Source organism: Gorilla gorilla, chromosome 3 (genome assembly GCF_029281585.2).
Source record: "Gorilla gorilla gorilla isolate KB3781 chromosome 3, NHGRI_mGorGor1-v2.1_pri, whole genome shotgun sequence".
Classification (NCBI taxonomy): Eukaryota; Metazoa; Chordata; class Mammalia; order Primates; family Hominidae; genus Gorilla; species Gorilla gorilla.
The window spans coordinates 211,793,430-211,865,518 of record NC_073227.2 but is presented as its reverse complement, the minus strand read 5'-3'; the positions used below and the strand labels follow the sequence as shown (position 1 = coordinate 211,865,518).

General features: G+C 35.6%; 3 protein-coding genes across 3 annotated transcripts; all 3 read left to right on the top strand.

The window, feature by feature from the left end:
* The first annotated feature begins 18,475 nt into the window (after nt 1–18,475).
* LOC129532894 (olfactory receptor 4K15-like) lies at nt 18,476–19,399 on the top strand. The gene has a single exon (XM_055384148.1). The coding sequence runs from the start codon at nt 18,476–18,478 to the stop codon at nt 19,397–19,399; it is 924 nt and encodes a 307-aa protein (XP_055240123.1).
* An 18,613-nt stretch (nt 19,400–38,012) lies between these two features.
* On the top strand, nt 38,013–43,328 carry LOC129532821 (olfactory receptor 4F6-like). The gene is made up of 2 exons (XM_055384051.2): nt 38,013–38,157; nt 42,206–43,328. Exon 2 carries the CDS (start codon nt 42,239–42,241, stop codon nt 43,175–43,177), a length of 939 nt encoding a protein of 312 aa, XP_055240026.1. The 5' UTR covers nt 38,013–38,157; nt 42,206–42,238; the 3' UTR covers nt 43,178–43,328.
* Nucleotides 43,329–48,524: 5,196 nt separating this feature from the next.
* LOC129532823 (olfactory receptor 4F4) lies at nt 48,525–49,463 on the top strand. Its single transcript, XM_055384054.1, has one exon. It carries the CDS (start codon nt 48,603–48,605, stop codon nt 49,461–49,463), a length of 861 nt encoding a protein of 286 aa, XP_055240029.1. The 5' UTR covers nt 48,525–48,602.
* The last annotated feature ends 22,626 nt before the right edge of the window (nt 49,464–72,089 follow it).

Here is a 72,089-nt window from a genome sequence, read left to right as displayed (position 1 = left end):
TATCCTTTAAAGAGCAGAGCACCATGATTAGGAGCATGAAGTATGGTGTCCTACACCTCCAGGTACAAGTCTTGGCTCAGACACTTGATTCCTCTGACACTCAGTTCATTTATATAATGGGACTAACAGTCTCTGTAAATGGAATTTTATGAGGGTTAAAAGAGACAGTATGCTTAAAACAAAGTTCTTCATGAAGAAAGGACACACGTGTTATCTCTTAATATGATCATTGTTTAAATAACATTTTTACTTGCTAACAGGTATTCAGTTTTGTATCCATAATTTATGGTTATCGAGGTCCATCCACGCACTAAGATAATAATGTGTTATGAGCTAAACATGATGAATAATCTCAGTCTGTGCATTTGACCTCCATAGTTAAATGCACAAACAAAAACAAAACACACAGGTGAAACGAGATGAAATATATTAAATGATTGGCCTAAAAATTTCCATTTCAGCAGTGGAATAAGAAATTAAGCTAAAGAGAAGTTGCAGGTTAGTGAGAGAACATTAACGTGTGAATAATTGCTCTTAGCTGAGATTATTAGGATGGGACAACATCTAGCTAAGTAGTTGGGGGAAACATCTAAACATCCTTGAGGGGAAAAAAAAGGAAAAGTATATTAATGAAATAAGAAGGAAGTGACTCCGTTTGCCCCCACCCAATACATTCATAATTATCTTTCTCTTTCTGTGTAGTCACTCTCTGATCACTATAATTCTATTTCTTTACTTGTGTCTTTCCCAATTCAATGATTTCTGACTTAAATAAATGTAACCCATAAAACAAACTAGCAGGATCACCACATGTTCTCACTCATAGGTGCGAACTGAACAATGAGAACACTTGGACACAGGGTGGGGAACATCACACACCGGGGCCTGTCGTGGGGTTGGGGGGAGGGGGGAGGGATAGCCTTAGGAGATATACCTAATGTAAATGACGAGTTAATGGGTGCAGCACACCAACATGGCACATGTGTACATATGTAACAAACCTGCACGTTGTGCACATGTACCATAGAACTTAAAGTAAAATAAAATAAAATAAAATAAAAAAGAGAATACACTTTAGCACCACTGATTCTGACTTTTCATCATTTTCTATCCTCAGGTGGTTTGAAAATCAGCTCCTCTACTCAAGTCAATTGATGGAATAAATGACTCCTTGGTTTCTGAGTTTGTGCTGCTGGGACTCTCTAGTTCTTGGGAAACCAACATTTTTCTCAACTGATATTCTCCTTGCTCCATTTAGGAATCATCCTGAGAAATCTCTTCATTGTATTTTTAGTAATCGCCGATTCTCACTTACATTCTGTTATGTTCTTCCTGCTTTCCAATGTCTCCCTCATTGATGTGGGCCTTTCCACCACCATAATCCCCAAGATAATCTCAGACCTCTCAAATGAATACAAAGTAATTTCTTTCCAAGGTTGTATGACACAGGTATGCTGCATCCACATCATGGGAGGGGCAGAGATGGTGTTGCTCACAGCCATGGCATTTGAAGTGTGTTTTATTCGTAGTCACTGCCTGGGTTACTGGGCTTATCCATGCCATTTCCCAGTTTGCTTTTGTTATTAACTTGCCTTTTTGTGGTCCTAATATAGTAGACAGCTTTTATTGTGACTTTCCCAGGATCATAAAAGTTGCATGTATAGATAGAGCCAAGACTGAGTTACCTGTTGCTGCCAACAGTGGCTTCATGAGCATGGGCAACTTCTTCCTGCTAATACTTTCCTATATCTTCATCACCTTCTGGAAGCGTTCTTCAGGAGATTTATCCAAGGCACTTGTCATGTTGTCAGCTCACATCACTGTGGTTGTTTGTTTGTATGTTTGTTTTTTTAACTCCATGCATGTTTCTCTATGTGTGGCCTTTCCCCCACATCTTCAATTGGCAAATACCTGTTCATTGCTGACTTTGCTATAACCCTGCCTTGAATCCTATCATCTATACATTAAGGAATAAAGATATGAAGATAGCCATACAAAGGTTGAGCAAACAGGCATTACGACAGATTTTGCTGTACCTCTAAAAATGTACATTTGCCTGCCTGTTGGACATCTTCATTTAGGTATCTGCCATTTAAACTGGCCAACTAGACATGTCACTTACTTACTGAACATGTGTCTACTGCTCCTACAGAGTATTTAATCATTGCTCTTACCACTATGGGAATGCAGTGGAATGTGAATCTACCATGATATGTGTTACTTTAGCAGACGGTAGCAGTATCTATAAATGAATTTTTATGATTTAACTTTTGATTATTTGAACTTAAGAAAAGATAGATGACAACCATTCTGCTTCCTAAAAGGTTTACAAATAACTGCGAACTTGCTCTGGTGAATGTCAGGAATCATCATATGGAATGGTTATATACATAGGACTAGGAGCTCTACTTGCTTACTTAGGTTTGGTTCCCTCAGAAGAAGACCCAAAGACAAACTTTGAATGCAGGTAGTTTATTTGGAAGTTAATTTTTGGAAGCATCAGTGGAGAGGTGACACCAAGAAATGAGGCATGCTTATGCTGATAAACATAACTGGGATGCAAGTCTACCACTACCCTTTAGGAGATTATATAGACTCCTGATTTAGAACTGTCTCATTTGAAGGGCAAAGTGTTTGGAGTATTTTGTCATTCTTAAAGAATGCATTAATCCTCGGTATATCCAGTCTGTCTCATGTAAAATATTCTGTGTGTATTTTAGGAAGCCAGAGACAAGCTACCAGGGAGACTTTCTGGTGCTAACAGTAATGAACCATCACCGGTAAAAACAAAGGGCAGCCTCCTAATCTCACTATATTTCCTACAAAAGTGCAAATTAAATTTTTTCCTCTTAATTTAAATAATATTAACTGGTAAGTGAGCATAGATAATTCTGTTATCTGAAATATTTCTGTTTCTCTAATTTCAACAATGTTTACAAAAACCAGAAGTCCAAGGTGGTTATTCGACCATTGAGATGGTTCAGCAAGTGAGTGACCAGCCCATAGTTTCAGCTAGCACAGCTGGCCATCACCTGCCACCAACAAAAGTCATATGACTTCTGCTGCAGCAGGAATCTTAGTTTCAATACAAAACTATAGCTACAGGGGTATCTGGCAAGATGGTTGAATAGGAACTGCTCTGGCCTGCAGCTCCCAGAGAGACAAATGCAGAAGTCGAGTGATTTCGCATTTCCAACTGAGGTACCCAATTCATCTAATTGTGAGTGGTTAGGCAGTGGTGCAGCCCACAGAGGCAAGCAAAAGCAGTGTGGGGTGTCACTTCACCCAGGAAGTGCAAGGGGCTGGAGACTTCCCTCCCCTAGCCAAGGGAAGCCATGAGGGACTGTGGTATCCAGCCCAGATACTACACTTTTCTCATGGTTTTTGCAACCCGCAGACCAGGAGATTCCCTCTTGTGCCTATACCACCAGGGCACTGGGTTTCAAGCATAAAACTAGGCAGCTGCTTGGGCAGACACTGAGCTAGCTGCAAGAGTTTTTTGGATAAAGAGTGAACACTCATCAGTGTGCTGTATTCAGGAGACCCATCTCACATGCAAATACACACATAGGCTCAAAATAAAGGGAAGAAGGAATATTTACCAAGCAAATGGAAAGCAAAAAAAACAGTAGGGGTTGCAATCCTAGACTGATAAAACAGACTTTAAACCAACAAAGATCGAAAAATACAAAGAAGGGCGTTACATAATGGTAAAGGGATCAAGGCAACAAGAAGAGCTAACTATTCTAAATATATATGCACCCAATACAGGAACACCCAGATTCATAAAGCAAGTTCACAGAGACCTAGAAAGACACTTAGACTCACACACAATAATAGTGGGAGACTTTAACACCCCACTGTCAATATTAGACCGAACAACGAGACAGAAAATTAACAAGGATATTCAGGACTTGAACCTACCTCTGGAACAAGCAGACCTAATAGACATCTACAGAACTCTCCACCCCAAATCAACAGAATATCCATTCTCCTCAGCACCACATCACACTTATTCTAAAATTGACCAAATAATTGAAGGTAACACATTCATCAACAAATGCAAAAGAATGTAAATCATAACAAACTGTCTCTCAGACCACAGTGCAATCAAATTAGAACTCAGGATTAAGAAACTCACTCAAAACTGTACAGCTACATGGAAACTGAACAACCGGCTCCTGAATAACTACTGGGTAAATAACAAAATTAAGGCAGAAATAAATAAGTTCTTTGAAACCAATGAGAACAAAGAAACAACACACTGGAATCTCTGGGACACAGCTAAAGCAGTGTTTAGAAGGAAATTTATAGCACTAAATGCCCACAGGAGAAAGTAGGAAAGATCTGAAATCAACACCCTAACATCACAATTAAAAGAACTAGAGAAGCAAAAGCAAACAAATTCAAAAGCTAGCAGTAGACAAGAAATAACTAAGATCAGAGCAAAATTGAAGGAGACCGAGACACAAAAAATCCTTAAAAAAATCAAAGAATCCAGGAGGTGGTTTTTAGAAAAAATTAACAAAAGAGACCACTAGCTAGACTAATGAAGAAGAAGAGAGAGAAGAATCAAATGGACACAATAAAAAATGATAAAGGGGATATCATCACTGATCCTACAGAAACACAAACTACCATCAGAGAATACTATAAACACCTCTACCCAAATAAGCTAGAAAATATAGAAGAAATAGATAAATTCCTGGGTATATACACCCTCCCAAGACTAAACCAGGAAGAAGTTGAATCCCTGAAGACCAATAACAAGTTCTGAAATTGATGCAGTAATTAACAGCCTATGAACAAATAAAAGCCCAGGGCCAGATGGATTCACAGCTGAATTCTACCAGAGGTACAAAGAGGAGCTGGTACCATTCCTTCTGAAACTATTCCAAACAACAGAAAAAGAGGGAACCCTCCCTAACTCATTTTATGAGGCCAGCATCATCCTGATACCAAAATCTGGCAGAGACACAACAAAAAAAGAAAAAAAAGAAAATGTTAGGCCAATACACCCGATGAACATCAATGCAAAAATCCTCAATAAAATACTGGCAAATCAAACCCAGCAGCACATCACAAAGCTTATCCACCATGATCAAGTCAGCTTCATCCCTGGGATGCAAGGCTGGTTCAACATATGCAAATCAATGAAGGTAATCCATCACATAAACAGAACCAATGACAAAAACTACATAATTATCTCAATAGATGCACAAAAGGCCTTCAATAAAATTCAACACCCCTTCATGCTAAAAACACTAAATAAACTAGGCATTGATGGAACATATCTCAAAATAATAAGAGCTATTTATGACAAACTCATAGCCAATATCATACTGAATGGGCAAATGCTGGAAGAATTCCCTTTGAAAACTGGCATAAGACAAAGATGCCTTCTCTCACCACTCCTATTCAACATAGTACTGGAAGTTCTGGCCAGGGCAATCAGGCAAGAGAAAGAAATAAAGCTTATTCAAATAGAAAGAGAGGAAGTGAAATTGTCTCTGTTTGCAGATGACATGATTATATATTTAGAAAATCCCATCGTCACAGCCCAAAAACTCCTTAAGCTGATAAGCAACCAAAGTCTCAGGATACAAAATCAATGTGCAAAAATCTCAAGCATTCCTACACACCAATAATAGGCAAACAGAGAGCCAACTCATGAGTTAACTCCCATTCACAATTGCTAGAAAGAGAATAAAATGCCTAGGAATACAGCTTACAAGGGATGTGAAGGACCTCTTCAAGGAGAACTACTAACCACTACTCAAACAAATAAGAGAAGATGGCTGGGCATGGTGGCTCACACCTGTAACCCCAGCACTTTGGGAGGCCAAGACAGGCAGATCATGAGGTCAAGAGATCAAGACCATACTGACCAACATGGTGAAAACCCATCTCTACTAAAAATACAAAATTTAGCTGGGCATGGTGGCATGTGCCTGTTGTCCCAGCTACTCCGGAGGCTGAGGCAGGAGAATCACTTGAACCTGGGAGGCATAGACTGCATTGAACCGAGATCATGCCACTGCACTCCAGCCTGGGTGAAAGAGTGAGACTCTGTCTCAAAAAAATAAATTAAAAAAAAAAGGGAGGGCACAAACAAATGGAAAAATATTCCATACTCGTGAATAGGAAGAATCAGTGTCATGAAAATGGCCATACTGCCCAAAGTAATTTATAGATTCAATGCTATCCCCATTAAGCTACCATTGACTTTCTTCACAGACTTAGAAAAAACTATTTTAAATTTCATATGGAACCAAAGATGAGCCTGTATAGCAAAGACAATCCTAAGCAAAAAGAACAAAGCTGCAGTCATCAGGCTACCTGACTTCAAACTATACTACAAGGCTACAGTAAATAAAAACAGCATGGTACTGGTACCAAAACAGATATATAGACCAATGGAACAGAACAGAGGCTTTGGAAATAACACCACACATCTACAACCATCTGATTTTCAACAAACCAGACAAAAACAAGCAATGGGGAAAGGATTCCCTATTTAATAAATGGTGCTGGGAAAACTGGCTAGCCATAAGTAGAAAGCTGAAACTGTACCCCTTCCTTACACCTTATACAAAAATTAATTCAAGATGGATTAAAGCATTAAATGTAAAACCTAAAACTATAAAACCCTAGAAGAAAACCTACGTGATACCATTCAGGACATAGGCATGGGCAAAGATTTCATGACTAAAACACCAAAAGCAATGGCAACAAAAGCCAGAATTGACAAATGAGATCTAATTTAACTAAAGAGCTTCTGCACAGCAAAAGAAACACCCTGTTCATATCAGAGTGAACAGGCAACCTAATGAATGGGAGAAAATTTTTTCAATCTATGCATCAGACAAAGGGCTAATATCCAGAATCTACAAGGGACTTAAACAAATTTACAAGAAAAAAACAAACAACTCCATCAAAAAGTGGGCAAAAGATATGAACAGACACTTCTCAAAAGAAAACATTTATGCGGCCAAAAAACATATGAAAAAAAGCTCATCATCACTGATCATTAGACAAATGCAGATCAAAACCATAATGAGATACCATCTCACGTGAGGTAGAATGGCAATCATTAAAAAGTCAGGAAACAATAGATGCTGGAGAGGACATGGAGAAACAGGAACACTTTTACACTGTTGGTGGGAGTGTAAATTAGTTCAACCATTGTGGAAGACAGTGTGGTGATTCCTTAAGGGTCTAGAACCAGAAATATCATTTGATCCAGCAATCTCATTACAGGGTATATACCCAAAGGATTATAAATCATTCTACTATAAAGACACATGCACACATATGTTTATTTCAGCACTATTTACAATAGCAAAGACTTGGAACCAACCTAAATGTCCGTTAATGATAGACTGGATAAAGAAAATGTGGCACATATACACCATGGAACACTATGCAGCCATAAAAAAGAAAGAGGTCATGTCATTTGCAGGGACATGGATGCAGCTGGAAACCGTCATTCTCAGCAAACTAACACAGGAACAGAAAACCAAACACCGCATGTTCTCACTCATAAATGGGAGTTGAACAATGAGAACACATGGACACAGGGAGGGGAACATCACACACTGAGGCCTATCACAGGGTTGGAGGCAAGGGGAAGGAGAGCATTAGGACAAATACCTAATGCCTACTAGGCTTAAAACCTAGATGACAGGTTGATGAGTGCAGCAAACCACCATGGTACTTGTATACCTATGTAACAAACCTGCACGTTCTGCACATGAATCCCAGAACTTAACATATAATAATAAAAAAATCTGTAACTATAGATCAAAATTAAGTAGGATTTTCTTCACCACTACACAAATAAATCAAATGAACCAAAGGATACTTTAAAACTTGAGTACACGTCCATCACTAGAATAGTTATAACTAATTCACCTTGTATCTTTGCTTCTGATTTGAGAAAAGTCTATCAGATGATGCTCCTAATCTAGGATAACTCACATAAGAAGTCTCAAGAAACAAGGCTTGAGTAGTCTGTCCATAAGTCATGCTTACCAACAACACAGAGCTCTACAGTTGCCCACCTCAGAAGCTACTCTCCACAGTAAACATATTCTACACTATATCAACACTGTTCAGGGAGTGTATTGTTTGTTTCACTGGGTTCTGACTATATTTCAGGCCCTAGTTAGATACTGGAATCTGCTTTACTCATAAAAAAGAATCCAATGACAGATGATGATGAGTCAAAACTGAGATATATCTTACACTCTATAATAATTTCTTAATGTCTCCCTTACTTATCTTACTCCTTCACATTCAAACCAAATTTAAGAAGGGTTTAATATCAACTTTTTGTATATACCCACTGGGATATTCTAGAAGTTTTCTAAAATTTCCAGAAACATCAAAGGTTTCTTCTCAACAAATTCCTGGGACTTCTGGACTCTCCAGAGCAAAGGATCTTTCAGCACCAAATGGGGTGCCTTCTATACAATCCCAAAGCTCCCAAGGATTACGACTCAGGAAGGCCTATTCTCATATCATAATCCATCATTCTCTAAACAGGAATTTGGTTGCTAACAGCATTGTTTGCTAACCCTTTATGCTAGGAAAATCCTGAATGAACCACATAGAGGAAGCCTCCAAAATACTATAGAAATTATTTGTCATGAAAATGAAACTAAATGGTAATGCCTAGGTTTTCTTCTAGGGTTTTCATGGTTTGAGGTCTAACGTTCAAGTTTTTAATCCATCTTGCATTGATTTTTGTATAAGGTGTAAGGAAGGGATCCAGTTTCAGCTTTCTACATATGGCTAGCCAGTTTTCCCAGCACCATTTATTAAATAGGGAATCCTTTCCTCATTGCTTGTTTTTCTCAGGTTTGTCAAAGATCAGATAGTTGTAGATATCCGGCGTTATTTCTGAGGGCTCTGTTCTGTTCCATTGATCTATATCTCTGTTTTGGTACCAGTACCATGCTGTTTTGGTTACTGTAGCCTTGTAGTATAGTTTGAAGTCAGGTAGCGTGATGCCTCCAGCTTTGTTCTTTTGGCTTAGGATTGACTTGGTGATGCGGGCTCTTTTGTGGTTCCATATGAACTTTAAAGTAGTTTTTTCCAATTCTGTGAAGAAAGGCATTGGTAGCTTGATGGGGATGGCATTGAATCTATAAATTACCTTGGGCAGTATGGCCATTTTCACGATATTGATTTTTCTTACCCATGAGCATGGAATGTTCTTCCATTTCTTTGTATCCTCTTTTATTTCATTGAGCAGTGGTTTGTAGTTCTCCTTGAAGAGGTCATTCACGTCCCTTGTAAGTTGGATTCCTAGGTATTTTATTGTCTTTGAAGCAATTGGGAATGGGAATTCACTCAAGATTTGGCTCTCTGTTTGTCTGTTATTGGTGTATAAGAATGCTTGTGATTTTTGTACACTGATTTTGTATCCTGAGACTTTGCTGAAGTTGCTTATCAGCTGAAGGAGATTTTGGGCTGAGACAATGGGGTTTTCTAGATATACAATCATGTCGTCTAAAAACAGGGACAATTTGACTTCCTCTTTTCCTAATTGAATACCCTTTATTTCCTTCTCCTGCCTAATTGCACTGGACAGAACTTCCAACACCATGTTGAATAGGAGTGGTGAGAGAGGGCATCCCTGTCTTGTGCCAGTTTTCAAAGGGAATGCTTCCAGTTTTTGCCCATTCAGTATGATATTGGCTGTGGGTTTGTCATAGATAGCTCTTATTATTTTGAGATACATCCCATCAATACCTAATTTATTGAAAGTTTTTAGCATGAAGCGTTGTTGAACTTTGTCAATGGCCTTTTCTGCATCTATTGAGATAATCATGTGGTTTTTGTCTTTGGTTCTGTTTATATGCTGGATTACATTTATTGATTTGTGTATACTGAACCAGCCTTGCCATTCAGGACATAGGCATGGGCAAGGACTTCATGTCTAAAACACCAAAAGCAATGGCAACAAAAGCTAAAATTGACAAATGGGATCTAATTAAACTAAAGAGCTTCTGCACAGCAAAACAAACTACCATCAGAGTGAACAGGCAACCCACAAAATGGGAGAAAATTTTCGCATCCTACTCATCTGACAAAGGGCTGATATCCAGAATCTACAATGAACTCAAACAAATGTACAAGAAAAAGAACAAACAACCCCAGCAAAAAGTGGGCGAAGGACATGAACAGACACTTCTCAAAAGAAGACATTTATGCAGCCAAAATCATGCTGCTATAAAGACACATGCACACATATGTTTATTGCGGCATTATTCACAATAGCAAAGACTTGGAACCAACCCAAATGTCCAACAATGATAGACTGGATTAAGAAAATGTGGCACATATACACCATGGAATACTATGCAGCCATAAAAAATGATGAGTTCATGTCCTTTGTAGGGACATGGATGAAATTGGAAATCATCATTCTCAGTAAACTATCGCAAGAACAAAAAACCAAACACCACATGTTCTCACTCATAGGTGGGAATTGAACAATGAGATCACATGGACACAGGAAGGGGAATATCACACTCTGGGGACTGTGGTGGGGTGGAGGGAGGGGGGAGGGATAGCATTGGGAGATATACCTAATGCTAGATGATGAGTTAGTGGGTGCAGCGCACCAGCATGGCACATGTATACATATGTAACTAACCTGCACATTGTGCACATATACCCTAAAACTTAAAGTATAATAAAAAAAAAAGAAAGAAAATAGGACCTACTTGAAGGTTGAGGATAGAAAGAGGGTGAAGATTAGAAAACCATCTATTGGGTACTGTATTTTCTAACTTGGTGTTGAAATAATCTCTACACCAAACCCCCATGATATGCAATGTACCTATATAACAAACAAGCACATATACCTCTGAACCCTAAATAACAAGTAAAAATATCATTAAAAAAAAACACATGAACAAATGCTCACCATCACTGGCCATCAGAGAAATCCAAATCAAAACTACAATGAGATATCATCTCACACCAGTTAGAATGGCACTCATTAAAAAGTCAGGAAACAACAGGTGCTGGAGAGGATGTGGAGAAATAGGAACACTTTTACACTGTTGATGGGACGGTAAACTACTTCAACCATTGTGGAAGTCAGTGTGGCGATTCCTCAGGGATCTAGAACTGGAAATACCATTTGACCCAGCCATCCCATTACTGGGTATATACCCAAAGGACTATAAATCATGCTGCTATAAAGACACATGCACACGTATGTTTATTGCGGCACTATTCACAATAGCAAAGACTTGGAACCAACCCAAATGTCCAACAATGATAGACTGGATTAAGAAAATGTGGCACATATACACCATGGAATACTATGCAGCCATAAAAATGATGAGTTCATGTCCTCTGTAGGGACATGGATGAAATTGGAAATCATCATTCTCAGTAAACTATCGCAAGAACAAAAAACCAAACAGCGCATATTCTCACTCATAGGTGGGAATTGAACAATGAGAACACATGGACACAGGAAGGGGAACATCACACTCTGGGGACTGTTGTGGGGTGGGGGGAGGGGGGAGGGATAGCATTGGGAGATATACCTAATGCTAGAAGACGAGTTAGTGGGTGCAGCACACCAGCATGGCACATGTATACATATGTAACTAACCTGCACATTGTGCACATGTACCCTAAAACTTAAAGTAAAATGAAGAAGAAGAAGAAGAAGAAGAAGAAGAAGAAGAAGAAGAAGAAGAAGAAGAAGAAGAAGAGGAAGAAGAAAATGAAACTAAGCCTTTAGAACGTAACAGGGGCAGAACTGCACAACAGGAGTCAGAAGACCTTGGATGTGGATCCAGTCCTGCTGCTTCCCAGCTCCGTGACTTCCAGTAAACTACACTCACAGAGATACAACCTCTCAACAAGATGCATTTTATGAGTTTATTGTGAAAATTAGATCAGACAATGTGAGTGAAAGCTCCTGACATGTGAGGTATATTCAGATTTTCTGATTTTTCTTTTTGACCTCCACATATTTTTACTTTCTCTTTAGGAAATGTTCTGTCTCGAAGTATTTCATGGTAAAAATTAACACTTGGAACGTGAAGATATACCTTTCCCATACTGAACACCTCATTCTCATTAAATTAATTACCACAGTATTCTTTCTCTGGCTATTAATTCAATTGTATAGTATTACTAATACTAATACTAATACAATCGTATAGTATTACTAATACAATCGTATAGTATTACTAATACTACATTGATTTGTAAATCAATATAAAATAGTAGTGACACCTTTCAAGGAAAGTAGTGAGGGTGAGAAGGCTTGCATGGGCTTTGGTAAAATCTGCAGCACTCTGATCAATATGCTTATAAGCATATTTTCATATGGACATTGACTATTTATCTCATCTTTTTGTATATAATTCTTAAGAAGACTTACATTATTCAATATACGCTAAACTGTTCGACCCAGCAAGCCTATTCTTAGGTATTTAACTAGGTGAAATAAAAATTTGAGTACCATTAAGTACATGAATGCTCATACAGTTTTATTCCTAATCCCTAAAAATTTATTATAACCCGAATGTCCTAAAGTGGTGAATATATAATAAATGTTTACATCATACAGATGTAATGAAATACTGCTACTCACTCATATTTGTGGCTAAAAATTTGATCTCCTAGAGGTAGTGAATAGAATGGTGGTTACCAGAGGCTGGGAGGGGGGTAGCAGGGAGAAGAGGATGAAAAGAAGTCAGTTAATGGGTACAAAAATACAGTTAGAAAACAGGAATATGTTCTAGTGTTCGATGGCACAGTAGGGTGAAAACAGCTAACAACAACTTATAGTATATTCAAAAATAGCTAGAGGAGAAGAGTTGGAATGTTCCCAGCACAAACAAATCATAAATGTTTGAGGTGATGGATCCCAATTACCCTGATTTTATCATTACACACTGTATGCATGTATTAAAATACCACATGTATTCCACAAATATATTATGCATAATTTTTTAAAAGACAGAAAGCCACTACTAATACGTGCAACAACATTTATAAATCTATAAATCTCAAGTGCAGAGTGAGGAAACCCAGACTCGAAAGGAACATACTGTATCATTCTGGAAATGCAAATCAAAAGTACTCAATGAGGGTAGCTCCCACTTGTTAGGATGTCTGTTATCAAAAAGAGACAACAAGTGTTTGCGAGGATGTGAAGAAAAGAGAATCCTTTTACATTGTTGATGGAAATGTAAATTAGTACAGGCATTATGGAAAACAGTATGAAGGATTCTCAAAAAATTAAAAATAGAATTATCATATGGCTCAGCAATCCCTCTGCTGGATATATACCCAAACAAGTGAAATCAGCACCTCATAGAGATGTCTGCACTCCCATCCCATGTTCATTGCAGCATTATTCACAATAGCCATGATATAGAAAGAACCTAAGTGTCCATCCATGGATCAATGGATAAAGACATTCATATATATAATATATATATATGAATACCATTTCATTTCAAAAAGAAAAATATACTGTCATTTGTGACAACATGGATGAAACTTCAGGACATTATGCCAAATGAAATAAGCCAGACACAAAAAGAAAATTACTGTATGATCTCACTTATATGTGAAACCTAAAATAAAAAAAACAGTAAATAGGAACAGAGTAGAACTGTAGTTATTGCAAGGAGGGAGAGGAAGGGAATAGGGAGAAGTAGGTCAAAGGTTACAAATTTGCAGGGAGGTAAGATGAATAAATCTAGAGATGTACCACATGAGGACTATAGTTAATAATATAGTATTACATACTGATAATTTCCGAAGAGAAAATTTTAGGTGCTCTTACCATAAAGAAGTATCTATGTAAGGTGACAGATATGTTAATTTGTTTGAATATAGCAATCATTTCACTATACATATATAAACATCATATTGTACACCTTAAAAATATACAATAAAAATAAAATTTCAAAAGAGGAAAGGCAAACTTACAGGAATATAAAACAGATCAGTGGTTGCCTAAGTCAGGGATATGGTGGTGATTGACTACAAAGAACCACAGGAGATTTAGGAAAATTTGGGGTGTAATAAGACTATCGCATACTCTGATAATATGATGTTTACCTAAATGTCTATGTGTAACTGCAGAACTATATACTGAAAGGCTTTAGTTTTATTACATGTTAATTATGCCTTAATAAAAATGAGCAAATATTAAATTATAAGTTACAAAACACAAAATGAATTAATTTATTGCATTAAAAAATCTTATTGTGTTAAGATTCATAGAAATCATGTACTCCCTCCAGCTCTCGTGGAAACCAACATTCTTCCCCAGGCCCCTCACTTAGTAACAGTGTGCCATGGACAAGTCACCTAGCCTCTTTTATCCTGTTTTCTCTTCTGTAAATGAGTCTACATGTTATCATGATTAAATGAGATAGTACTGGAAAGTGTTTTTAGAGTATCCCAGCAAGTGAATAAGCATTGAATCCTTATGTCTCTGACTAGGAAATTATGATCTCTAGACCTCAGATCATGTCGTGGCTGGGCAGAGCAAATAAATTCATTTAAATGATTTGAGACCTGAAAATGAAAGAGATAACAAAAGAATGGGAGGCAGAGAGAGAGAGATCAAGTAAAGGAGGGTGGGTGGATAGGAACAGCAAGGGAAGGATAAAGGAAACAAATGAGGACTTAATAAGCATAGCTTTTCAGATCTAATTAATTAAAAATATCAACCAAAAAGAAGATAAAGAAAAATCACCACTGATATATGTTGGTATGTATACTTCTCACTACTGATACAAACAGTAATAGAAGGATGCACTCCAAGCTTAGTAGTTGTTATATCCAAGAGTGGACAAGAGTGAGGAGAGACAAAGAGGCCTTCAACATTTTCTCCAAACACATCTAATGAATTGTTTAAATCATTAAATTAGAATGTATTAATATCTTTTTTCTTTAATAAAGTTGTGAATTATCACTTACAAAATGTTCATAATCTGGTTTTATACTCAAATTGCTAATTTTCAGAACTCTGCTCAAAGAAACCCTGAAAATAATGAGATCTAAATTATTTAAATCTCATCATTAAACAAGAAGCAGAAGTTCATGTAGGCCCTTAAATCATGAGCACAGTGGTGAAGTGCCAATGTTGAGGTAGCTGTCACCTTCCCATCCACATAACTCACCTAACTTCTGCTGGAACTGGAATTTACTATCTTATTTCAATTTTATGACATGGTAGATTCAGGCCAAACAAAAGAGTGTTATATCCTTCTAATGGACAGAATAATAGAACCATTTTACTTTAACAGATTTATTCAGTTTTAATTGATGTACATAAGCTGCATATATTTAAAGCACACATTTTGATGAGTTTGGACATATGCAAACACCTATAATATCATCACCACAATTAAAACAATAGATGTATCCAGTGCCTCCAAAGTTTCCTTGTGTCTGTCTTTGCTTGTGTGTGGTTTCTTGTGTTTGGGGTGCTTATTTTTATTCTTTTGGGTTTTGTTTCTTGGTTTTGTAGAAACATTTAACATGAGAATTACCCTCTGAACAGATTTTGAAGTATGCAATACCATGTGGTTAACTATAGGCACTTTGTCGTACAGCATATCTCTAGAACTTATTCAATCGAGTATACCCATCAGATACCTCCCTATTCTCCCACTTCCCGAACCCCTGGAAACCACTATTGTATTCTCTGCTTCTATGAGTTTTACTATTTTAGATATCTCATATAGGTAGAATCATGCAGTATTTGTCTTACTACGACTGGCTCATTTCATGCTGTATAATGACCTTAAGGTTCATCCATGTTCTTGCAAATGGCAGCATTTCCTTTCTTCTTAAGGTGGAAAAATACCCCATTGTATGTATATACCACATTTCTAATTGATTCATCTGTCCGTGGACACTTGGGTAGTTTTCATATCTTGGCTATTGTGACTAATTCTGCAATGAACATGGGAGTGTAGATATGTCTTCGACATATTGATTTCATTTCCTTTGGCTATATATCCAGTGGTGGGATTACTGTGTCATAGAGTAGTTCTATATTTAGTTTTTCCAGGAAATTCCACGCTGTTTTCTCTAGTTGCTGTACCACTCTACAGTGCCACCATCAATGTATAAGGGATCCCAATGTCTTCATCTCATGGCCAACACTTTTATCTTTAGATTAAACTTTCTAATCTTAAATTTTTAGTTGTATTTAACTGTTCTAACTTGAACTAGCATTGAAAAGGGTTCAGTATTACACAATGTCTTCAATTCAGGGCAAGTTGGAAGCTAAGGATCCCTGAGGACAACAAAAGTCTTCCCAAACACTTGGCTCTGTCTAAAACACAGAGTTGGAAAGTTTCCAACCCAGAGACTACTCTTTACAGTGTATATATGCCACAATGAGGTGGATGCACTGTCACCCACACTGGTCACTGCAGAAAACAAGTTGGACTTCATTTCAAACTTAGGATAGAATCTTGAGTAAGCCTTATCAGTCTAGAAGGATCTTGTTTCAGAGGTGATTCTTAGAGGGTAAGTATATCACAAGCTACCTGATTTTTGAACTTTTACTTCATCTCATCCACTAATTTAAAACTATTTTCTGTTTTCTATAGCATTTTTTATACCACCATAAGTATCTTAGTATTCTGTTATTTAGTTTATGTGCTTACTGAAAATGTTATAGGCTTTTTTTCTCCCAACTAATGTCTGGGACTCTTACAGCAGTCTCAAACACCAACTAAAAGCACAGTCTTTTTACAATCTCGGAAATTCCCAAACACCCAAGTTTGGAAAGAATGGTTTGTACAGGCTATTCAACTTGCCCTGACATTTTTTAATTTGAGGGAGATTTTGGCTGTTCTCTCATTTGACAAAAATAACAAATGCAGAAAAACTCAGTCACTCACATGAACAGGGTGAAGTACAGTCCAATTTGAAAACAATCAATGACATTGAAATGGTTTAAATAAAAACATAACCTTGCCTATTTTTATTGATCATTCACATTTATTCATCTGGATTACCTCTTTATAAAACAAAATGCCTTATTTTGCAAATCTGGTTAATTTTCTTAATCTTCTTAAAATCAGGATTCCTGTCAGAAAGCCATTTCTAGCAGGAAAGTTATATTGGATGCTTTGGAGTCAAACAGACCTCAGCCAATATTCGAGATTTGCTACCTTCTAGCTTCATGACTTGGAGATGTCAAGCCTTCACATCTGGAAAATGACAAAGCTATGAGCATTGAAATATATTTTTAAAGTACTTAACACAGACATAATATGTGTGTACATATCATGTGATACATAATATGTGCTAATCAGTCCATTTTAATTGTCCAGTTTACAGTCTGAAAAAGGTCAAGGAAAAAAGTAGAAAGAAGGAGATAAAAAATGACAAAGGAAGAAAGAAAGGGAGAAAAGAAGAAAGGAAAAAAGGTTAAAAGAAGGAAAGGAGAGAGGGTCCAAGAAAAGAGAGAGGAAAGAAGGGACGGATAGGGGAATTAATTGGCAAAAAGGTCTTCGATCTCTGCCTTATGGAAAATATGAATATCTCCACAGATGTCAATTTAAATCACAGATGGATAGTTTAAATACACATGAACTTATATTTTATATTTTCTCTCATGAAGGACAGTCAAGACTAAAAGTAGCTTTCACATAGCCATCATTTAAGCTGATCTTAAAAAATTAATCTCTCCTATCAGTAAGAGTCAAGGGCCAGTCAACGAATGACAATAAGTGGCATTACTCAGGCCAAAAACTATATAATTTCGCAGACATAACTTCTCATGGGGAAATTCAAAATGCGAGGAAGTACATAATGCTATAAATGTATAGTCAACACCCGAGGTGTTTTTTGGAACATAAATGTCATTTCTCAAGCTATTTGTTAGACAGTTTTTCCTATGGTTTGTAATAGACTGGTTCAATTCAGTGTGCACATACATATGCACTTAGAAATAAATTTATTTCTTAGAAATATGTGTTTTGATCATAAATGTAGCTTTAGTTTGTGCCCTGGTTTCACCCTAGTAAAATAAAGAACCTCCAAGTAGCTTTATTTTAGAGCTATGCACTGAAGACAAGTCTCTCTGATTCCCTGAAGGAGAGGTAGACTCAAAGCTTGAAGAAATTATTTATGAAGAACATTTACTACTGATATTTTTAGTCAGATAATAAATTTTTGATGCCTATAAGAGCTGTACTTTTAATGTGTAAAGTTTTTGACCTACCCTTCTACACCCAGCTAGTTCCCCTTCTTAGTCACAAGGCTGAACACACGTCTAAATTCAAGAAATATTTGTTTTCAATTTTGAGTTTAGCACAATGCTAAGATTTCAGTTTTGTACATGAAACATATTGATCTGCTCACTAGTACCTGACATTAAGTTCTTTCTATTCTAGAAGTTCTTAGTTCATCTCTTTTTCTTTAGGTCCATTAGAACATACTGTACTAAATGGAAGAAGCAAACCAGTCTGCCATGTCTGAGTTTATGTTTCAGGGACTTTGTGATTCAAGGGAGTTGCAGACACTCCTCCTTCTGCCATTTTCTGTACTCTACCTGATGACTGCTGTGGGTAACACCTCTGTTGTACTACTCATCATCGCTGATCTCCATCTCCATTCCCCCATGTACTTTCTCTTAGCCAACCTCTCATTTGTTGACTGTTGCCTTTCCTCAGTAACCACTCCTAAATTAACCACAGACTTTTTAAAGGAAAATAAGACCATTTCCTTTGCAGGCTGTATGAGTCAGATCCTCTGTGTGCATTTCTTTGGAGGGGGTGAGATGGTGCTTCTCGTGACAATGGCCTACGACCATTATGTGGCCATCTGCAAGCCACTCCATTACTCCAGCATCGTGGACAGAAAAAAGTGCATCTGGCTAGTTTTGATATCATGGATCATTGGCTTTGTGCATGCCATGAGTCAACTGGCAGTGATTTTGGATCTGCCCTTCTGTGGATCTAGAGTAGTAGATAGCTTTTTCTGTGATATACCTTTGGTGATCAAACTAGCCTGCATGGATACTCATACTTTGGGAACAGTGATAAATGCCAACAGTGGGACTTTGGCAACAAGTTGCTTCATTCTCTTGCTGATTTCCTATACCTATATCTTATTAAGTCTGCGCCTTCACTCTAAAGATGGGGCATCGAAGGCACTCTCTACCTGTACTTCCCACATCACAGTGGTGTTGCTGTTTTTTGGACCCTGCATCTTTATCTATCTGTGGCCACTCAGCATCACTTGGGTGGACAAGTTCCTTGCAGTGTTTTACACACTAATCACACCTCTCCTGAATCCAGCCATTTACACACTGAGAAATAAAGAGATTCAGAATGCCATAAAGAGACTGTTAAATCAGCATTTGCACTGAAGGGATAATTTTTAGATATGTAATCAGAAAATTCACTGTGTGCACCCCAGTTTGACTGCATTTTGAACTGTAAACTGAACTTTGGATATTACTACTTATTCATATCTGTAAGCTATTAGTAGGCCAGATGTTCGGTTTTTCCATTATAAAAATATGTTTATGAACCTAACATTTAGATTCTTACCAGCTGGGCAAAATAATAATTCTGCCTAAATATTTCTTTGTATATGTTAAAAAATTATCAGATGATAGCAATGACAATAATTGTAAAAATAATTGCCGTAATTCATTAAACAGTACCTATGTTTTCAATACTGTGCAAAGCTTTTTACCTAGATTATGCATTACTTACAAAACCACTTTGAGCTAGTTATCACTATTCCTGTTTTTAAAAATACATGATATATCATCCTAATTCTAACTTAGCTAGAGAGGGTGCTAATGATATTTGAGTGGTCTGCATCTACTTAGAAAACAAAATGATAAATGGATCAAACCATAGTATTATTGCCCCATCCTTCATGACACAATCCCTTTAATTTAAGTTTTCAAGTCTTTAACTTTTAAGTTCAAGGGTACCTGTGTATGTTTGTTCCATAGGTAAACTTGTGTCATGGGGTTTGTTGTACAGACTATTTTATCACCTAGGTATTTAACCTAGTATCCATTGGTTATTTTCCTGTTTCTCTATCTCCTCCTATCCTCCACCCTTCAGTAGGCCCCAGTGTCTGTTGTTCACCTCTATGTGTCTATGTGTTCTCATCATTTACTTCCCACTTGTAAGTGAGAACTTGTAGTATTTGGTTATCTGAACCTACATTAGTTTGCTAAGGATAATAGCCTCCAGCTCCACCCATGTTCCTGAAAAAGGACATGATCTTGTTCTTTTTTATGACTGCAGAGGATTCCATGGTGTAAATATACCACATTTTTTTATCCTGTCTATCATAGATGGGCATTTAGGTTGATTCGATGTCTTTGCTATTGTGAATGGTGCTTCAGTGAACATGCACGTGCCTGTATCTTTATAATAGAATAATTTATATTCCTTTGGGTATATACCTAGTAATGGGATTGCTGGGTGAAATGGTGGTTTTGTCTTCGTGTTTTTGAAAAATCATCACATTGTCTTCCACAATGGTTGAACTAATTTACACTCCCACCAATAGTATGTAAGTGCTCCTTTTACTCCACAACCTTGCCACACTCCCACCAACAGTACGTAAGTGCTCCTTTTACTCCACAACCTTGCCAGCATCTATTGTTTTTTGACCTTTTAATAATAGCCATTCTGACCGGTGTGAGATGGTGTCTCATTCTGGTTTTGATTTGCATTTTTCTAATGATCAGTGATGTCTACCTTTTTTTCATATGATTGTTGGCCACATGTATGTCTTCTTTTGAAAAGACATGTTCGTGTCCTAGGCAATACCATTCAGGACATAGGCACAGCCAAAGATTTCATGATGAAGACACCAAAACCAATTGCAACAAAAGCAAAAATTGACAAATGGGATCTAATTAAACTAAAGAGCTTCTGCACAGCAAAAGAAACTATCAACAGAGTAAACAGACAACCTAAAGAATGGGAGAAAATTTTGCAAACTATGTGTCCAACAAAGGTCTAATATCCAGCATCTATAAGGAACTTAAACAAATTTACAAGAAAAGAAAACATGAGTTTTCAAGTCTTAATTGTTACTGTAAATGTAGTTTCCCTTGAACACACAGAGCGAAGAGTTGCAATCCTTTGAAACATTATTATCTCAGTAAAGAAATGATTTTTATAATTGTAGTTTTACTTTACCATAAGAAATAAGATAAGATAGCTGTGAGTGTGGAGAAGAAGGATGTATTGTTTCAAAAATAAAGAAATTTATACTGATGAGAAGAAAGCCAAGGAGAAACCATCAATAAAAGCAACACAACACAATTATCCATTCATTCACTGCAAAGTTCAGATAAGCTATGTAGTTCTGGGCTATATACCTAATAAACAGTCCGCTTTGTAAGGGTACCTCACCTGACATCCCTCTCCTAAAAATACACGTATGTGTATTTTTATATATACACACATATATATAATACATTTGATACATATAAATAGTAAAATATAGAAAGAAGAAACATGCATATAGTTTGTTTCATTTTAGGGTTAGAATGGGCAAGGACAATTATGTCAACATAACATGATATTTTAAAATAGCTTGTATAATAAAGCATATTATATACCTTTAGATGATATGTATCCTTTGCTGGATAAAATTATATCTACACATATTTATAATATCTTAATTTCTAATTTATTCCATGCACTGTGGAACATCATAACTTTTTCATTCTCATATCTATACAAATACCTAACAAGTTAATAATGACAAACTAATTATCTCTGTGCCAATAAATTAAAGGGCTCATGATGACAATATAACTGATCTAACAAAGATATTTTAAAAATAGATTATTTCATCTTCCAAATACTCAGCTTAGTACTCAATAGTTATGTGTGCAGCCTTATTTCTGGACTCTCTATTCTGTTCCATTGGTCTGTGTGCCTGTTTTTGTACAAATACCATGCTGTTTTGAGTACTGTAGCCTTGTAGTATAGTTTGAAGTTGGGTAACATGATGCCTCCAGCTTTGTTCTTTTTGCCTAGGATTGCCTTGGCTATTTGGGTGCTTTTTTGGTTCCATATGAGTTTTAAAATTGTTTTTTCTAGGCCGGGAATGGTGGCTCATGCCTGTAATCCCAGCACTTTGGGAGGCTGAGGCGGGTGGATCACAAGGTCAGGAGATTGAGACCATCCTGGCTAACATGGTGAAACCCTGTCTCTTCTAAAAGTACAAAAAAATTAGCTGGGTGTGGTGGTGGGCACCTGTAGTCCCAGCTACTTGGGAGGCTGAGGCAGGAGAATGGCATGAACCTGGGAGGCAGAGCTTGCAGTGAACTGAGACCACACCACTGTACTCCAGCCTGGGCAACAGAGCAAGACTCAGTCTCAAAAAAAAAAATTTGTTTTTTCTAATTCTGTGAAGAATGTCATCAGTAGCTTGATAGGAGTACCATTAAATCTGTAAATTTCTTTGGAGAGTATGGCCATTTTAATAATATTGATTCTTCTTATCCATAAGCATGAAATATTTTTCCATTTGTTTGTGTCATCTCTGATTTTTTTGAGCAGTGTTTTGTAATTCTCATGGTGAAGCTCTTTTGCCTTACTGGTTAGCTGTATTCCTAGGTGTTTTATTATTTTTGTGGCAAATGTGAATGAAATTGCATTTCTGATTTTGCTTTTGGCTTGGCTGTTTTTGAACACAATTTATTTCTAAGTAATTCATTTTTCAAAAAGAATCACAATGGAATTTTTTAAATTTGAACTGAATAATGAAAATACAATAAATATAGTATTTATGGTGTGCTGCTGCAGTCATACGTGCAGGGGCATTATTATATATGCATATATTTTTTAAAAGAAAAGATGTGTATCAATAACCCAAATATCCATTCCAAGAAAGTTAACCTACAAAAAGTAGAAAAAATAAATAATAAAAACATAAATTATTTTTATTTTAAAATTTAAAAAATCAAAAAACCAAAAATGATTATTTCAAAAGACTGACAAAATTGATACTACATTTTCAAGACTGATCAAGAAGGAAAGAAGAAAGAGACAAATAACCAAAGCCAAGAATAAGAATACCATTCTATGCATGCTAAAGTCTTTAAAAATATTGCAATATGACATTTTATACAAATTCCATGCCAAAATTTGTAATTAATGTTAATATTTTTTATTAAATACAAAATAAGAAAATAACTACCAAAAGGCTAGCTAATAAAGCAAGAATATCTTAGTGCTCCTATATCTATTAAACAAATTACAATTACAATTAAAACAGTTGCTGTACCAATTATTATTGTATCTAGCTCAAAAATCACTCTTCTTTGGTCAACTTTCTGATGCTGGGACTCTGCAAACCATGTACTTGTTTCCCATCTGACTCCATGTCATGCTTTGACAATAAGGCATGCTACAAGGAGACTGTGAGGTTAAAGCAGGAGGGAGGGGTTTGCTCCTTCCTGTTTGAGTCGGCTTGCTGTGCCTACCATTTACAGAAATGCCCCGAAGGTATTTTTTACAGAAAAAAAAAATTCTAAAATATGCATGAAACCACAAAAGACTGTGAATAGCTAAAGCAATCTTGAGCAAGATGAACAACACTGGAAGCATCACACTACCTTATTTCAAAATCTACTACAAAGCTATACTGATCAAAGCAACATGATACTGTCATAAAAACAGATAGATAAACCTATGGAATGGAATAAAGAGCATAGAAATAAGTCCACACATTTACATTCAATTGATTTGCAACAACAATGTCAAGAAGACAATGGGGAAAAGACAATCTCTTCAATAAATGATGCTGGAAAAACTATATATCCACATGCAGAAGAATGCAGTTGAATCCTTATTTCATACCATATGCAAAATTCAACTCAAAATGGATTAAATACAAATTTAAAACATGAAATGGTATAACTATTAGAACAAAACATAGAAAATATTCTTCCTGACATTGGTTTGGGCCATCATTTTTCTGATATGACCCCAAAAGCACAGGCAAAAAAAGAAAAAATAGACAAATGAGACTATGCCAAATTAAAAAATTTCTAACAACAAAAGAAACGATCAATAGAGTGAAAAAGATAACCTCTTGAATGGGAGAAATATTTGCAAACTACTCATCCAACTGGGGATCGATATCCAGAATATACAAGTAACACAAATATGTCAAAATTAAAATAAATAAATAAATAAAATAAAATAAATTATTTAAAAATCGGCAGAGGACAAGAATAGACATTTCTCAGGAGACAACATACAAAGGGCCACAGATATATCAAAAAATGCTCAACATCACTATTTGTCAGGGAAGTACTAATTAAAACCAAAATGAGATGTCCCCTCAAACCTGTTAGAATGGCTATTATCAAAAAGATGAAAGATAGCAACTATCAGAGAGGATGATAGAAAAGGGAACCGTTGTATCATGTACAAATTAAAAACAGGACTATCACATGATCCAAGAATCCTACTTCTGGGTATATAGCCAAAGGAATTGAAATCAATATGTCAAAGGGATATCTGCACTCCTATGTTATTGCAGCATATTCACAAAGGCCAAGATATAGAATCAACCTAACTGTTCATAGACAGATGAATGGAAAATGAAATGTGATATGGAAAATTATTCAGCCTTAAAAATAGTAGGAAATTCTGTCATTTGAGACAACGTGGATGAACCTAGAGGACATTAAGCTAAGTGAAATAAGTTAGACACAGAAAGACAAATATTGCATGATCTCACTTAGAATCTAAAAAATCTGAACTCATAGAAGCAGAGAATAGTATGATGGTTACTAGGGTTATCTGGCAGGGAGAGGATGAGGAAATGGGACACTGTTAATGAAAGGAAAAAAAATTCAATTAGTAGGAATACATTCAGGGGACCCAATATATGACATGTTGACTGTAATTAATAATGTATTGTATGCTTGAAAATTGCTAATACAGTATATTGTAAATGTTAATATGAGGTAATATATGTGTTAATTAACTTGATTTATTCATTCAACAACATACACATATATTAAAACATCACATTGTATTCCACAAATATATATAATATAATTTTTGTCAATTAAAAAATAATTTTTAAAAATGAGAAACAAAAAAACTGACATTTTCAGATTAAAAAAATTATACAGAAGAATTAATTCATTAAAGTAAAAACAAATGTGGGAAAATGGTTGTTAAATATAATTTAAACCAAATTTAAAATAAGCATATAAAGACTATGGACAAAACAAGAAATCCAAATAAAAAATAAACATATGAAGAATATTCAAACTCACTTTTTATCAAAGAAATGTAAATTTTAAAATATAGCATTGCTATTGTGTTTTCATAAATAATAATATATCATGGATGAGCCTGTGAGGAAACAGACACTCATACTCTGCAAAGCAATGACTAAGATAATTATGTCAGATGATGAATTATGTTAATTAGCTTGATTGTGGTCACTGTTTCACGATAAATATACATATGTATCAAAACATCACATTACACACCATAAAGATATATAACTTGTTATCAAAAAGAAATATAGCAGTTAAAATTTAAAATTTTTAAAAAACCTCTTTTTGAGGTTCGTACCTCACTTAAGTCACGCTGTTCAAAATATTCATGCACTCATTTCTCTCATTCATGTGTTAATATACAGGGTACGGGCCATTATAAATTCCTTCGGCAACTGGAAAGGAAACTTTATGTACTGAGTGCTCAAAGTTGTATTAACTATTTCTTTTTTTGAGCAGCAGCAAGATTTATTGTGAAGAGTGAAAGAACAAAGCTTCCACAGTGTGGAAGGGGACCTGAGCGGTTTGCCCAGTTGTATTAACTTCTAATTCAACACTTTAAGATTCTTAGCATTATTGCAGACAACCCCAGCTTCACAAGTGTGTGTCCTGTGCAGTTGAACAAGATCCCACACTTAAAAGGATCCTACACTTTTTTTAATGCTCTGTTTCTGCCTTGAAATTCTTAACAATTTTTTTAACCAAAGTCCTCACAAATTCAGTTTACATTAGCCCTGCAATCATGTAGACATCCTGATTCCAGACAATGTGTCTGGAGGCAGGGTTTACAGGACTTCAAGAACCTTACCTTCTCAACTTTCATCTGCATCTTTACTCCCAACTATATATGAAGATGATGAAGATAGATATGGATGGTGCTTCTACCATACCCTCTTCCTCTGCCAAACTTCCTTGATCTAGGATAAGGTCAGTAAACTTCTTCCGTAAAAGGCCAAAAGTAAATATCATAGACTCTACAGGCCCTAGAGTGTCTGTCATAACTACTCAACTCTTTTATTGTAGCATAAAAACTGTCAACAGACAATACAGAAACAAACGAGTGTGACCAGGTTCCAGTGAAACTTTATTTACAAAAGATTTGTCCCATGAGTCAAATTTGCCACCTCCAGATCTAGAGAAACACTTTTGAGCCCTTTTATTTTGCTCAACAGTTAAGCATGGCTCCATGTCCCTTACATTTAGTCAGAACTCAGTATGTTTTAAGGAAAGAATGGTTACACGAAGACATACATTCATTCATTTATACAACACATTTTCAGTGTTGAATGATAAATTTTGGAATAGTTAACAGATGATAAAAGTGTTGGTTTCAGTCATCCCTATCCAATGAAGTAAAAAAAAAAGTGTTGAATGGGAAGGAATCAAGAATAGTTATACGAATATCACCATTGCATTAAAGCTCTCTTCCTTGTTTCTAAAAGAATATCTTGACACACATTGAGCTCACTGCCCCCCACACCATGAATGAGGGCATCTTCAACAATTGTGGATGACATCTTAGTTTCCCTCAACTCAGTTAATCTAAGTAAGCTCATGGTATCACTTTCCTGTCCTAGAGGGAACATATTTCCTGCATTTTTCTTTTTTTCCTTACTTTCCATCACCAAGTAACTTCTGATATTTTTTCTCTTGAGAAAATTAATATGACTCATAGACCTGGTTCCCAAGAGAAATCAATGGAGGCCTGGTTACAAGGATCTAAGAAGCATCAATGGGTCACTAACATCTAGTGGTACTAATTAACTCCGTTAATCATTGGGAAGAAAATGTATATATACTTTTGTCTTGGAGCTGATTATACTAGAAAGCAGAAATCAAAATTATCAGTTTCCCAGTGTTACTACTGCACACCCTGGAACAGAACAGGTAGGTCAGAAAAATGCTCCCAATGTTTAGCAATGTCAAGGCAATCTCTTCTTACATTTCCCTTCAACCTTCTATCTCTTCCACTTTTCTGTTTTCCTCCTATCTCCAATTATTTCAATCCTCACAGCATTATTCTTACAATCTTAATCACTAAATTATATTACGCCCATTAAAGGAGAGATTTCTAAACGGATTGACATTTGTACTATCTCTCTTTGGAGAATTAGTATTATAAGGATCTGTTATCTCTTGTCACCTTCCTTATGTCATATGATATGTCACATTTCCCACTGCGGAGACCAAACATGTTCACATCGTGTGCATCCATTTTCCTAATGGAAAGTGGGGGGAAGTGATTTTCTGTCCTCATATAGAGAATGCTGGGGCCATTCCCTCTGTATGCCATATTTGATAAAGCATTTGATAATGTTAGTCAATGCCTGGGCCAAGAATTAAAGGGGTAATTATCAGAATGAAAATGGTTTAATGAAATTGCGTCTATCAGTTCTGAAAAGGGCCTCTATCACAATGAACTAAGGTAGTTATGAATAGAGCTAAAACTTAGGCAACACCATCCTGGACATAGGAATGGGCAAAGATTTCATAAGAAAGACACGAAAACCAATCACAACAAAAGCAAAAATTGAGAAGTGGAATCTAATAAAACAATAGCTTCTGCACAGCAAAAGAAGCTAACAACAAAGTAAACAGACAACCTACAGAATGGGAGAAAATATTTGCAAACTATAAGTCTGACAAAAATCTAATATCTGGCAGCTATAAGGAACTTAAATTTACAAGACAAAAACAACCCCATTAAAAAGTGGGCAAAGAACATGAATAGACACTCTCAAAAGAAGATATACATATGGTTAACAAGCATATGAAAAAAAAGCTCAATATACTGAGCATTAGAGAAATGCAAATCAAAACCATATTGAGATATCATCTCACACCAGGCAGAATGGCTATTATTAAAAAGTCAAAAATAACAGATACTGGTGAGGTTGCAGAGAAAAGGGAACACTTATACACTGTTGGTGGGACTGTAAATTATTTCAACCATTGTGGAAAGCAGTATGGGATGGCGATTCCTCAAAAAGCCAAAAACAGAACTATCATTCAACCCAGCAATTCCATTAGTGGGTATATACCCAGAAGAATATAAATCGTTCTACCATAAAGACGCATGCATGAGAATGTTCATTGCAGCACTGCTCACAATAGCAGAGACATGGAATCAACTTAAATGCCCATCAGTAACAGACTGGATAAAGAAAGTGTGGTACAGATACACCGTGGATTACTATGCAGCCATAAAAAAGAACAAGATCATGTCTTTGACAGGAACATGGATGGAGCTGGAGGCTATTATCCTTAGCAAACTAACGCAGGAACAGAAATCCAAATACCACATGTTCTCACTTATGAGTGTGAGATAAATGATGAGAACTTATAAACACAAAGAAGGAAACAACAGGCATTGGGGTCTACTTGAGGACGATGGGAAGAGGGAGAGGAGCAGAAAAGATAACTATTGACTACTGGGCGCTACCTGGGGGATGAAATAATCTGTACAACGAACCCCCAGGACATGAGTTTACCTATGTAACAGACCTTCACATGTACCCCCGAACCTAAAATAAAAGTCAAAAAAAAAAAGAAAAAAAAGAAAAATCCATGCATATGATGCATCAGTTAACAAGGCACTGGTGAGATTAATTTTAAGTATTATTGTCTGTGTTTTTGGTCTCAGAAAAGTTACGATTTCCCTTAGTTCCTTAGGGCAGAGAGAATCTTCAATCACTGAAGTCAGGAGACACACATTCTATCTGATTTTCTACATTATCTGTTTGAAAAGGTTACCCACTTATTAGTGTTAAAGCCAAGATATCCAGCAAGGATAGCAACCAACTCTTAAGGTACTCTCCCTTAGGAGGATTCCTGATTCTTTAATGTTTTCTAAAAAAGCAAAACAAACAAAACACTAAATGTTTTCTCTTTCAACTTATTTGAATACACTCTTTTCTCACTGCTCTGAGCATGAATTCAGTATTTCAGGGCAAACTAACTGAATGTTAGAACCAACTCCTGATAAGTCTTGAACAAAAGATAGAATCCTCTATAAACAGGTTAATCGCCAGGACATAGTAGTATTTAGAGTTACTAGTAAGCCTGATGCCACTACACAATTCTAGCTTTTCTCTTTTGGATGATTGTTTCATTCAGTCTTATCTCTTTTAGAAAACATAGGAAAAATTATTTAATAATAAAATTTAATTGGCAAAATGAAGGTATGGCTTATAAGAGTGTTTTCCTATTGTTTTCAGTGTATGACTCACTGTTCTAAATAACTGGGACACCCAAGGATTCTGTAAAATGCCATCCAGTTATCATTTATATTCCCTAACTCAAAATTCATTCACATGTATTCATTTTTTTCTAAACAAATTAGCATGTAGAATTCTGGTTAAAATTTGGCATGGAACACCCAGGCATTTTTTCATAATGCACCCAATAACTGTCACTCACTAATTGAGAATGGTGATTTAACAAAGGATAATAAAATTATGAAACTAATGCCACAAAACATCTGTCTCTAACTGGTGTGTGTGTGTGTGTGTGTGTAAGAGGGAGAGAGAGAAAATTTCACTCCCTCCATAAATCTCACAGTATTCTTTTTCTTTTTCCTTTCCTTTCCTTGCTCTTCTTTCTCTCCTATTGCTTTCCTTTCATTTCCTTCTCATAAAAGAAAAATAACAATATAGAAAATAACAAAATATAGATGGTCAACCTTTTTAATATTAAGGTTACCTAAAATGCCATTATCCAAAGTGGTTCTCTGGAGATGCTGATGTATATACTTACATATTTTACAGTGTATTCAAGTAAAGAGTCTACTACATAAGACATATCCTTTTGTAACCAACTTTTGTCATTAACAATTTACTGGACTTGTCAACAAACCTAAATCTGTATCATCTATAATGGCTACGTTCATTTTGGTATGAATCTTAATTACCCCTTTCTGCATTATTTAATGATTTTCTCATATGTCACTCTTAAATGTACTTCTAATTTTTCACTTTAGATCACATAATGAATGAATCCAAATATGTTATGGATAGATATCTTCAAACTTTCTACTTACAAGTAGTGATAATAACAGATGTTCTCTCTAAAGTGTAGTTGGTAACAATTTTACTGACCTTTAAAAACATCTTAATGGGACAAAGTTCAAATATTTGATGACCAGCTATCGTGACCTTTATCTCTGTGGCTCTGTGGGCCTGTAGTTTTTACGTGCTTTTAGTGTATCATGATTAAATATTTTGTTTTAGTAAAGACACCATTATTTCCCAACTTCATATTCAAATTGTCAAAGGTATTAATCCTAGAGCAGAACTCTCAAAAGCACCAACTCTGATTCCTAACAAAGCATGGAAAAGCCCTCTCTCTGAGTTTCAGATACTCTTTTTTGTGGGGGTTGAGTTTCACTTTACTTAAAGTGAGTCTTAATCCTCCAACAAGTCAACAAGTGATTGGCTGGAATCACACGTATTGGAAAACCAGCAGAAGAGTAAGTCTTTGCATTTTATGCTACTGTACCTCTGAGATTAATTGCTCTTTCCCTCATTGGCCAGTCACTCTTAAGTGTGTGATTAATGCCTGAGATTGTGTGAAGTAAAAGATGGATCAGAGGCCGGGCGCGGTGGCTCGCGCCTGTCATCCCAGCACTTTGGGCGGCGGAGGCGGGCGGATCACGAGGTCAGGAGATCGAGACCATCCTGGCCAACACGGTGAAACCCCGTCTCTACTGAAAATACAAAAAATTAGCCGGGCACGGTGGCGGGCGCCTGCGGTCCCAGCTGCTGGGGAGGCCGAGGCAGGAGAAGGGCGCGAACCCGGGAGGCGGAGCTTGCAGTGAGCCGAGATCGCGCCACCGCACTCCAGCCTGGGGGACCCAGCGAGACTCCATCTAAAAAACAAAAAAAACATCGATCAGAGAGTACCTCCTCTAAGGGTATATGCAGATAAATACAATTAAGGGTATTAACATTTCAAATACGGGTGACTATTTCTTACGTGGACGATGTTGTGTTGAACATGGGTGAATAAGCCTGAAGCAGCCATAATTACCGCACGATACGCATGGTAAAGAAGTACTCTGTTACGGAAATTATATTCTTTGCGCCTCTAATCCTTCACTCCACCTGCCATATTCACACATGACTTTTTTCTTTGCTGTTCTTGTCTAATTGTTATTAATAACTTATGATCTAATTGTTATTAATAAATAACTTATGATCACATGATTTATTAATAAATTAATAAATAACTTACGATCACCGCATTTCCCCAATTCATTTATCTTTCTTTCATTTTCTCTCTTTGTGTGTTTTCTATCTTCATATTTCAGCACTTGCCACATATTTCCCACAAAATCATTTATGGTCAAACAACACTTCAACGTGTAGCATTTGTATTTCTCAATTCTTCCTCACTTTCTTCCTTCAGAATACTAAAGCTTCTTCTCTACTGACTGAGTCAATGGCCAATGGATAGAGTAAATAATTCTGCGGTATCTAAATTTGTATTGATTGGACTTTCAAGCTCTTGGGAGATGCATCTTTTTCTTTTTTGGTTCTTCTCTGTGTTCTACATGGGAATTATCCTGGAAAATCTCTTCATTGTGTTCACAGTAATTATTGACTCTCATTTAAATTCCCCAGGTACTGCCTACTGGCCAACATTTATCTTCTTGATCTGGGTCTTCTACAGTTCTGACTTTTTCACTAACTGCAGCATCATTTCTTTTCCAAGATGCATGATACAGATATTTTTCATTTGTGTCATGCGTAAAAATTGAGATGGTGCTGCTCATAACCATGGCATAGAGCAGGTACACTGCCAATCTGTAAGCCTCCCCATTACCTGACCACAATGAACCCCAAAATGTGTGTTTCCTTTGTTGGAGGCATCCTGGATAGTCAGGATAATCCATGCTGTATCTCAGTTTGTTTTTGCCATAAACTTGCCTTTTTGTGGCCCTAATAGAGTAGATAGTTTTCACTGTGATTTTCCTTATGTCATGAAACTTGCTTGTGTAGACACTTACAAACTAGAGGTTGTAGTCACTGCTAACAGTGGGCTTATATCCATAGCTACCTGTTTCTTATTAATAATATCCTATATTTTCATTTTGGTAACCGTCTAGAATCCTTCTTCAGGAGACTTATCTAAAGCATTTGTGTCATGTTAGATCACATCACAGTAGGGATTTTGTTTTTTATGCCATGTATATTTCTCTATGTGTAGCCTTTGCCTAAAACAACACATGATTAATATTTGTTCATTGTTCCTTTTGCTATCACCACTGTCTAGGATCTACACATTAAGAAACAAAGACACGAACGTCTCCATGGAAAGACTGGGAAAATGGATTGCAGGTTCTAGCAGGATGTCATAATAAATGGTGCATATCCAGAGTGCAAGATGATTCAGTCTCACCAAGAACACTGAAAGTCACATGGCTACCAGCATTATTGTGATAAGAACTACTATTTTGGGAGATAGTTTAGCAAAGGTGCCATGTAGAAATTGATTAAGTCAGAGGTATCTTTAACTTGCCACCACAGAGAAGAGATTAATTTCATATACTTCCATTGAGAAGAGAGATAAGAATACAAAACCAAGCTGATTTGCAGGAGTAAACTTGACATTCAAATACTATTTCCTGAATGACATTTTCTGAGACATGCTAATTGTAATTACTTTCAGCTTCAAAACATAATAAATTTATCTCATAGTAAGCATATAGATGGAATAAATAAAATGTGAACTTAGGTAAATTATAAATTAATAAAGTATATTTTTAAAATTTCCATTTTAATTTCTGTTTAAATTAGAATAAGAAACAAAAACAACTATGTAATACCTGTGCAAAGCCCTGAACTGAGATTTGACTTTACCTTGAGCTTTGTCAGTTTACGATGCTAGTTCAGTTTTGTGCTCAGATTTGAGTGATTGCAGGAAGAGAATAAATTTCTTTAATGCTGTCAATACTTTAAATAGATACAGACAGAGCATTTTCACTTTTTCCTGCATCTCTATTATTCTAAAAATGAGAACATTCCAAAAGTCAATCATCCAAGTTTATTCTAAAAAGATGTGTAGAAATAACAGTTGTTTCACAGGAGACTAATCGCCCAAGGGTATGTGTTTAGAGGTACTGGTTTCTTAAATAAGGTTTTCTAGTCAGGCAAAAGATTCCCTGGAGCTTATGCATCTGTGGTTGATATTTTGGGATAAGAATAAAGCTAGAAATGGTGAGGCATATTCAATTTCATTGAAGATTTCTGCATTTGAAATAAAAACTCTATTGAAGTTACACATACTTTTTTCATGTATTTGTTTCTACTGCTTTGTAAATTATAATAGCTCAATTAAGAGAAACCGGTACCTATGCTATTTTGTCCTGTGATTCTCCAAGAACCTTCCTAAGTTATTCTACTTAATTGCTTTATCACTCATATGAATGGGAATTTCTTCTCTTAATTGCTGCTAATCTCCCCCATCTTCAAATACTCTACCGGGCTTCTGGAACACCACAGCTTCCTGGCTTTTTCTCCTACCTCTTGGGCAAGTCCTTCCCTCTGTCATTTGCTGAGTGTTCCTCATCTGCTTAACCACCAATCAACCTATTGCCCATAATCTGATCTTTGGCCTGTTTTCACTTAGATTCTATCCCTACGTATCACCCATTCCCACAGCTTTAATTACCATCTAAACACTAGGGGCTCTCAAACCTTGTATTTTTCTTTCTTTCTTTCTTTCTTTCTTTCTTTCTTTCTTTCTTTCTTTCTTTCTTTCTTTCTTCCTCCTTTTCTTTCTTTCATTCTTTCTTTCTTTTTTAAGGGGCAGGGTCTCACTATGTTGCTGAGGCTGGTCTCAAACTCCTGACCTCAAGCAATCTGCCTGCTTCAGCCTCCCAAGTAGCTGAGAATACAGGGACAAGCCATTGCACCTGACCCTGGTACTATTTCTTGAGTTCCTGATCCACAGATCTAACCTCCTACTTTCCTGGATGCCACACAAGATCTTCCACTCAACAAGTCTGCAACTAAACTAGTCTTCCTCTTTTCAAACCTACTCTTCTTTCAGTGTTCTCAGTCACAATAATTTGTACCAACTAGTTACCTAGTTACACAACCCAAAATCTGGGGAAAATAATAGATTTCTTTCTCCATAGTACCCCAAAATCAATAAATCATCAAGTCTTATTCTACCTTCCAAAAAGCCTTACATATGTGCCTTTATTTTCATCTGTAACACCACTATTCCTGTCTAAGCCTACCTATGTCATTTTTGGAAGAGAACATTGTCACCTATGTGATCTTCCCACTTAAAATCCTATTATCTACACTTCAGTAAAAGAATAAAAAATTTAATCTAAGCATGTAATTCTTTTGCTAAAGACACTTCACATGCTTCCTTGCCCTTAAACTGGTATGTTATCATGGTATAGTAGGCCATCCAAGACCTGGTTTCCTTCCTTTTCTTCAGTCTCAGAGAATAACATATTCTTTCCCTGCAACTCCAGATCCAATTTGGTTTTCTTTCACTTGCCTGGAAACTTCAAATTCTATCAACTCTGGGGCTTTCCACTAGCTAATCATTTTGTATACAATATTTGTCCTTCATGTTTTGCATCTTAACATCTCAGCTTTCAGTTTCATCATTTTACCAGGGAGGCCTCCCAGAACCTGAGTCCAGAAGAGTTCCTTCCATTGTATATTCCTCTAGCACTACCTATTACCTCTTTTGTAAGACTAACAGCCCTCAAAATTTCTCATTCAGTGATGTCTTCCTCATTGCATTTTAAGTTCAACATGAGCAGGACTTTGTCATGTTCACCTCTATCACATCATAAATATAGCAAAGAGTAAAACTATTGCAACGTGACTAATGTATTGAATGATGCTTCAGCTTTCTTCTTACGTTCAATCACAGGTCATACGACTAAAGAACTTCCTTTTTAATCTCCTTTTCTATTCTCAATTAATTTCCTCTGCCTGCATCACCTCAAGTCTCTGGGGTGAAATCCACTAATGAATTCCTTTTGCAGCTTAAGCCAATTCCAATCTTGAGCCAATCTCAGGTGAAGAAGCCTGTAAATTATCACTCTCAGTCCTCTCTTGTACTACTAGGTCTCATGAACTCTTCATTAACAACTCCAGCTTCTCTGCTAGCCCAAAAGCCTTTTGCTGCCAAGAAAACCCATGATTCATGCCTCAGGAAACAGCCTTCAAATCACAACATGTTCTGTATCTGGCTGGCCAACTCCCTGCAACTTATTTCTGCCTAGATTCTCCCTCATTCATTTCAATACGCTGTTCGGCCTGCTACCCCAGTTTCCCACTTAGAACAATGGCACACAGGACAGGAGCACATTGGCACATCAGAATGACTTATGTACTGCTCATTGTGTTGCAGAAGAGACCTCTGTGGGGGCAATAGAACAGATTTTCCTCTCATGTCACTGTAGTTGTGGTTTCCCTAAGCACCTAAACTGTTTTATCTCATCTTAGGTAGACAATAATCCATGTAACTGACTGTGTATCCTAATTTTAAAAAATATTTCTGCCCACATTATTCTGCAGTTTTTATCTTGCTTACGTATTTTTGGAATGTTACTATTTTTCAAAAATTAATTTGGGATCAACCAACATTTCTTATTCTGCTGCTGTTCTAGAAAAAATCATTTTCCTCATTTCTGAACAAGAGAAAATGAAACACAGCTCTAAACAAATGCCACTGTAAACCAAGTTGGAGCCTTTGCACTTTCAGGCCACCATGATAACCTGGAGATTAGGTTTTTCTGTGTCTTACATCAATAATAAAGCCAAGCTTCTCCAGGGGTATCCACTAGGCTTGTCTCAATGGCGCAATACAGGTCGTTTTGTGAATGATTACCTCACCCTCATGGAAACACACTCTTGTTACAGAAACTCAGAATGACTCTATTTTTTTCTTTTATATTTGTATATGTTTTTCCAATACCTCTGAAAAAACTGATCCAAAAAAAATACAAATTTTAATAGTAGCCAGTCAATTCAGGAAGGATAAAGGTCAAAAACTTTCAAAGAAACCTTCAGCCCCAACACACTAAAGTTTGGGAGCACAGGTTGGCATCCAGAGGTAAACATTTGTTATAATTGATAACAGGAGAAGGATCCATTTATTCACCTGTTATCAATTACAGGCATTGTATTTAAAGATCAGATGTTTTATATGTATTTCTTCAAATTTCATTCATGGTGCCATAAGTGAAGGTATGTCTGTCCACCCTGAATATATTTTCACTCCCTCATCTCAGTCATTCCAAACAATTCACACACTAAGATTACCCATGCTAAATGGGGATTCTTTTTTACTAGCCAATGTAGTACCTCAAATCCTTCCTTCCTTCTCCCTGTTTCATCAGCAGGCAATTCTTTTGATACTTTTGTCAAGGGGAAATTGTGTGACTCAGAGACCTAGTCCCCAAGAGAAACTAATAATGGGCTGGGTATTGTCTGTCTCAGCAGCATCAGTGAGCCCCTCTCCTGTGCAGCTAATTAGCTTCCTTTCCAATATGAAAAATCTTATATATAGCTTTGTCTTTGGGGTATTACATAAATGAAGATTAAGCTATCTGAATTTCTCCTTCTCCTAAAAATGCACATCCTATGACTGAAAAGACAGGTAAGAGAGATGCTTTTAATTACAAAACTTTCCCTGTTGTGGTTGCTTCTCTCTATCCTTCTGAACTCCCTTTCAATTTCTTCTCTTCTGTAAAACATTTGTGCCCAAAATCTTCTGCTTTCTGAAATATTTTATCTTTTTCTTCCACACTATCTCTTATTTTCAAATTTTAATCATTAAATTATGTCTTATAAAACTAATCCCACATATAAACCCCTATAATTTCAGTTTGTCCCTAGTATGAAGTTCTTTAAAGATGTGTAGTTTTCTAACTTTCATGCTCTCCAATTCATTATAAACTTCATTTTCCACTGTGAAAAGGAGATGTCTGATCTCAGCTATTCCCATCCTATTTGAAAACCAGATTTAGTTTTAAACCAGAGGAAGGGAATCTCAAGTCTTTACCTCCCACAGTCTGGTGTGATTCTCTCTCTTTTGGTATTACCTTCCTCCACATTGGAACACTCCAGCCAATGCATAGGCTGAGAGACTATCTCAGATTCAGAAAGATTTGGCCTCATCCCAGGGGAGGGTACAGAGGAGCTGATGGCTATGAATTCTAAAATGGAACTGCTCCAGGTTGTTTGAAGAAATAAGAAAGGGAATTGGGAAGAGCAATGCCCAGTGAAAAAGAAGAAATAATATTTTAGGAAGTGAATGCTAATTTTATTTTAAACAAAATAAGAACTCAAGGAATAAGAGGGTTCTTCCGATAGGTTAGAGTGATCCTGTCAAACATATATGCTTCTAGATTTTTTTAAAGACTGTTTCTACTAAGAAAGCATAGACCACTATTGAGAAAGATCATTAAACTGGAATTCAGGAGGTCTGCCTTCTGATTCTGACTTCTTGAATGTATTGTTAGCCATTTAACCACACTGTGTTGTTTCTCATTCTACCTGTAGAATCTCAAAGTTCTTTCCCACTTCTATACAAAACTATAATTCTGAACATCCTTTTTGTTTAATATAAGTCTGCATTTCCTGTTTGAAGATATGTGTCCCAGACCCTAAATGACTGACAAATTTTAAATCTCCAATAGGAAAGATGACAAACTTTATGGAAACTTGGCTTCTGAAGAACTCCTAGAAGCTTTCCAAAGTCATCAGTGTTTCCTAAGAAGGCAGAGAAATCAAACGCATGGTCTTTTCCTCCAGACAAGCTCCTCTGGGTCATCACGATTTCTTCAACAATAAAATGTAATAATTCCAAATGTTTGTAACAGAATGGGTAGGACTTTCTTCACTTATTTAAATACTCCCTTTTTATGCAACTGAGTTTTCATCAACAAGTACAAGCTTGCGAAGGAGTACTTTAAAATGCAATTTCTCTCTTTTTGTGGGGGCTAATATTTTATTTCTCATATTAACAATTTATTATGCTGTTTTTAGAAAGCTCATTCATCAAGTATTTCTTGAGCTTTTTCTATCAGACAGGCACTGTTTTAGGCAAGTAATTATGCACTGAACAATGCAAAAAGTTTCCCTGCACTCATGGACTTTAATTTTACATTTACGAAAAGCTACAAATATTAGAATAAGTAAAATACTGCCTGGAGGCTAAAGCATATTTTGATGACTTATTCCCTAATTCTTTTAGAAGAGAACTCACCTGTCGGTTAGCTGAACCACTACCAGTGATATCCAACTATACATTCAATCCCACCATACCTCATTATCACACCTATTCACTCACAAGCTTAAACTCTTTTCTCCACATCAGTGACTATTTCCTACAGCTTTTCTTTTACTTTCCACGTTTGCAGTGACAATATACATAAACAGTGTATGAAAACCCAAGTAAAATCTACTCTCTCAGGTGTTCATAATGCATCAATACATATTGCTTTAAGCCATGAAGGTAACCTAAGTAAAGATGTACCATGTTCCACCAATGCTTCTTTTGATCATCATTTTATCCTGTTTTTTCTTTAGGATTCTTTCTTATTCCTTCCCCTGACCCTTCTTTTATTCTCCAAATTCTTTCCAATTCATCTTTGTTCTTCCCTTTCCTTTTTACTCTCTTTAAACATTCTATGGACTCTGACTCCTTCACACTGATATTGAACGCCCATAGTTTCATATTTTGGATTGTGATTGTTTTATTTTAAAATGGCAAATGTTCATGTTATAAAGAGAATTTTTCAGTCTTTAGACTAATAGGTTCATGTAGTTTGGGATTTTCCTCTTTAAGAAAATTAATTATCACTCACACTCCAAGACAAACACCATTTCAGTAGCAATATGAATTTCAGTATTAATAGGAATCTCCAAATATGACAAAGTAATTCAGACATTAATTGCTTTTGTTTTGGAATTGCTCTTATAAGATGAAATATCACTTTCATGATGAGAGTCCTAGAGTGCTTGGTTTATATATTGTATCTTAGTTTTAACAGGATAAAACACTTGATCCTAAGCAGTAAACATGATTCTTCAGCTTCAACTCCATTTCTTTATAAATAAATATTTATGAATTGGTGTTGAGCTTAGTAAGTCACCAAACACCTTCTGCTCAGCAGCATAAAGGACATTTCCATGAAACCTCCCAGGGATAATCGTATTTACTCTATAATGTTTCCCAGGTTCAATTCCTCTCCCAAAATTCTTTGTTCTTAAGCCCCTATGATCTGGGTGATCTAAATATGGGTAAGAAGTCCAGGGATAGCACTATGAATGAAGTGAAAATAGTAAAACATAGTTAAAAATGTACAGATGCTCTCCGACTTATAATAGGGTTATGTCCTGATAAATCCATCATAAGTTAAAAATGCATTTAATATTCCTAATGTACCTCACATCATAGTTTAGCCTAGCCTACCTTAAATGTGCTCAGAACACTTTCATTAGCTTATATAAGATCACCTAATACAAAGCCTATTTTATAATAAAATATTGAATAGCTCACGTAATATACTGACTACTATACTCAAGTACAGTTTCTTCTGAATGCATGTCACTTTCTCACCACTGTAAAGTCAAACAATTATAAGTCAAACTATCACAAGCCAGGGACCATCCATATGTATTTCATTCAGAAAATGCTGGAAAGAGCATTTAGGAGAATATCTAGACGAGAGAAGGTAGAAAGCCATGCACAAACTGACTGAGAGTTTAAAAAAATGCATGCATATTGTGGAGATAGAAATCAAATCCATTTGTCTCCATCTGCTGTATTCTTCCCAAAATATTATCTCTTCTTATCCCATTATACTATATTGCATTTCTTTGACCATTTATTGTGTATCTCTTAATATTTCCCACTTCATCATTACTAACCTCACTCACTCTGAACTTGATGAGAGCACCTGAGCATTAATTTTTCTTATAATTATTTAATGATTACCAGAATTCGTTCAGTATGGCCAGCTCTGGTCAAAGTGAGGCAGGCAAGATGCTTTGTCAACTGCCTGGATGGAATGTCTCAAAAGGTTTCCATTTCATGGTAGCATTATGCAAAGTTCAAGACGTTTAATCAAGACCCTTCACTTACTTAACTATACCTCCTTGAGAATCCCATCTATGAAAAAATTCTAGTCATTATAAAAATGATTGATTAAATGAAGGAAGTAGTAGAGTTCTTCATTTCTTTAGTTGGTTTAGTCTCTTATGAGTCAATCCTAGTTTTCAAAATTCTTAATAAACCATTTATTCCTTCAACTTTCTATGCCATTTGATGTTTTGTCAAAAAAATTATATAATATGTATACAAAAAGATATTTCAAAATCTAGAAAGAGAGCTTTAGAGCTTTGTAAAGCTCTTTGAAAAATCAAAAGCAACTACTGTTAATTAACATGTTGTACTATGCAATTTGTTTACCATTATTACTCTCAGTATTTTTAAGAAAAGTCTTTCCATTGTTATTATAAATGCTTCTATTGATATTTATTTTAATAACTGTTATTACAGTCCATCATGTACATACACTATACTTAAACCTAATGTTTGGTATTTAAATCGTTTCAAGATTTTATCACTGTCAACAAAGTATGATGAATATTTTTATGCTGAAAACTTCTGTAAAAATAGAATTCCAAGAGTATTATTGCACCAAAAGGCATGGACTTAAAATTCTTGATACATGATTTCAAAATATTTTCTTTAAGGTTTGAATCAGTCTATATTCCCTCCAGCAGCGTATAAAAGTGCCAATTTCTCTGGTCCTTAGCCAGTTTGGGTAATAATAATTGTAAAACTTTTTTTTCTTTTTTTTTGAGACAGAGTCTCCCTCTGTCACCAGGCTGAAGTGCAGTGGTGCAATCTCGGCTCACTGCAACCTCCGCCTCCCGGGGTCAAGCTATTCTCCTGCCTCAGCCTCCCGAGTAGCTGGGACTACAGGCATGCACCACCATGCCCAGCTAATTTTTGTTATTTTTAGTAGAGACGGAGTTTCCCCATGTTGGACAGGATGGTCTCGATCTCTTGACCTCGTGATCCACCCTCCTCGGCCTCCCAAAGTGCTGAGATAACAGGCGTGAACCACCATGCCCGGCCTGTAAAACTTTTTCCTAATTTAACAGAAAAATAATAGTATTACATTTTATCATATTTCTTTGATTTCTAAGACACACATACACACACACACACATATCGGTATATACAAATACATGTATAGCTTACATTTTAATTCTTCATTTCATTTGTTCATTTATTAGGTCTTGGAGATTTTGTGAAACTGTTTAAATTCTTTCTTATACTATGAAGATATCAACCTTTTGTCTCTACAGCATTTCAAATTCAAGTATGATTCACGTGTTAGTTTGGGGTAGATCATTATAGGCACATGTAGGAAACAGCTTTCAGAGATGCCTTAACCGTAATTATGCATTTGTATTATAATTTTTATTTAATGTTATTATTGATTGCATTTTTAAAGATTCTGTATTTTTTAAACCATTTATTTGTATATATTGGTATACAATCTTGCCATTTTCTGGGATTTCATATTTCCTTATTTTTGTTTTTTACCTTTTTTGGCTTGAATTTTTTGAGTTTTTATGCATTCTTTTCCAGTTTCTTAAGATGCTAATAAATTCATGTATTTGATCAATTGAGAACATTTAAAACAATAGACTGCCTCTGAGCACAGCTTTGTCCATATTACATTAACCTTTTATACCCTGGGTTCCCACTAGTTTTTAAATAATCTACTATCAAATAAAAGATTTGTTAATAATACATTTTAAATCATTAACACTTAACGCATTATTTTCAGTCACACTAAGTTGATTCCTTCCTTTCTTTCAGGTGGCTTCAGAGTCTTCCCTTCTATCTGATTCAATGGACCAAGTAAATGACTCTCTGGTAACAGAATTTGTATTACTTGGACTTGCACAATCCTTGGAAGTGCAGTTTTTCCTTTTTCTCTTCTTCTCTTTATTCTATGTGAGAATTATCCTGGGAAACCTCTTCATTGTGTTCACAGTGATCTTTGATCCTCACTTACACTCCCCCATGTATATTCTGCTGGCCAACCTATCGCTCATTGACTTGAGCCTTTCATCTACCACAGTTCCTAGGTTGATCTATGATCTTTTTACTGATGGTAAAGTTATTTCCTTCCATAATTGTATGATACAAATGTTCTTTATCCATGTTACGGGAGGAGTTGAAATGGTGCTGCTGATAGTCATGGCATATGATAGGTACACTGCGATCTGCAAGCCTCTCCACTATCCAACTATTATGAATCCCAAAATGTGCATGTTTTTGGTAGCAGCAGCTTGGGTCATTGGGGTGATTCATGCTATGTCTCAGTTTGTTTTTGTCATAAATTTACCCTTCTGTGGCCCTAATAATGTGGGGAGCTTTTATTGTGATTTTCCTCGGGTTATTAAACTTGCATGCATGGACACTTACGGGCTAGAATTTGTGGTCACTGCCAACAGTGGATTCCTATCTATGGGCACCTTCTTTTTCTTAATTGTATCGTACATTTTTATTCTGGTCACTGTCCGACGACATTCCTCAAATGATTTATCCAAAGCATTCTTCACTTCGTCGGCTCACATCACCGTAGTGGTTTTGTTTTTTGCTCCATGCATGTTTCTCTACGTGTGGCCTTTCCCTACTAAGTCATTGGATAAATTTTTTGCCATCATGAACTTTGCTGTCACCCCTGTCTTAAATCCTGCCATCTACACTTTAAGGAACAAAGATATGAAGTTTGCAATGAGAAGGCTGAATCAACATATTTTAAATTCTATGGAGACGACATAACAGATTTGGTTGATGAGAGCACAGGATAAATGCCATGGACCATCAAGACTCCTGTGATCACCATGATCACTATGGAAGGCGCACATTTTTAGTATTGCCTGAAAAAACTGAAAAATCTGCAAAAAGGATGCATTAAATCTAAGAATTGTATTTCAGATAAAGTTGCAACATTTTTTGTTAATCATAAAAAGTATATATTTCTATCTAATGTGTGTATCTAATTAACAGCAATGACTATCTTTAATTTTGATGTAGTTATTTTATATCTGTATATAAGCACATACACATATATATGACCTAGGTTTATTTATCAGTATTTTTATGCTGATAATAAGCATCACTGGAAATTAATTTTCTTATGGAAATTATGTGGATCCAATGGATAAAATATGAGTTTATATAAATTAGTAAATGCCAAAATCAAGGAAGAAACAATTTTTATTTTAATTGTACTTTAAGTTAGATAAATGGTAAGGTCAACAGCTTGTTACAACCCTTAAGTATTATTTTCAGGCTGATTGTCAATATGTTTTGTACAATGTTCTCACTTATAGGTGGGAATTGAACAATGAGAACACATGGACACAGGAAGGGGAACATCACACACCGGGGCCTGTTGTGGGGTGGGGGGAAGGGGGAGGGATAGCATTAGGAGATATACCTAATGTTAAATGACGAGTTGATGGGTGCAGCACACCCACATGGCACATGTATACATATGTAACAAACCTGCACATTGTGCACATGTACCCTAGAACTTAAAGTATAACCAAAAAAAATAGACTCCAATACTCTGTATTATGCAAAATTTGTCTATGTTACACTTTTTTAACAACACAATCCTATTGCCCTTGAAATCTTCTTCAAAGCATTTCTCGAGTCACTCTTAAAAAGCATCTACAACCTAAAAGTATAGGAAGAGATTTATTTCCTGGAGAAGAGACTCCATTGAGATCTTAAAAGCACATTTAATGTGCCCGTGCTTAACTTAAGGTGCTTAGGACAAAGAAGACGATTGACATCTTTCAGGTAAAACCTGGTAAGTTTGGTGGTCAAGGAACACAACTGAGACATCACTTGGATGTATTTCTATGACTATTTTAAGAAACATAAATTGTGGTGACTCACTCAGCTCACTTTTAACTACTGCATGGTAATTAAAGATGCAAAATAAAATAAGTTACAAGAAGTGAGGTTTTTTATTGGTCAAAGCAATTTTTCTATATTTTCTCCACAAGTTGGTTATAAAAGTTCTAAGCATTCCTCTTTTTATAAAATCGAAGCATTATTACTTACTCTCTTGTTAACCTATCTGGATTTTAATTTTGTAACTTTATTATATTTGTTTTGCTGTGATTCTTTAAAAAGCACCTTTAGACTCAGTGAGATAGCAAAAATATTCAAATAGGCCAAAAAATTGTGGCAATGTCCTCTCACTCAGGAAAATTCTGTGTGTTTTCTCTAATGGCCAAGGGAAAACTTGTGAGACTATAAAAGTTAGTCTCAGTACACAAAGCTCAGACTGGCTATTCCCAGATCTCTTCAGGTACATCTAGTCCATTCATAAAGGGCTTTTAATTAACCAAGTGGTTTACTAAAAAGGACAATTCACTACATATTATTCTCTTACAGTTTTTATGCTTCAAGGGAGTGCAAATAAAGGGAAATTTGTACTCCTCATTCTGTGAAAATTGCTGTAGTCTCTTCCAGTTATGAAGAAGGTAGGTGGAAACAAAGAGAAAACAAATATATTAGAAGAATGAATGAAATTGTAGCATTTTATTGACAATGAGATGGTTCTATTAGTAGGAATCTATTCTGCATAATTCCATTTTGTGTTTACCTTCTGGAAAAATGAAAGGATTCTGTATGGTTAACTTAAATACTTCGAGGAATTAATATGAATAATGTTAGCAAGAATAACCCTTGTTATAAGTATTATGTTGGCAACAATTGTCGAGTCCTCCTCCTCACTCTTCTGGGCTAATTTGTTCTTTTCTCCCCATTTAATAGTCCTTTTCCCCATCTTTCCCCAGGTCCGGTGTTTTCTTACCCACCTCCTTCCCTCCTTTTTATAATACCAGTGAAACTTGGTTTGGAGCATTTCTTTCACATAAAGGTACAAATCATACTGCTAGAGTTGTGAGGATTTTTAGAGCTTTTGAAAGAATAAACTCATTTTAAAAACAGGAAAGCTAAGGCCCAGAGATTTTTAAATGATATTCCCATGATCACACTGTGAATTTCTGCCAGAACCCAAATGCCTACTCCCATCTCAATGAGACTTACTATAAGGACATAAGGTATTTTTATATATATATATATATATATAATATATACAATATATATTTATATATATATTTTATTATATAAATATAATATATATAATATAATATATATTATATTATATATATTATATATATTATAATATATATAATATATATCTAATATATAATATAATATATAATAATAACATATATTATTATATAAAATATGTACTATATATTATATAAATATATTTATATATTATATAAATATATATATTATATAAATATATTTATATATTATATAAATATATATATTATATAAATATATTTATATATTATATAAATATATATATTATATAAATATATTTATATATTATATAAATATATATATTATATAAATATATTTATATATTATATAAATATATTTATTATATAAATATATATATTATATAAATATATTTATATATTATATAAATATATATATTATATAAATATATTTATATATTATATAAATATATATATTATATAAATATATTTATATATTATATAAATATATATATTATATAAATATATTTATATATTATATAAATATATATATTATATAAAAATATTTATATATTATATAAATATATATATTATATAAATATATTTATATATTATATAAATATATATATTATATAAATATATTTATATATTATATAAATATATATATTATATATAATTCTAATGGTTGAATTCCAAGAATAATCTATGGCATGAAAGATTTTACCTGTCAACAGTGGCTGGCTCTTCATGGTTGCTACAATGAGTGTGTAAGATTCGGAAGAACTCCTTTAATAAGCCTAAACTTAATGTTCAACTTAGAATAAATACAATTCTTCTAAATTTTTTTGAATAATTTTTGAAAAGTCAGAAATGAGCTTTGAAAGAATTACGGTGGTGAAGGATCCCCTCAGCAGCACAAACTCAGGAGAGAGATGTCTTAACTACGTTAGCAAGAAATTCCTTTTGCTAAAGAATAGCATTCCTGAATTCTTACTAACAACCATGATAGAAAGTCTTTTGCTACAGATGAGAACCCTCGGGTCAACCTCATCCTTGGCATATTTCATGTGAAGATATAACTTCAAGATTGTCCTTGCCTATCAATGAAATGAATTAATTTTATGTCAATGCATATTTAAGGTATATTCTAAATTGCACACTTTGATTCAAAAGAAACAGTCCAACCAACCAGTCAGGACAGAAATTATCTCACAATAAAAATCCTATCGTTTGTACTGTCAATGATTAGTATGATTATATTTATTACCCTGCTAAGCAGAAGAGAACTGAAGTGAGTGTTCATGATTTATTCCACTATTAGATTTCTCTTTATTCTTAAAAATATTTAGAATCACTGAATTTTTATAGGACTTTAAAAACAGTAACGTGCTGCTTGAGTGTGTAGGACTAAGAAATGGGATTCAGAGTAGTAAAGAGAAAAGTGGAATTTCCAAGCACTATGAATTACTGTTATTTAAAAAACAGCAAAAAACAAATAACAGTATTCCTCCAAAAAAGATGGCAAGTGTAAACTCTATACCTTCATGTCTCCCGTGGAATGTTAGTGATCAATTTCCGCTTCTCTCTTTTACATCTTACTTGCCCATTAACTCTTATACCTAATCCAAAGATTGTTAATACGGCTATGCCTCACTTTCAGGACACCTTTTGTTACTTTTCTTCACTGCAAAACTTCTTGAAACAGTACTTATTTTCTCTCCTCCATACACAATTGAAATGGCTCTCAACTCACGCCCAGAAGTCAGTGTTCAGTCTCTCACCTGGCAGATAGCAACTTACAAAGATGCCCCAACAATACCTCCTTGTGTCTAGACAGTCATCATTATCCTTTACCTTTTTCTGTATTTATTTCTGCTCCTAAAAGGGATCTCTATGTAAAGTATTGTTATACTAGTGCTTGTTATAATTATTATCAGAGTTAAAGCCATCACAATGTTCCCAATTACTTAAAGACATTGGAATAACATTTTTTTATTTTCCACATCTTGCCAAAAAATATTTTGTTATCAGTACCTTAATAATGGCTATTATATATTGACCATTACTATTTGCTAGAAAATTTATATACCTGGTCGTATCCAGTCCTCACAGAACTTCTATAAAGTTGTGCTATTATCACCTATATTTTCCAGATGTGGCCGTAAGACTGAAATCACTTAGGTGACTTGTCTAAGGTCATTCAGCTACATAGTAGATAACCCAGGATTTGAACACAGGCCTCCTAGCACACAAGCTCATATCTTAACTACTTTAATACGTTGCTCGATGGGATCTTACAGGTCTTCATTCACCCCTTTCCTGCTCACACAACCACAACCTGCAGTTATTACCTATTGTTAGGCTTAAAATAATTACTTGGCTTCATTTCCAAGCTCCCTCCCTTCCAATTCACATTGAGTCCAGAGCTAAATTAAACAATCATTCAAAATTTTTCAGTAGTTCTTGTCTCTATAATAAAACAGAAATGCTTTAGAAAGCATTCCAAAATCTCTTACCAGTTTTATCTCCTATGAAAGTCCTTCACACTTTCTCTCATTTAAACTTTATTGCATTTTCCTCACTTTTTCTCACTTCACTTTTGAATTCCCTATTCTTTTATCCTCTGTTAATTTTTAAGTACTATATTTGTGATATTATTTTTCTTTTTTTCTATTTTTTATCTTTCATTTCATTTTGGCCTATTTTTTTTCTCTTAAGAACTTTAATATCACCAAATAACATGTGTGCTACAAACTGTTTTGTAGTTCAAAGAAAAAGGAGATAAACATAGAGTTATGACATAGACTTAATCTGGCAGAGAGACAAGCATAAATAACGGTATTTTATATTAGGAATAAACCTAACATTAATGGAGACACTGAGAAGCCGAGATAACTGAATTATAAGGCATAGCCAGGGAAGTAGTGCGAGATAAAATTATGATCTTTGGTTGTTGAATTCTGAATGTCTTTAAGTAATAGATTATAGAAAGTCACTGTAAGAGTGAGCAGAATGATATAAAATGAGGCTTTGAATTTGAATATAATAATTCTGACTTCCTTCTCCTTCTCTTCTTCAAGGTAACTGCAGAGGCTATTTCCTGGAATGAATCAATGAGTGAAACAAATAACTCTATGGTGACTGAATTCATTTTTCTGGGTCTCTCTGATTCTCAGGAACTCCAGACCTTCCTATTTATGTTGTTTTTTGTATTCTATGGAGGAATTGTGTTTGGAAACCTTATTATTGTCATAACAGTGGTATCTGACTCCCACCTTCACTCTCCCATGTACTTCCTGCTAGCCAACCTCTCACTCATTGATCTGTCTCTGTCTTCAGTCACAGCCCCCAAGATGATTACTGACTTTTTCAGCCAGCGCAAAGTCATCTCTTTCAAGGGCTGCCTTGTTCAGATATTTCTCCTTCACTTCTTTGGTGGGAGTGAGATGGTGATCCTCATAGCCATGGGCTTTGACAGATATATAGCAATATGCAAACCCCTACACTATACTACAATTATGTGTGGCAATGCATGTGTCGGCATTATGGCTGTTGCATGGGGAATTGGCTTTCTCCATTCGGTGAGCCAGTTGGCCTTCGCTGTGCACTTACCCTTCTGTGGTCCCAATGAGGTCGATAGTTTTTATTGTGACCTTCCTAGGGTAATCAAACTTGCCTGTACAGATACCTACAGGCTAGATATTATGGTCATTGCTAACAGTGGTGTGCTCACTGTGTGTTCTTTTGTTCTTCTAATCATCTCATACACTATCATCCTAATGACCATCCAGCATCACCCTTTAGATAAGTCATCCAAAGCTCTGTCCACTTTGACTGCTCACATTACAGTAGTTCTTTTGTTCTTTGGACCATGTGTCTTTATTTATGCCTGGCCATTCCCCATCAAGTCATTAGATAAATTCCTTGCTGTATTTTATTCTGTGATCACCCCTCTCTTGAACCCAATTATATAAACACTGAGGAACAAAGACATGAAGATGGCAATAAGACGGCTGAGAAAGTGGGATGCACATTCTAGTGTAAAGTTTTAGATCCTATATAACGGTGAGATTAATCTCAGATAATGACACAAAATATAGTGAAGTTGGTAAGTTATTTAGTAAAGCTGATGAAAATTGTGCCCTCCATTCCCATATAATTTAGTAATTGTCTAGGAACTTTCACAGACATTGCCTCAATTTAGCTTTCAACAACTTGTGTGTTATATTTTGGAATACAGATACAAAGTTATTATGCTTTCAAAATATTCTTTTGCTAATTCTTAGAACAAAGAAAGGCACAAATATATTTGTGTACACCTGTTCCTTCCTGTGTGATCCTTAGTAGAAGAAAGGAGAAAAAATATAGCCTAGCTTACAAATTAAAAAAATATTTTATTTGGCCCATTTTGTGAAAAGCATAAAAAAAGAACTGTCACATCTTAATTTAAAAAAATATATGCTTAGTGGTAAGGAGATACATGTCAACTTTTAAGAGGTTGAAAAACAAATGCCTCCCATTGTAAGAGTTTATACTTCACCTCCCACCACTATAACAACCCAGAATCCATGAGGGCATTATCAGGAGTGAGTGGAAGAGTAAGTTTCCCAATGTGAAATGTGCCTTCTAGGTCCTTGACATCTGTGGTATAACTGCTCATAAGCAGTAGAAAGAATTTAGAGGGATCCAGGCTCTCATCATGTTGGCACAAAGTATATTACTTGGATCCATCTGTGTCATTTTCCATGGTTAACGTTTAAAAGCACAGGCTTTAAAGTAAAAAACAAAGAGCTGGGTTCAACTCTTTTGACTCTTATTAATCATGATTTTGGACACATTACGTAGCTTTCATGAGCTTTAGTTTCTACATTTATAAACAGGAGATTATACCTATTATGCATGGTTATTATGAAGGAAAATGACAAAATAGATATAAATCAAATAGCCCACTTTGAGACATATTAAGCATGAATAAACATTAGATACTATTAAAGTCCTATATATTAACAAAGCCAAAAGTTTCCAACTTTATTTTTTCCCAACATTCTTGTGAAATATGACACATCCCAATCTTAACAGATGCTCATTTGGGATACTGTACTTGTGAGTGGAAGTGTGTATATCTGTGTGCAAGCTTGTACTCATACACTTCCACCTTACCACCCTAGAAAGGCATGATGAAAATTTAAGATAGAAGGAAAATATACATTGAAAAAAAAAAACCTTAACAAATGATTCTGACAAATATCTTCTCTTTCCAGGGAGAATCACTGAGCCAGAATAAAATTGAACACTAAATATTCTAAGAAAAAAGGAATCTAGTTTGTCAAAATGTGACTTGAATTAATAGATAAGGAGAGTCAGATGATAAGAGGGTCAAAATTGTGTTTATCCTAGGAAAAGTAGAATAGAAAATTTATAAGCAGATTAAAAACACATAATAAAAGTAGTAAATAATAATGACAGTATCTCAAATCAGTGCAGGGGGAAAGGCCTACTAATGTGATGGTGGGATAATTGGATAGCAATATGGGAAAAGATATATTTAATTTATTTGCTACACCAAATGCCAGGACAATCTCTAAGTGAATTCAAGACATAACTCTTTTTTCAAAAAAACTATGCAAACATTCAAAGAAAACAAGTTAATGTTTTTATAATCTATGAATATGGTAAAGATGGATAACATTGACTATCAAATTAATTTTAATGCATAATAAAACTATCAGAAAATTTAAAAGATAAGTGAGAAGAAACTACTTATAACTCACATAATAGACTAGTACTTCTAACACATAGGGAACTTCTAAAACAAAACCCAAAATATTAATAGGAAAATGGGCAAAACAGTTAAACTTACAGTTCATACATAAGGAGAATCAGTCTTTTTTTTTTTACAGTTGTAGGCAAAAAACTTTTATTTTTCATTTATTTGTAAAATTTACCCCTAATTTATTCACAATTCATTTAACTGCTAAGTGCATTAATGTGTACAACGCCATGGGAGAAACCAATATATTCAGAATTTCTCCTGAAATTTGACCAGAAGTTGTAGGCGTCCCTCCCCTGGGAAAGAGGCAGGCAGAAAAGTTTGGAATCTATGCAGTAAAATATGTTACTCTTTTACATATATACATATATGTGTGTATATGTGTATATATATACACACACACATATACATACATACATACATACATACATATTATCTGAATTAGGCCTGGTCTTTTTTAATACTTTAAGTTCTGGGATACATGTGCAGAATGTACAGGTTTGTTACACAGGTATACACGTGCCATGGTTGTTTGCTGCACCCATCAACTCATCATCTACGTTAGGTATTTCTCCTAACGTTATCCCTCTCCTTGCCTCCCACCCCCCGACAGGCCCTGGTGTGTGATGTTCCCTTCCCTGTGTCCATGTGTTCTCATTGGCCAACTCCCACCTATGAGTGAGAACATGTGGTGTTTGGTTTTCTGTTCTTGTGTTAGTTTGCTGAGAATGATGGTTTCCAGCTTCATCCATGTCCCTGCAAAGGACATGAACTCATTCTTTTTTATGGCTGCAAGAAATGCAAATCAAAACCACAATGAGATGCCATCTCACACCAGTTAGAATGGCAATCATTAAAAAGTCAGGAAACAATAGATGCTGGAGAGGATGTGGAGAAATAGGAATGCTTTTACACTGTTGGTGGGAGCATACATTAGTTCAACCATTGTGGAAGACAGTGTGGTGTTTCCTCAAGGATCTAAAACTAGAAATACCATTTGACCCAGCAATCCCATTACTGGGTATATACCCAAACGACTGTAAGTCATTCTACTATAAAGACACATGCACAGGTATGTTTATTGCAGCGCTATTCACAATAGGAAAGACTTGGAACCAACCCAAATGCCCATCAACGTTAGACTAGATAAAATGTGGCACATAGACCTGGTCTTAAAATCAAGAACAGAGATTGTTACTTTTACATCCATTCCTAATTGATAAACCATTCAGTTATACCGCATCTTAGCTTCTGGACTACAATGACCATATTTGGGGTTTTCTTTCTAATTTCATTATAGGTTCAGAGGGTACATGTGCAGGTTTGAGACAAAGGTATATTGCATGATACTAAGGTTTGGAGTACAAATGATTCCACCTCCCAGGTAGCAAGAATAATACCTAATATGTAGTTTGTCAACTCTTTCCCCTCTTCCTCCATCCTCCCTCTGCTACTCTGTGGTGTCTGTTTTTCTCATCTTTATGTCCACGTGTACTCGATGTTTAGCTCCCCCTTGTAGGTGAGAACATGTGGTATTTGGTTTTCTGTTTCAGTGCTAATTCACTTAGGATAATGGCCTCCATCTGCATTCATGCTGCTGCAGAGGATGTGACTTTCTTCTTATTAGCTGCATATATTTTGTGGTGGATTTGTACCACATTTACTTTATCTAGTCCAAAGTTGTTGGGCACCCAGGTGGATTCCATGTCTTTCCTATTGTGAATAGCACTGGGACAACCCATACAAGTTCATGTGTCTTTTTGGTAAAACAACGTATTTTCCTTTGGGCAAATATGCGGTGATGGAATTGCTGGATCGAGTGGTAGTTTAACTCTTAGTTCTTTGAGAAATCCCCAGACTGTTCTCCACAGTGGCTGGACTAAGTTGCATTCCGACCAGCAGTGTAGAAGTGTTCCCCATTCTCTGTAGCCTCACCAGCACCTGTTAAACTATCTTTAAATATATGAAAAAAATGTTCAAGTCTCTCAGATTAAGATGCATGCAAAGTAAAATGATACTTAAATATCAGTTCTAACCTATAAAATATCAAATATCTGACCTCAATATTTGATAATCCAACCTGTTGATGAAGCTGTAGAGAGAGGCACTCTTTTTTTTTTTTAATTATACTTTAAGTTTTAGGGTACATGTGCACCTTGTGCAGGTTAGTTACATATGTATACATGTGCCATGCTGGTGCGCTGAACCCACTAACTCGTCATCTAGCATTAGGTATATCTCCCGATGCTATCCCTCCCCCCTCCCCCCACCCCACAACAGTCCCCAGAGTGTGATATTCCCCTTCCTGTGTCCATGTGATCTCATTGTTCACTTCCCACCTATGAGTGAGAATATGCAGTGTTTGGTTTTTTGTTCTTGCGATAGTTTACTGAGAATGATGATTTCCAATTTCATCCATGTCCCTACAAAGGACATGAACTCATCATTTTTTATGGCTGCATAGTATTCCATGCTGTATATGTGCCACATTTTCTTAATCCAGTCTATCATTGTTGGACATTTGGGTTGGTTCCAAGTCTTTGCTATTGTGAGTAGTGCCACAGTAAACATACGTGTGCATGTGTCTTTATAGCAGCATGATTTATAGTCCTTTGGGTATATACCCAGTAATGGGATGGCTGGGTCAAATGGTATTTCCAGTTCTAGATCCCTGAGGAATCGCCACACTGACTTCCACAATGGTTGAACTAGTTTACAGTCCCACCAACAGTGCAAAAGTGTTCCTATTTCTCCACATCCTCTCCAGCACCTGTTGTTTCCTGACTTTTTAATGATTGCCATTCTAACTGGTGTGAGATGGTATCTCATTGTGGTTTTGATTTGCATTTCTCTGATGGCCAGTGATGATGAGCATTTTTTCATGTGTTTTTTGGCTGCATAAATGTCTTCTTTTGAGAAGTGTCTGTTCATGTCCTTCGCCCACTTTTTGATGGGGTTGTTTGTTTTTTTCTTGTAAATTTGTTTTAGTTCATTGTAGATTCTGGATATTAGCTCTTTGTCAGATGAGTAGGTTGCGAAAATTTTCTCCCATTTTGTAGGTTGCCTGTTCACTCTGATGGTAGTTTCTTTTGCTGTGCAGAAGCTCTTTAGTTTAATTAGATCCCATTTGTCAATTTTAGCTTTTGTTGCCATTGCTTTTGTCCCACCGATCCCACAGAAATACAAACTACCATCAGAGAATACTACAAACACCTCTACACAAATAAACTAGAAAATCTAGAAGAAATGGATAAATTCCTGGACACATACACTCTCCCAAGACTAAACCAGGAAGAAGTTGAATCTCTGAATAGACCAATAACAGGCTCTGAAATTGTGGCAATAATCAATAGCTTACCAACCAAAAAGAGTCCAGGACCAGATGGATTCACAGCCGAATTCTACCAGAGGTACAAGGAGGAACTGGTACCATTCCTTCTGAAACTATTCCAATCAATAGAAAAAGAGGGAATCCTCCCTAACTCATTTTATGAGGCCAGCATCATTCTGATACCAAAGCCGGGCAGAGACACAACAAAAAAAGAGAATTTTAGACCAATATCCTTGATGAACATTGATGCAAAAATCCTCAATAAAATACTGGCAAACTGAATCCAGCAGCACATCAAAAAGCTTATCCACCAAGATCAAGTAGGCTTCATCCCTGGGATGCGAGGCTGGTTCAATATACGCAAATCAATAAATGTAATCCAGCATATAAACAGAGCCAAAGACAAAAACCACATCATTATCTCAATAGATGCAGAAAAAGCCTTTGACAAAATTCAACAACGCTTCATGCTAAAAACTCTCAATAAATTAGGTATTGATGGGACGTATTTCAAAATAATAAGAGCTATCTATGACAAACCCACAGCCAATATCATACTGAATGGGCAAAAACTGGAAGCATTCCCTTTGAAAACTGGCACAAGACAGGGATGCCCTCTCTCACCACTCCTATTCAACATAGTGTTGGAAGTTCTGGCCAGGGCAATTAGGCAGGAGAAGGAAATAAAGGGTATTCAATTAGGAAAAGAGGAAGTCAAATTGTGCCTGTTTGCAGACGACATGATTGTATATCTAGAAAACCCCATTGTCTCAGCCCCAAATCTTCTTAAGCTGATAAGCAACTTTGGCAAAGTCTCAGGATACAAAATCGATGTACAAAAATCACAAGCATTCTTATACACCAATAACAGACAAACAGAGAGCCAAATCATGAGTGAACTCCCATTCACAATTGCTTCAAAGAGAATCAAATACCTAGGAATCCAACTTACAAGGGATGTGAAGGACCTCTTCAAGGAGAACTACAAATCACTGCTCAAGGAAATAAAAGAGGATACAAAGAAATGGAAGAACATTCCATGCTCATGGGTAGGAAGAATCAATATCGTGAAAATGGCCATACTGCCCAAGGTAATTTACAGATTCAATGCCATCCCCATCAAGCTACCAATGCCTTTCTTCACAGAATTGGAAAAAACTACTTTAAAGTTCATATGGAACCAAAAAAGAGCCTGCATCGCCAAGTCAATCCTAAGCCAAAAGAACAAAGCTGGAGGCATCATGCTACCTGACTTCAAACTATACTACAAGGCTACAGTAACCAAAACAGCATGGTACTGGTACCAAAACAGAGATATAGATCAATGGAACAGAACAGAGCCCTCAGAAATAACGCCGCATATCTACAACTATCTGATCTTTGACAAACCTGAGAAAAACAAGCAATGGGGAAAGGATTCCCTATTTAATAAGTGGTGCTGGGAAAACTGGCTAGCCATATGTAGAAAGCTGAAACTGGATCCCTTCCTTACACCTTATACAAAAATCAATTCAAGATGGATTAAAGACTTAAACGTTAGACCTAAAACCATAAAAACCCTAGAAGAAAACCTAGGCATTACCATTCAGGACATAGGCATGGGCAAGGACTTCATGTCTAAAACACCGAGAGAGGCACTCTTATGCATTGTTGGTGAGAATACAAAATGGTACAACTCTTGGCAATATCTTAAAAAATTTACATGGTACTGACTTTTGGTCTAGCAATCCTACTTCTATCCTAAAGATATACTGGCAAAAATACAAAATAATTGATGCACACAAGTCTATTCATTGAAGCATTGTTTTTCATAATAAAGAATGGAAAGTAGGCCGGGCGTGGTGGCTCATGCCTGTAATCCCAGCATTTTGGGAGGCTGAGGTGGGCAGATCACTTGAGGCCAGGAATTCAAGACCAGCGTGGCTAACATGGCGAAACCCCACCTCTACCAAAAATACAAAAATTAGCCGGGCGTGGTGGTGCACACTTGTAATTCCAGCTACTTGAGAGGCTGAGGCGGGAGGATCGCTTGAACCTGGGAGGCAGAGGTTTCAGTGAGCCCAGAACGTGCCTCTGCACTCCAGCCAGGATGACAGAGAAAGATTCCATCTCAAAAAAAAAAAAAAAAAAGGAAAATAACCAAATGACAAGTAGTAAGTACTACTTGCAAAACTTGTACGCAATACAGTATGAAGCAACCATAAAATGAGTGAGAAATATCTCCAAATACTACTCTAAAGTAATCTACAAGGTATACCTTAACTGAAAAGAAACAAAAAAGTGACACCAGAATGTTATTTTTGTTAAAACAGGGATAAATACATTGGATTTACATGCATATATAAGTATATATTTTATAAATATTTAAATAAGCATACTTAAAATGGCAAAAACATAATACATATATAATTTTCTTATGGCAGGAGGAGGAAACAGGGCAAGGCACAGGGATAAAAGTTATTCTGAATACATCTTATTTTATATTTTTGACTTTGAAATCATGTAGCTGTTTTACGTAATTTAAAAATGTAATTAAAATAACAGAAAAAAATTACAACTGCCAAAAATCAAGATCTGGCATTTTAATTAAGTTATAAAACATCGGAGAAAAGAATTGTTTCATGGGACACTAACATACAGTCAAATTCATTTGGAACCCAATGAATTAATGGGCCTAAGATAACAACCAACAGAAGCTAAAATGACGAGTAACTGTTTCAGAAGAAAACGTATATGGAATGAATCAGCTGAAAATACCTGAACCTACTGATCAATTTTTATATCACATGAAGTGAATACACATAAAGTATAATATGGAGCACATAGAACCAACTAGAAATGAGCCTAATTGGTAAAGATTCTCTATCTTATGACAATATACAGGAAATATGTCGAAGAGAGAAACATGCAAGAACACCGTAGGATTTAATAAGATAATCACAAGGTATGGAATATTCAACAGGATGAATATCCTGGATTATTCAGCAAATACACAGAGCGAAAAAGCAGGAGAAAGGAATTCATATATATTTTTAAAAACTAAAAAGATATATTAGCCAATGCAACTTTGAAACTTCTTTAGATCCTGATTCAAATAGAGCAAATTTAACAAATATATTTGAAACTATTAAAATAATTTTAAAATGACTAAGTATTTGATTATATCAAATATAGACAATAATAACCTTGAATGTACATGGATTAAATGTCCACTTAGGGGCTGGGTGTGGTGGCTCATGACTATAATTCCAGCACTTTGGGAGGCCAAGGCAGAAGGATTGCTTGAGGTCAGAGGTTCAAGTGCAGCCTGGTCAACACAGTGAGACCCTATCTCTACAAAAAAAAAAAACAAAAATAAAAAACTAATTTTTAAAAAAATATATTTCTTCTAAATTCTCCACCTGAAAGATGTAGACTGACTGAATGAATTTTAACTATGACCTGACTATCTGCTTCCCTGAACAAATGCACTTTACCTGTAAAAACACATATTAACTAAAAGAAAAGAGATGGAAAAAGGTATTCCATGAACAGAAACCAAAATGAGTAGAAGTAGCTATACTTATGTCAGACAAAACAGACTTTAAGTCAAAACTAGCTTTAGAAAAAAGACAAAAATGCTTATTATACAATGATAAAGGAATCAATCCAGAAAGAGGATATAACAATTTTAAATATATATGCAGCCAACACTGGTGCAGCCAGATTCATAAAGCAAATACTACTAGATCAAAACAGAGAGGTAGACTCAAATATAATAATAGTGAAGGACTTCAACACCCCACCTTCAGCATTAAACAGATCATCTAATAAGAAAACCAATCTCGCAGCCCTCACCCTGGAGAGTCCACAGGGACCAGGGGTTGGTCTGAACCCCCAGCACAGAGCACCTGCCTCACGGAAGAGTGGCTGCATTTTTCTTCATGCAGTTTTCCGTCCTCACTTCTCCTTACCAAGCAGGGCCGCCTGGCCTGGGACTCCTGTACAACTACCCTGCCCCTCACCTGACCACTTCAATAAGAAGTAGCCCAGCATTTCTCCAAGGAGGAAATACCAGAGTCAATTCACAACCACTGCAATTGCAGTGGTACCACCATAACAGCCCTTGGGCTGCAGAAGGAACTAAGAGTCTAGTCACTACAGTGGCACCTTCAGCACACCACAGCCACCATACAGAGAGGAGTCCACCCCCCTCCCCTGGGAACCCCCACCACCCACTCCACCAGGCACAGCCCCCAGCTCATAACTACAGATCAGTTGCCCCACCCACAGCTGAGCTTACCTACTGGCGGTGGCCCAGACTTTCCCCAGGGAGAGGCTCCCAGAGGCAAACGGCAGCCTCTCTGCCCCTGTCACAGCAGCAGTTCTATCCATGCTGTCCTCAGGCTCGGAAAGAAACAAAGCGCCTGAAGGCTGCACCTGAACTTACAGCATGCCACAGTTCCCATATGGAGAGGAGACCAGTCTCTCCTCCCAGTGAGCCCTAAACCCCCTGATCCCCAACAAGCAGAGCCCTAACCTCACACCAGCAGTACAGCTGCCCCATCCCCCAGGCTGAACATTCCCAGTAATAGCAGCTCCACCTGGAGATGGAGCCCCCCAGGGTCAACCAAAAGCCCCTCTGCCACTGCCTCTACGGTGGTACTACTCCTGCTACCCTTGAACTAACAAAGGAGCAAAGACCCCAGTGCTCTATCCACACCTCCAACAAGCTTCAGTCGACCACAAAGAAAGAACCAGTCTGTCTCCCATGGGTCCTACCCACACCCCCTGCTGTTCACCATGGATGATAGAGTCAACAGTGTGAAAACAACCATACTGCCAAAAGCAACCTACAAATTCAATGCAATTCCAATCAAAATACCACCATCATTCTTCACAGAACTAGAAAAAACAATGCTAAAATTCACATGGAACCATAAAAGAGCCCACATAGCCAAAGCAAGACTTAGCAAAAAGAACAAATCTAGAGGCATCACATTACTTGACTTCAAACTATACTATAAGGCCATAGTCACCAAAACAGCATGGTACTGGTATAAAAATAGGCATATAGACCAATGGAATAGAATAGAGAACCCAGAAATAAAGCCAAATACTTACAGCCAACTTATTTTTGACAAAGCAAGCAAAAACATAAAGTGGGGAAAGGACACCCTATTCAACAAATGGTGCTGGTATAATTGGCAAGCCACATGTAGAAGAATGCAACTGGATCCTCATCTCTCACCTTATAAAAAAATCAACTCAAGATGGTTCACAGACTTAAATCTAAGACCTGAAACCATAAAAATTCTAGAAGATAACGTTGGAAAAACCCTTCTAGACATTGGCTTAGGCAAAGACTTCACAATCAAGAACCCAAAAGCAAACACAACAAAACAAAGATAAATAGATGGGACTTAATTAAACTGAAAAGCTTCTGCACAGCAAAATAAATAATCAGCAGAGTAAACAGACAACCCACAGAGTGGGAGGAAATCTTCACAAACCATGCATCCAACAGAGGACTAATATCCAGAATCTACAAAGAATTGGAACAAATCAGCAAGAAAATAAACAAACAATCCTATCAAAAAGTGGGCGAAGGACATGAATAGGTAATTCTCAAAAGAAGATATACAGATGGCCAACAAACATATGAAAAAATGCTCAACATCACTAATGATCAGCAAAATGCAAATCAAAACCACAATGCAATACCACCTTACTCCTTCAACAATGACCATAATCAAAAAATCAAAAAAGGTGTTGATTTGGATGTGGTGAAAAGGGAACACGTTTACACTGTTGGTGAGAATGTAAACTCATATAATCACTATGGAAAAGAGGGGTGAAGATTCATTTAAAAACTAAAAGTAGAACTACCACATGATGCAGCAATCCCACTACTGGGTATCTACCCAGAGAAAAAGAAGACATGAAAAACATACTTGCACACGCATGTTTAAAGCAGCACAATTCGCAATTGCAAAAATATGGAAACAGCCCAAATGCCCATCAATCAACAAATGGATAAACAAAATGTTATATATATATATACGTATATATATATACGTATATATACACATATATACGTATATATATGTGTATATATATATATATATACGTGTGTGTATATGTGTGTGTATATATATATATATATAGACACACACACACATGCACACCACGGAATACTACTCAGCCATAAAAAGGAGTGAAATAATGGCTTTTGCAGCAATCTGAATGGAATTGGAGACCATTGTTTTAAGTGAAGTAACTCAGGAATAGAAAACCAAACCACATATGTTCTCACTCATAAGTGAGAGCTAAGCTATAAGGATGCAAAGGCATAAGAATGATACAATGAACTTTGGGGACTAGGGGAAAGGGTGGGAGGGGGTGAGGGATAAAAGACTACACATTGTGTAGTGTACACTGCTCAGGTGAATGCACCAAAGTCTCAGAAGTCACCACTAAAGAACTTCTTCATGTAACCAAACACCACCTGTTCCTCAAAAACCTATTGAAATAATAAATAAGATAAATGATGTTCTGTAACCATGGTTCTGTGAATTATTTCAGGGGAAGAATCTACCACCCTATTAGCATTACTTAGCAAAAACAATTAGATTTATAACTTGGTTAGGATGGAGCCAGGTGTGTAGGGAGAGAAGTGATTCAATAGTTAAAACCGGAATGTGTCTATGTGACAACTCATTATAAGTGAAACCCACCACAAGCCAGCCTTGAACTTGCTGAATCCAAGACATGTTACACACATACCAATGGTGGTTTGAAACACAAAGTGCATTCTGTGTGATCCAGCTGTGGGAGTACAAAGAACTGTATCTGATATGGCTGAACCCTTTTTAATTCAAATTATTCTCCTGCTGCCACTGTACTGTATCCTTCATCTGTAATGAAACTATTTTATGAGAATAAATAATTTGATTCCCCTGAGCCCTTTCAGCAATAACTTAGCGTGACTAATGCATAATTATGCAATTAATACACAAGGAATAGAGTGAAGTTTATATCCAGTGAAGCAGATCTTAAAGTATTAATGCTATTGGAAAAAAATTTAGACATGCAAGAAATCAGGGAATATTGTAATCACAAATCCCTTCCAGAAGAATCAACTAGGAGATAAACTTCACCAAGGACATAACTGGAAAAACTTTTTCATGAAAAGACTCATAGTGAGCAATCTATGTATTTAATTGCATATCTAAGATTGAAATAAAGGTAAGAATATTGTTGAAATAAAAGAATGTAAATCCTGTATGTTCTGAGAAAGAAATAATACAACCTAAACAAAATGGAAAGAGAGGAGAAAAGGGAAAGTAGAATAAGATCATTAATTGTTGTGTAGGAAATAGGAAGACTCAAGGATGCCATTTAAAACTGGCAAACAATATAGTAAGAGGTTAAATAAGAAAGGGAGCTATTGAGGCACTAGAGAATTTGTAAATATATGTTACCCACAATTAAAAAAAAGGGTCTTCCTAAATAACAAAAGAAAAATTTAAGAAAAAAGATGGGTCAAGCGGAAAAAGAAGTACAGTAAATATAGCATAGTATAAACAGAAACAATAAAATAATGTGACAGAGTACAGACAAACATATCAGTCTCATCAATATACATGAATGGGCTTAACTCACATATTAAAAGCAATGACATTTTATAAAAACCCAAAATTACAACTATATACAAGAGGTACAAGTGAAAGTAGTTGAAAAAGTGTTTAAAAGTGGGGAAATAATTGACAAAGATTCTAAGATATAGATTACCTAAACAATAGACCAATAAGAGAGATTTTATGGATGTTTTCTAACACTAGCCTGATAATAGAGAATATCTCTTCTTCTCAAGTGCACGTGAAACATTCACAAAATTTCATCATATAATAGTTCCTTTAAAAACACTAGTGTCAGAAAGTAGAAATATTATAAAAAGTACTTTTTTTTATAAGGCAATAACACTAGAAGTTACAAGAAAAGGGATTGAGAAACACAGGGCCCTTTCTTTCTTTCTTTCTTTTTTTAAACTTATGTCCATACTTTCTTCAGGTTTTCTTAGTTTTGTTTTTGTTTTTGTTTATTTATTTATTTTTTTATTATACTTTAAGTTTTAGGGTACATGTGCACAATGTGCAGGTTAGTTACATATGTACACATGTGCCATGTTGGTGTGCCGCACCCATTAACTCGTCATTTAACATCAGGTATATCTCCTAATGCTATCCCTCCCCCCTCCTGCCACCCCACAACAGGCCCTAGTGTGTGATGTTCCCCTTCCTGTGTCCATGTGTTCTCATTGTTCAATTCCCACCTATGAGTGAGAACATGCGGTGTACAGGGCCCTTGCATCTGGAAATTTTTCAACTTGCTCTTAAGCAACACAAGGATGACAGTGGAAATATAAAAACAAGACATAAATATTCTGAATAGTGATAATAAAACAGTGCATACCAGAATACAAACTGTTTCCAAGTTACAATGGTTCAACCATTTTTCAACTTTATGGTGGTGTGAAAGTGATAGCCATTCATTAGAAACCATGCTCCAGGATGGGCACAGTGGGTCACGCCTGTAATCCTAGCACTTTGGGAGGCCGAGGAAGGCAGATCATGAGGTCGAGAGATCAAGACCATCCTGGCCAACATGGTGAAACCCCGTCTCTCCTAAAAATATAAAAATTAGCTGGGCATTGTGGTGCGTGCCTGTAATCCCAGCTATTTGGGAGGCTGAGGCAGGAGAATCACTTGAACCAGGGAGTCGGAGGTGTTGCAGTGAGCCAAGATAGCACCACTGCCTCTAGCCTGGCAACAGGGTGAGACTCCATCTCAAAAAAAAGAAAGAAACCCTACTCTGAATTTTGAATTTTGATATTTTCCTGGACTACCAATATGTGGCACAATGCTCTCTCACAATCTTGTGCAACAGCGGTGAGCTGCAGCTTCCAGTCAGCCAAATGATAATAAAGGTAGATAATCCATCTTGATATCTTCCTGAAGAACATAATGCCTGCCTACCATCAACAGGCATCAATACTTTCTACCAGCTATTCTCAACCCTCATCATCGGAAGAGACAGACACTGACTGTGTCAAAGTATTAGTCCCATCATTCAGCAATTAACTTTAGCTCAATGCTTCAAAAATTCTTCAGGCCCTGTGTAATTTCAGCTACGTACATTAACGATGAGTACCCATACAACCATTCTGTTTCTTATTTTCAGTACCATATTTAATAAATATCAGTTATTCAATACTTTATTTAGACATTTTGTTAGATTATTTTGACCCACTGAAGTCTAATCTAAATGTTCTGAGCATGTTCAAAGTAAGCTAAGCTAACCTATAATTTTCGGTGTGCTAAATGCATTTTTAACTTATGATATTTTCAGTTTACGGGGGTTTGTTGAGACATAACGTCATCATACATCAAGGAGCATCTGTATATGGGATATAGTTAAAGCAGTGATCAGAGGAAAAACTATAGCCTTAACACATTTATTAATAAAAGTGTAGGAATTAAATTATCAGCTGAAAAATGTAAAAAGTATCTAAAAGAGTAAGCAGAAAGTACAAGAAAGAACCCAAAGTAGAAAAAAGTGAAAATTAATAAAATAAGAAGCCAAAAACAGATCAAATCAGTAAACCAAAAATCTTGTTCTTTAAACAAATCAACAAAGTTGACAAAAAATTAGATCTTTTAATCATGAATAAAAAAAAGAGAAAGCACAAAAATGAATAAGGAATGGTGAGAGAAATAACTATTGATAATCAACAAATAAAAAATCATTAAAAACAATGTTGTTCACATCTATGAAAAACATTGAAAGCTAGAGGGAATGGGTAATTTTCCAGAAAAATACAATTCACCACAATTGACTTCAAAAAAAAAAAAAAAAAAGAAGTACAGCACTTATGTGAGCAATTTCCATAGAGAAATACAGTTGTCATGGAATTATAACACACACACAAACACTAGGTTTAGATGTTTTCACAGAGAATTCCACCAAACCTTTAGAAATCAGATCATCCAAAGGCAAATTAACAACCCTCAGCCATTTGAGGCAAAATATTACAATTGAGGCAAGATATACTGTACTGAAAGCTTGAGGAAAAAGCATGAGAGAAAGTCCCTTTGGGAAATTCGAATATTCAAAAGTGTTTACATGTAATGAAAACTTTGGAAATCCATGAGCATGGCCAAGGTGGGACACATGCTCAGAAAAGGCCTGAGAAGACACTAATAATTCACCTTTAGTAATTCCTAGGCTCACGGCAAAAAAAAATGAAGGCCAAGGCAGAATTATATATGGCTTGGCTAAGTGTTGAGGGAGCCCCAATACAGAGTCAGTAAGCAAAGTCTGGGAGAGGTTTTTCATATTTTTTTTCTTTTTTGGCTCCTTGCAGTCAAGGAAATCATTTTTAAATCACTAAATGCTAAATGAACACAAGCTAAAGGAACTGAGCCTTCAAACAGCAAACATAAAAAGAATGCAGATATTAAAAAACCAGTTTACAAAAGTTACTAAGCAAATAAAAACTACATCCCACAGTGGGTAACAAAAATAACCTTGAAGAGGGGGAAAATTTGGTTTCCAGAATAAACACATTGTACTATCCAAAATGTCCAGTTTTCAACAAAAATTAAGAAGCATGCAAATAAACACAAAAGTATGGCCCATTTACAGAAGAAATAAATGAGACTCTCCCTGAGTAAGCACAGATATTGGAAATATTAGACAAAAACTTTATATAACTGTCTTAAATAAACTTAAAGAGCTAAAGAAACCCAAGAGAATGACATATGAATAAATAGGAAATGTGAATTTTTTAAAAAGTACAAAAAAATTCTGAGGCTGAAAAGTACAATAACTAAGTAAAAAGTTACTTTTTACTTGGGGTTCCAATGGAAGATTTGAGCAGGTGGAAAAAAGAATCAGTGAACTTGATAGATCAAATGAAATGATTCATTCTGAAGAGCAGGAAAATGAAAGAATGACAACAAAAAAGAATAGAGCCTAAAGACCTGTGTAACAACATCAAGAATGCCTACATACAGAATCCTGGTGGGGAGTGAGGGGCAGGAAGACTATTTGAAGAAATGTGTTTGAAAGCTCCCCAAATTTCACTAAAGACAAATATACACATTCAAAAAGCTCAGTGAACTTCATCAAGGAAATATACAAAGATATTCACACCAAGACACACTATGTTTCAAATTGTCAAAAGGCAAAGTAAATGTTTGAAAGCAGCAAGAGAAAGGCAATGCATCATTTACAAAGGATCCTCAATAAATCTGACAGCAGATAGCACATTATAAGCCATGGATGCCAGAAGAGCTTAGGAGAAAGGCAACACATCATTTACAAAGGATCCTCAGTAAGTTTGACAGCAGAGAGCTCATTATAAACCATGGATGCCAGAAGAGCTTAGGATGACATTTTAAAGTTCTGAAAGAAAAAAACACTGTCAACCAAAAATTCTATAACCTGGAATATGCCCCTTCAAGTATTAAGGATAAATTACACATTCCCAGATTAAAAAAAAAAAAGAAGAGAGGGAGAGAGAGAGAAAAAGAAAGAAAGAAAGAAAGAAAGAAAGAAAGAAAGAAAGAAAGAAAGAAAGAAAGAAAAAAGAAAAGAAAGAAAAGAAAAGGAAAGGAAAGGAAGAAAAAGAAAAGCAAGCAAGCAAGCGAGCTTTAAAAGTTCGTGTTTGGTAGGCTGTACTTCAAGATACACTTTAAAAAAAAAGACTCCTTCAGATACAAACTAAAAAACACTAGAAAGTAACTCAAAACCACATAAAGAAATAACTCCAGTAAAGGTAACTACATAGGTAAATATAAAAGCAATTATCACATTTTTTGTAAGTCTTTTTTAATATTCTATATAAGTTTTAAAACAAATGCGTAAAATAATGACTATAAATCTATGTTAATGGAGCATGATGTATAAAGATGTGGTTTGTGAAATTAACAACATAAAGAAATTCATAGGAAACTAAATAATAATACAGATTTTGTATACTATTGAAGTTGTTTCAATTTATGCTAAATTGTTCCAAATTAAGAATGTTAATTGTAAATCCCCATGGTAACCACTAAGTTAATATCTTTTGAAAATACAGAAAAGGAACGCAGAGGGTAAACACAGTGATATGCTACAAAATAGCAACTTAACACAAAAGAAGGTGATAATTGAGGAAATTAGGAACAAAGGAGGTATAAGACATACAGAAAACAAAAGCAAAATGGTAGGAGTAAGCCCCTCTTTATCAGTAATGACATTAAATACAAATGAATTAAACTCTCCAATCCAAAGAAAGAGATTGACAGAATGGATTTTTTAAAAATGATCCAACTGTATTGTCCACAAGATACTCACTTTAGATCAAAATACACAATGAGTTGAAATGAAAGGATGGGAGAAAATATTCCATGTAAGTAATAACCAAAGGAGATCTGAGGCAAATATACTTATATCAGACAAAATAGACTTTAAGTCAAAAACTGTTACAAAATACAAAGAACAGTATATATTGATTTCAAAATTAAACAAGAAGATATAACAATTATAAATATATGTACACCAACTAACACAGCTCCAAAATATATAATGTAACCATTGAGAGAATTAAAGGGACAGACAATTCCACGAAAATTGTTGGGCATTTTAAAATCCAACTTTAAATAAAGGATAAAGCATCTAGAGCAAATATCAAGGGAGGAATTAGAGGATTTGAATAAAACTATAAGCAATAACTATAGGTAACACTTCTCTCAAAAACTGCAGAATACACATTCTTCTCAAGTAAACATGGAACATTCTCCAGCATAGATGATATGTTAGGCCATAAGATAAGCTCAATAAACTTAAAAAGATTGAAATCATGCAAAGTATCTTCACTGACCACAATGGAATGAAATAAGATATCAATAACAAAAGAAAAACTAGAAAATTTACAAATATTTGGAAATTAAACAACACAGTATTCACCAACCAATGAATCAAAGAACAAATCATGAGGGAAATTAGAAAATGTTTAGAGATGATTGAAAACAAAGATATAACAAGATGGGTGTGATATATCAAAAGCAGTGCTCAGAGTTGTAACACCTACATTTTAAAAAAGAAACATGTCAAATCAATAACCAAACTTTACTCAATAAACCATAAAAGGAAGAGCAAACAAAATCCAGAGCTAGCACAAGGAAGGAAATAAAGATTAGAGCAGAGATAAATGAAATTGAGAATTAAAAAATTATAGAGATCAACAAAACTAAAAGTTGGTTCTTTTAAAATATCAATAAAATTAATATACTTTTACATAGACTAAGCAAAACATCTCTATTCAGCTGACTTTTTTTACAAGGGAGCCAACATTATTCAGTGGGGAATAATAGCTTTTTCAACAAAAAGTGCTGGGAATACTGAATATTCATATGCAAAAAAAATGAAGCTGGACCCCTACCTCACATTATATACAAAATCTAGATTGGATCAATAATGTAAATATAAGAGTGAAAACCATACATGCTTAGAAGAAAACATGGAAATAAAACATTGCTGTGGATTGGCAATGCGTTCTTAGATAATACACCAAAAATACAAGGATGAAACAAACAAATGTAGCCAAAATGTACCAGAATCTGAAAACATGTATTATCTATGAAGAATTAGAGGGGAATTTGGTGAAAGAAATATGGGAGAATGGGACATTGCTCTGTGAATGCTTTTGTGCATAATTGTACATTTTTAATTAAGTTAATCTTTTACACTCTCAAAGTGTGATATTAAGCAAGCAAAGATAAGTTATTACAAGACTCTAAAACCGAATGCAATGAGAAACAAGTGAATCCAAATATATTTCAAACGAATGAATGACATAATCAAACTTAAGAGGAAAATAATAATTAATCTGATGAATTTTTGACTGTTCTCTTATTTCAAATTGACTTTTGAACATACTTTGACTACATACCATTGCTTGAAAAAATAAAATATCTGCAAAAAATTATTAAATCTTCATGATAGGCTTTTTTCTTTTTATATTAGTATAAATATAACAATTCTGAAACAAATGTATATGCATTGTAAGATTAAGCCAATGAGTAAATATTAATATATTTGTATTGCTAGAACCCCAGATTCTCACTGTGAAAGGACAGAGATACAGATATGGAATAAGACAAGGAAAGGAGCAGCCCACTGAGTTACATTAGAATCAATATTATCAACATAAATATGCAATGTGCTCTTTCATATGCTCTTTCCTTCTCTTAAAAAAATATATAATATGTGCATATACTATATGCATAGACACACGTGTGTCTATACATATCCTATCTATACATATTGAGGATTAACAGGTGCTAGTAGAAAATATTAACTTTCTTTGTATTAACAGGTGTTAGTAGAAAGTAGTAGTAGGTGCTAAGATAAAAGTCATAATTAAACCTCCTGGTGAATGAACACAGCATCACCTACAATCTTACCAAAAATAGAATCAAGCACGTGTCCTACTCAAACCTCTGGATTCAACTGTCATTTGGATAAAACGCAAAGGATAGTGAAAATGTCGATCTTCACTGAGAGTCTAACCCGCAAAATTCACAGTGTGGACATCAAGTGACAAAAATCCCAAATTTTTCAACAAATATATTGTATGGGAAAGAAAACTTTGAAAAGAAACCTGTATGTTAGAAGAGATTTTAAAAATATGACAAATGAAAAAAAATGGGCAAGACTAAATCATAGTGTCTTGGAATGCATACACGAAGGATACAGCCGTGAAAATGCAAGGACGTCTCTATTGTAACAGTCATGTTTATCGTTACTTTTCAGGAGAAAGGTGGCTGCAATTGAGGAGAGTCACATGCAGGACTTCAGGGCTGGCAAAGTCCTATATCTTGACTTATGTGATGATTACAGGGATGTTTACAAAAATCAAACTATAAGTTTGTTTTGTGCCATGTTTTGTATTGTGTGTGTGTGTGTGTGTGTGTGTTGTTTTTCAACTTAAAAATAAATAAAAGCAAAACCAAGGCTTCATTATCAAGTAGCACAAAGTCTCCAATCTATAACCTCCTTTGTCTGGATATCTGCATTTAACTACCATTGCCAGAGCTAATCCTGACAATGCATTCATATTTTTAACACTGAAACACAGTAAACAGGGAAAATTTTTCTCCTCTAAAACAGGGCATCTTCAAGGCAATCAGAACAACTCAGAAAGTTTCTGTCTGTTGCATAAAACTCCCCTGTGCAAAGAGTTACACAAAATGCTGTCATAGTAAAGGTAGTTAACTAACGGCACTAATTGTTCTTGGGCAGTGGCCAAGTGGAACTTCAGAGACCTGGCACTGCCAGCCAGAAATCACTTGTCACGGGAATTGTCTCCTGGAATCACTTTGGTTGTCCCAGGGTAACGTAGGGAAAGTGGTTAATGGGTCACTTGGGGGTGGCATCTTCATCAGTAAATCACATTTACTTCCTCCTACTAAGAATTTTATTTTTGGCCATGAAGCCAAAAGTCAGCTCTTAAATAACAAGGGAAGCAAATAATCATTGAATAAAAATAGCAGAAAGAAAAAGCTGTGCAAATAAATTTATGTTTTTAATTTTTTATATATGTATATTTTTATCATACTTTAAGTTCTAGGGTACATGTGCACAATGTGCAGGAAAAAAAATTTATGTTTTTCAAATTTATTCTACATTATGAATTCTACATTAGAAAAATAAACCACAGCCTCATCACAGGCACTTAAATACACTGAAGCTGCCAAAACGATCTACCGTTTTGCCTACCTACTTATCAACTTCCTCATAGCAAACTGGGAGAAAAAAGCAATGGAATGAATAAAATGATAGCCACAAAAATCTAGGTGGGAGAAATACTTATTATATGTCCATAAAAAATTTTAATTAATGCAAAGTGTTAACACCAATGATCGGAGTAATGATCTTACAAATGATAGTTTTAGTCTCAACAGGACTATCCAAAAGTTAATTTTCTATAGTAACAGTTTTTAAATAAAATATCAATTCCTGAAACACATAAAATGGTCCATGAGTATACAACGAGTGAAAAAAAAATTCAGAGCAAACATAAATTAAGAAGTATCTAATATTCAAACATAGTCAAAGAGAGGGAGATTTCTGGATAATCACTTAAACCCATGGTTAAACATAAATGCAAATATGTTAATGTTTACCGAATAATTTATCGGTGCCAAGTGGTGTATTAATGATTCATTTTTATTTTTCACTAAATCTTTTCTCTAAAGTTGGTGTAGCCTGCAAGTAAATGCAGGAAATCTGACCTAGAACCTGCACTTCTTACCATTTTGCTCATATTTATTCCCTGTGCATTTTTGTAACATGTATATGTTATATATATATAGAAAGAGAGAGAGGCAGAGATGGAAAGTAATTTATGGAGTTTGATGTTATGTCAGGGTAATTACATGATTATATAATTAACAGAGGTTTCTTTTTAAATCAGCTATATCAATAGAAAAATAAATGTAGGAATCAAGAGACTCATTCTGTCCATCTGTGATAGTTCCATCATGATACTGCATTGTCAAGTCATTGCCCCAAAAATATGGTTTAGCTCAACACTGAGTGACTATAGGAAACCAGAAACCAGGCTGGGTGCTAAAGATGCAAAGATGAATGAGACATCATCTCTGCCGTCCAAAAGCTTACTATCTAGTGGGAGAGTTATACATGTAAGGACAGTAATCTAATAAGAGCTAATAAGTGAAAACGAAGATAAATTAATAATACAAGATTACAGGGAAGGTTTCCAAAGTCAATGAGGCCTCAAATGAGTCTTGAAAGTGTGCAAGGATTAACCAAATGAAGAAATGTGTAAGTTTTTCAAACAAAAAGGAACAGCATGAGCAAATACAAGAAGGCCTAAAATAAAGAGATGTGTAAAGAGGTGTGAGCAGCTTTGTGCTACTGCCTGATAATTAGAAGAATATCGGGAGTAACAAGAGCTATAGAAGAGAGTCACAATTACGGAAAAATATTTATTACATTATAAGAAATTTATAGCATAAGGAATAGTAGGACCATTAAATGTTTTAATAAAGGTGATGCTTCATTTTTTTAATATTTATTTTTATTATACTTTAAGTTCTAGGGTACATGTGCACAACGTGCAGGTTTGTTACATATGTATACATGTGCCATGTTGGTGTGCTGCACCCATTAACTCGTCATTTACATTAGGTATATCTCCTAACGCTATCCCTCCCCCCTCCCCCCACCCCACAACAGTCCCCGGTGTGTGATATTCCCCTTCCTGTGTCCGTGTTCTCCTTGTTCAAGTCCCACCTATGAGTGAAAACATGCGGTGTTTGGTTTTTTGTATTTGAGATAGATGATGCTTTAAATTGACCACTCTAGCTGCATTGCGGGAGGAAAAAAGATTTTAGAACAAGACTAGAAACAGAATAATTAGAAAAATGCAACTACAATGCAGATGAG

Bases quoted from the DNA above. Each gene is read 5' to 3' on its own strand.
- LOC129532894 (XM_055384148.1), top strand. From the start codon at position 18,476: ATGGAAGAAGCAAACCAGTCTGCCATGTCTGAGTTTATGTTTCAGGGA.
- LOC129532823 (XM_055384054.1), top strand. From the start codon at position 48,603: ATGAGTGAAACAAATAACTCTATGGTGACTGAATTCATTTTTCTGGGT.
- LOC129532821 (XM_055384051.2), top strand. From the start codon at position 42,239: ATGGACCAAGTAAATGACTCTCTGGTAACAGAATTTGTATTACTTGGA.